The 72,089-nt window shown below is 41.8% G+C and overlaps 1 protein-coding gene, 1 long non-coding RNA gene and 1 pseudogene across 2 annotated transcripts; 1 reads left to right on the forward strand and 2 right to left on the reverse strand.

Annotated features, from left to right (window-relative positions):
- Positions 1-27,754: 27,754 nt before the first annotated feature.
- Positions 27,755-33,178, reverse strand: LOC143341194 (uncharacterized; annotated as a pseudogene).
- Positions 33,179-39,235: 6,057 nt separating this feature from the next.
- Positions 39,236-39,929, forward strand: LOC143341219 (uncharacterized). The gene is made up of 3 exons (XR_013079572.1): positions 39,236-39,335; positions 39,433-39,600; positions 39,745-39,929. It is a non-coding gene; the product is annotated as an uncharacterized LOC143341219 (long non-coding RNA).
- A 22,074-nt stretch (positions 39,930-62,003) lies between these two features.
- Positions 62,004-62,972, reverse strand: LOC143341195 (uncharacterized). Its single transcript, XM_076763928.1, has one exon. The coding sequence runs from the start codon at positions 62,970-62,972 to the stop codon at positions 62,004-62,006; it is 969 nt and encodes a 322-aa protein (XP_076620043.1).
- Positions 62,973-72,089: the final 9,117 nt, after the last annotated feature.

The following is a 72,089-nucleotide window of genomic DNA, read 5'->3' on the forward strand; positions in this document are numbered from 1 at the left end:
GACGGGGCGTCCAGCGAAAACGGGCCAAATGGGGGACGGTGCGAACAAACAAGACGGGGCGACCAGCGAAAGCGGGTCGAATAAAGGGACGGGGCAAATGGTGTAGACGGGGTGAACAAGGGGCGAGGGGCATGACGAAGATGGGGCGAATAGGAATGACGGGGCGTCCAGCGAAAACGGGCCAAATGGGGGACGGCGCGACCAGCGAAAACGGGCCGAATGGGTGACGGGGCGATTGACAAAGACGGGGCTAACAACGAAAATGGGGCGAATAGGAATGTCGGGGCGACCAGCGAAAGCGGGTTGAATAATGGGACGGGACAAATGGCGTGACGGGGTGAACAAGGGACGAGGGGCATGACGAAGATGGGGCGAATAGGAATGACGGGGCGTCCAGCGAAAACGGGCCAAATGGGGGACGGGGCGACCAGCGAAAACGAGCCGAATGGGTGACGGAGCGATTGACGAAGACGGGGCTAACAACGAAAATGGGGCGAATAAGGATGACGCGGCGACCAGCGAAAGCGGGTCGAATAATGGGACGGGACAAATGGCGTGACGGGGTGAACAAGGGACGAGGGGCCTGACGAAGATGGGACGAATAGGAATGACGGGGGGGGCCAGCGAAAACGGGCCAAATGGGGGACGGGGCGAATAAACAAGACGGGGCGACCAGCGAAAGCGGGTCGAATAAAGGGACGGGGCAAATGGTGAAGACGGGGTGAACAAGGGACGCGGGGCATGACGAAGATGGGGCGAATACGAACGACGGTGCGACCAGCGAAAACGGGCCGAATAAAGGGACGGGACAAATGGCGTGACGGGGTGAACAAGGGACGAGGGGCATGACGAAGATGGGGCGAATAAAGAAATTGGGGCGAATAGGAAAGACGGGGCGTCCAGCGAAAACGGGCCAAATGGGGGACGGGGCGACCAGCGAAAACGGGCCGAATGGGTGACGGGGCGATTGACGAAGACGGGGCTATCAACGAAAATGGGTCGAATAAGGATGACGCGGCGACCAGCGAAACCGGGTCGAATAAAGGGACGGGGCAAATGGGGTAGACGGGGTGAACAAGGGATGAGGGGCATGACGAAGATGGGGCGAATAGGAAAGACGGGGCGTCCAGCGAAAACGGGCCAAATGGGGGACGGGCCGAATAAACAAGACGGGGCGACCAGCGAAAGCGGGTCGAATAAAGGGACGGGGCAAATGGTGAAGACGGGGTGAACAAGGGACGCGGGGCATGACGAAGATGGGGCGAATACGAACGACGGTGCGACCAGCGAAAACGGGCCGAATAAAGGGACGGGACAAATGGCGTGACGGGGTGAACAAGGGACGAGGGGCATGACGAAGATGGGGCGAATAAAGAAATTGGGGCGAATAGGAAAGACGGGGCGTCCAGCGAAAACGGGCCAAATGGGGGACGGGGCGAATAAACAAGACGGGGCGACCAGCGAAAGCGGGTCGAATAAAGGGACGGGGCAAATGGTGTAGACGGGGTGAACAAGGGACGAGGGGCATGACGAAGATGGGGCGAATAGGAAAGACGGGGCGTCCAGCGAAAACGGGCCAAATGGGTGACGGGGCGACCAGCGAAAACGGGCCGAATGGGTGACGGAGCGATTGACGAAGACGGGGCTAACAACGAAAATGGGGCGAATAAGGATGACGCGGCGACCAGCGAAAGCGGGTCGAATAATGGGACGGGACAAATGGCGTGACGGGGTGAACAAGGGACGAGTGGCCTGACGAAGATGGGGCGAATAGGAATGACGGGGCGTCCAGCGAAAACGGGCCAAATGGGGGACGGGGCGACCAGCGAAAACGGGCCGAATGGGTGACGGGGCGATTGACGAAGACGGGGCTATCAACGAAAATGGGTCGAATAAGGATGACGCGGCGACCAGCGAAACCGGGTCGAATAAAGGGACGGGGCAAATGGGGTAGACGGGGTGAACAAGGGATGAGGGGCATGACGAAGATGGGACGAATAGGAAAGACGGGGCGTCCAGCGAAAACGGGCCAAATGGGGGACGGGGTGATTGACGAAGACGGGGTTAACACCGAAAATGGGGCGAATAAGGATGACGCGGCGACCAGCAAAGGCGGGTCGAATAAAGGGACTGGGCAAATGGCGTGACGGAGTGAACAAGGGACGAGGGGCATGACGACGATGGGGCGAATAAGAACGACGGTGCGACCAGCGAAAACGGGCCGAATAAAGGGACGGGACAAATGGCGTGACGGGGTGAACAAGGGACGAGGGGCATGACGAAGATGGGGCGAATAAAGAAATTGGGGCGAATAGGAATGACGGGGCGTCCAGCGAAAACGGGCCAAATGGGGGACGGTGCGAACAAACAAGACGGGGCGACCAGCGAAAGCGGGTCGAATAAAGGGACGGGACAAATGGCGTGACGGGGTGAACAAGGGACGAGGGGCATGACGAAGATGGGGCGAATAGGAATGACGGGGCGTCCAGCGAAAACGGGCCAAATGGGGGACGGGGCGACCAGCGAAAACGGGTCGAATGGGTGACGGGGCGATTGACAAAGACGGGGCTAACAACGAAAATAGGAATGTCGGGGCGACCAGCGAAAGCGGGTCGAATAATGGGTCGGGACAAATGGCGTGACGGGGTGAACAAGGGACGAGGGGCATGACGAAGATGGGGCGAATAGGAATGACGGGGCGTCCAGCGAAAACGGGCCAAATGGGGGACGGGGCGACCAGCGAAAACGGGCCGATTAAAGGGACGGGACAAATGGTGTAGACGGGGTGAACAAGGGACGAGGGGCATGACGAAGATGGGGCGAATAGGCATGACGGGGCGTCCAGCGAAAACGGGCCAAATGGGTGACGGGGCGATTGACAAAGACGGGGCTAACAACGAAAATGGGTCGAATAGGAATGTCGGGGCGACCAGCGAAAGCGGGTCGAATACTGGGACGGGGCAAATGGCGTAGACGGGGTGAACAAGGGACGAGGGGCAAGACGAAGATGGGGCGAATAAAGAAATTGGGGCGAATAGGAATGACGGGGCGTCCAGCGAAAACGGGCCAAATGGGGGACGGTGCGAACAAACAAGACGGGGCGACCAGCGAAAGCGGGTCGAATAAAGGGACGGGGCAAATGGTGTAGACGGGGTGAACAAGGGACGAGGGGCATGACGAAGATGGGGCGAATAGGAATGACGGGGCGTCCAGCGAAAACGGGCCAAATGGGGGACGGGGCGAATAAACAAGACGGGGCGACCAGCGAAAGCGGGTCGAATAAAGGGACGGGGCAAATGGTGAAGACGGGGTGAAAAAGGGACGCGGGGCATGACGAAGATGGGGCGAATACGAACGACGGTGCGACCAGCGAAAACGGGCCGAATCTAGGGACGGGACAAATGGCGTGACGGGGTGAACAAGGGACGAGGGGCATGACGAAGATGGGGCGAATAAAGAAATTGGGGCGAATAGGAAAGACGGGGCGTCCAGCGAAAACGGGCCAAATGGGGGACGGGGCGACCAGCGAAAACGGGCCGAATGGGTGACGGGGCGATTGACGAAGACGGGGCTATCAACGAAAATGGGTCGAATAAGGATGACGCGGCGACCAGCGAAACCGGGTCGAATAAAGGGACGGGGCAAATGGGGTAGACGGGGTGAACAAGGGATGAGGGGCATGACGAAGATGGGGCGAATAGGAAAGACGGGGCGTCCAGCGAAAACGGGCCAAACGGGGGACGGGGTGATTGACGAAGACGGGGTTAACACCGAAAATGGGGCGAATAAGGATGACGCGGCGACCAGCAAAGGCGGGTCGAATAAAGGGACTGGGCAAATGGCGTGACGGGGTGAACAAGGGACGAGGGGCATGACGAAGATGGGGCGAATACGAACGACGGTGCGACCAGCGAAAACGGGCCGAATCTAGGGACGGGACAAATGGCGTGACGGGGTGAACAAGGGACGAGGGGCATGACGAAGATGGGGCGAATAAAGAAATTGGGGCGAATAGGAAAGACGGGGCGTCCAGCGAAAACGGGCCAAAGGGGGGACGGGGTGACCAGCGAAAACGGGCCGAATGGGTGACGGGGCGATTGACAAAGACGGGGCTAACAACGAAAATGGGGCGAATAGGAATGTCGGGGCGACCAGCGAAAGCGGGTCGAATAATGGGACGGGCCAAATGGCGTGACGGGGTGAACAAGGGAAGAGGGGCATGACGAAGATGGGGCGAATAGGAATGCCGGGGCGTCCAGCGAAAACGGGCCAAATGGGGGACGGGGCGACCAGTGAAAACGGGCCGAATGGGTGACGGGGCGATTGACAAAGACGGGGCTAACAACGAAAATGGGGCGAATAGGAATGTCGGGGAGACCAGCGAAAGCGGGTCGAATAATGGGACGGCACAAATGGCGTGACGGGGTGAACAAGGGACGAGGGGCATGACGAAGATGGGGCGAATAGGAATGACGGGGCGTCCAGCGAAAACGGGCCATATGGGGGACGGGGCGACCAGCGACAACGGGCCGAATAAAGGGACGGGGCTAACAACGAAAATGGGGCGAATAGGAGTGTCGGGACGACCAGCGAAAGCGGGTCGAATAAAGGGACGAGACAAATGGCGTGACGGGGTGAACGAGGGGCGAGTGGCATGACGAAGATGCGGCGAATAAAGAAATTGGGGCGAATAGGAATGACGGGGCGTCCAGCGAAAACGGGCCAAATGAGGGACGGTGCGAATAAACAAGACGGGGCGACCAGCAAAAGCGGGTCGAATAAAGGGACGGGGCAAATGGTGTAGACGGGGTGAACAAGGGACGAGGGGCATGACGAAGATGCGGCGAATAGGAAAGACGGGGGCGTCCAGCGAAAACGGGCCAAATGGGGGACGTGGCGACCTGCGAAAACCGTCCGAATGGGTGACGGGGCGATTGACGAAGACGGGGCTAACAACGAAAATGGGGCCAATAAGGATGACGCGGCGACCAGCGAAACCGGGTCGAATAAAGGGACGGGGCAAATGGGGTAGACGGGGTGAACAAGGGACGAGACATGACGAAGATGGGGCGAATAGGAAAGACGGGGGCGTCCAGCGAAAACGGGCCAAATGGGGGACGGGGCGACCAGCGAAAACGGGCCAAATAAAGGGACGGGGCAAATGGTGTAGACGGGGTGAACAAGGGACGAGGGGCATGACGAAGATGGGGCGAATAGGAACGGCGGTGCGACCAGCGAAAACGGGCCAAATGGGGGTCGGGGCGTACAGCGAAAACGGGGCGATTGACGAAGTCGGGGCTAACAACGAAAATGGGGCGAATAGGAATGTCGGGGCGACCAGCGAAAGCGGGTCGAATAATGGGACGGGACAAATGGCGTGACGGGGTGAACAAGGGACGAGGGGCATGACGAAGATGGGGCGAATAGGAATGACGGGGCGTCCAGCGAAAACAGGCCAAATGGGGGACGGGGCGACCAGCGAAAGCGGGTCGAATAAAGGGACGGGGCAAATGGTGTAGACGGGGTGAACAAAGGACGAGGGGCATGACGAAGATGGGGCGAATAGGAAAGACGGGGCGTCCAGCGAAAACGGGCCAAATGGGGGACGGGGCGATTGACGAAGACGGGGTTAACACCGAAAATGGGGCCAATAAGGATGACGCGGCGACCAGCGAAAGCGGGTCGAGTAAGGGACGGGGCAACTGGTGTAGACGGGGTGAACAAGGGACGAGGGGCATGACGAAGATGGGGCGAATAGGAACGACGGTGCTACCAGCGACAACGGGCCAAATGGGGGACGGACCGACCAGCGAAAACGGGCCGAATGGGTGACGGGGCGATTGACGAAGACGGGGCTAACAACGAAAATGGGGCGAATAGGAATGTCGGGGCGACCAGCGAAAGCGGGTCGAATAAAGGGACGGAGCCCATGACGAAGACGGAGCGATTAACGAGAATGGGGCGTATAGCAATGTCGGGGCGAATAAGCATGACGAGACGACCAGCGAAAAGCGGGTCGAATAAGGGGACGGAGCAAACGGCGTAGACAGGGCAAACAAGGGACTGGCCGCATGACGAATACGGAGCGAACAAAGAAAATGGGGCGAATAGGAATGTTGGGGCGAATAAGGTTGACGGAGCGATCAGCGAAAGCGGGCCTCACAGGGGGACTAAGCGATTGACGAAGACGGGGCAAATAGGAATGAATGGACAAATAAAGAAGCGGGGGCGACCAGCAAATACGGGCCGAATAGTGTGACGGAACGATTGACGAAGACGGGGCGAACAACGAAAACGGAGCGAATAAGGAAGACGGGGCGGCCAGCGAAACGGGTGGAATTGGGGGAAGGGGCGTTTGACGAAGCCAGGGCGAGCAACGAAGAGGGGGCGAATAGGAATGACGGAGCGACCAGCGAAAACGGGCCGAACACGTAGACTAGGCGACTGACGAAGACGGGGCGGACAACGAAAACGGGGCAAATAGGAATGACAGGGCGACCAGCAAAAACGGGTCGAATAGGGGGACGGGGTGATTGATGAAGGCGGGACGCACAACGAAAACGGGGCGAATAAGGAAGACGGGGCGGCCAGCGAAACGGGCAAAATAAGGGGACGGGCCGAATGACGAAGACGGGGCGAACAACGAAAACAGGCCGAATAGCGGGGCGGTGCAAATGGCAAAGACTGGGCGAATAAGGAAGACGTGGCGAATAGGGTAAGACGGGGCGAATAGGGAGGCAGAATAAACAAACATTTTTTATGTTAAGCAATATTCATTTATTTTATTATTGTTGCACAATAAATACAGATAAATTTACAATAATATGTTTGTCGTATTTTTTTTCCAAATCATTCTTAAACTTCATTTTTCGAATTAAACATATTTTCGTATATGGTGTACGGTTTGGGCTGTGACTCACTGTAGGTCGGAAAGTAAAAATGCTGGGACATTCTAGACTTACAATCGTACGCCGATTATCGCGAGGTCGTATTTCAGCTGCGTCTCTTTTACGAGACCAAAAAGGAAAGGCTCACACTAACGTTGTTTATCGTTTTCCCGGAATTGTGTCGAATTCGATGCATTCAATTAAGCCCGATCTGGCCATACTGGCACATCGGGCATTATTGAGTGCATCAAAATGGACAATAGTGACGACTAACTTCCTGAGCGTCTAACGGTGTGATGGGGATAGCAGGCATATCCTACCGCACGAACCTCGGGTACGTGAGTTCGACACTTCGCACAACTTTGGGAAATCGTTAAAGAATGCTAGTGTGAGCCTTTCCTTCTTGCTCTTGAAACAGCTGAAATACGATCTCGCGATAATCGGCATACGATTCCAAGTCTCGACTGCCTCAGCATTTTTACTTTCCGACCTATGTAAGGTATAAGGAAAGTACCAGAATGAAAGAAAAATTTCGAAAATTTTATTTAACGTCAATACACGTTTTAAGACCCCCTGATCATATCGAGACTATTAAAAAAAAAGACATTTTTTTTATTCCTATGCTATTAACATGATTGCGTCTAAACAACTGAAAGAATTTCAATGAAACTTTACATTTAAGTTTTATGTTTTCGTTTCAAGGTCTGATTAGATTTAAAGCGCGATTAGCTCCCGGATGATGATGATTTCACGTCCTATAGTTTTATAATTATTCCGATGCATATGTATACATTATTTGTAAAGATTTTTTAAAACGTTTTATATAAATCTTAAGAAGGATTAAGATCAAATAAACTTTATCTCTATTTTTCCTATCTGCTGTTACAGCAGTGACTCACGCAGGTTGACAACAGTTTTGTTTATACTCTTCGCGGGTCACTGAGTCGTAGAAACGACGAGGATGGAGAAAGAAGGGGCGTAGATATACATACATAGCCTAATCTCCGTAGGTTTTTAAAGGGCAAGAAATAAAAACAAAATTCTATTGCATGAATAGCAGTCAATTTAATGTATTCTATTTCACAGTAATGAATTCAGTGGGGAATAAAGAAAAGCAGGCAAAACGAATGTGAAAAATAAAAAACTGTTTTGTATACAAATAAATAAATATTTTTTACATCCTAATTTAAGGAGGGTATTTGAGATCCATCAGATTTCCATTGAACGGTAACGTGCACACAATTGTTTTTCCAATATTTCGATTATATTATTACGTAAAGTTAAGTCAAATATATAACATTTGATTCTGTGTAACAAATTGATACGGTTATTGAAAAACATAGCGGGAAAAGTCAGTATTAATCTATTTCTGTAGCAATTCATTCTCCTATTTAGATCATATCTTTAGAAAATATTTGTTTTTGAAGATTGTTACAGCATACGTGGTACTGGTTAAGAGTGGTTTTTCATTTTAATAAATTTTACTTACTCCGATTATTAAGTATTTATTTCTTAATTAACCCTTTAAGAATAAGACTGCTTTGAACAACATTATTCTAAAATATTTGTGGAATACGTTTTTAATATGATTTAGGTAAGTTTGCAATGTATAAGATTTCGTTTAATTTTTCCGTTCTAGAAAAAATAGAAGAAAAGTTTGTTCTATCTCAATCCTTCTTAAGATTTATATAAATTGTATTAAAAATTTTTTTAAATAATGTATATGTATCGAAATAATTATAAAACAATAAAACGTATAATCATCATTATCCGGGAGCTGATCACGCTCAAAATCTAATCAGACCTTGAAACGAGAACATAAAATTTAAATGTAAAGTTTCATTGATATTCATTCAACTGCACCAAAGTTTGACGAGCAAGATACGACTCTCCAAATCCAGCCGGTAGCCCGGTTTTAATATTCGCACGGCCCGTAATTAATTGCGAGAACGCGGGGACTCCTAGCGGCCATGCGGTAAACCACCGGCCGCAGAGCTGTTTCTGACGGCGATCGGTTCGCGGGGGGGTATACGCGTTATATCATACTAATTCAACATCTTTCACGTTTTTTCATTTGAAACAAACAGAATGGCCAAAGCCATGAACACCGTGAGACAACCGTTTTTAAAAGCGACTGTGTTTGAAAGTATACAGTACCGTCAGTTTTAACTTTTTTCGCCCAAAAAATTCAAAAATGTCACTGAAACATGTAGAAATAAACCTTGCAAATTTAAAGAGAACGTGATATCAGCTAATTGAGTGTCCAAAAAGTAATTGATTTGTCGTAGAATGACACAAATATTAATAATTTCATTAAATCACTGATTTGAAATGGACAGAACAGACAAAAAATCATACAGAGTCCATTTCTTCAACTTCAGTTCATTTTTTTTCATTCGTTATCCTTTTCTTCGACTGCCGTTTATTTTTTCTCATACGCTCCCACTCGTTCTCACTCGCTGTCCTTTTCTTCAGTTATCAACTACGGCTATCGGTAAAAGCAAAAGGCGATTTCGAGTCTCGACGATATGGCCGTATAGTTAACCCCATAAGTATTCGTACCCTCATTGCTTATGGGAGAAATTTGTTGAAATCAAACGATACATGTAAGATTTTGCAATAAACTTTTTGCTGTAAATGAACACATGTATAACGTTTATTTATATCAAATTATAATAGAATTGATTAACTAATAAAAAAAATATATTGATTTTATTCTACATACTACGTAATAATAGTCCATAAAAGTATTCGTACCATTCTTAGCAAAGTCAATTTTCTTCTGTTTCGAATGTCATTTCACATCGAAAATAATTTCCAGAGTTTACAGTCGGTTGAGTGAGTGCCAACAAAGTAGTCTAGTTTGAAATTATGTTAAAATAACATCAATAATCAGAAATGAGTCGAAAGAAGTCCAAGACTACTCTAGAAGAGCATCAAATAATTTTCAAATTACATCAAGAGAGCAAAAATAATGGACAGAAGTAAATCAACTATCCAATTCATCACTAAACGGATAAAAACAAGTGATAATTTGTTAAATAACGAACGTACTGGAAGACCAAAGATTTTAACCATTCGAGAAAGAAAAACTATAATAGGTAAAGTGCAACAAAACCCTCTACTTAGTACACCTAAGTTAGCTACAATGTGTAACGACATGTTCAATAAGAAAGTTTCTGTTGAAACTTATCGAAGAATATTGAGAAGTGAAAATTTTCATGGTCGAACACCGAGAAAGAAGTCCTTTATTAGTAAAATTAACAAAAGTTAGAGGTTAGCATTTGCGAAAGAGTACAGAAGTTAAAGTAATACCTTTAAAGTTATACCTAATAAAGTTATTTTCTCTGATGAGTCGAAATTTAATATTTTTGGATGTGACGGAAAAGGAAAAGTTTGAAGGAAGCTTAATAAAGAACTAGAATTAAAGAATCTACAACCGACTGTAAAGCACGGCGGAGCCTCCGTGATGGTTTGGGGCTACATGGCAGCATCCGGAGCAGACAATCTTGTCTTTATCGATAGAATTATGAATAAGATACAGTATAAAAATATACTCGAAGAAAATCTACACTCAAGTACGATTAAGCTGGATCCGCAAAATGACTATTGTTTCCAACACGACAGTGACCCGAAACATACTGCTCAGATTGTTCGTAAATTATTACTTTACCACGTTCCCCATTTTATACGTACACCTCCTCAGAGTCCAGATACAAATCCTATACAAAATTTATGGACGGAAATAGATAAAAGACTACGCGAGCATGAAATTTCCAATAAACAAATGCTGAAAGAAAAAATTGTAGAAGTTTGGAATAGTATTGAACCAAATATCACTTTAAACTGATAGAAAGTAGGCCAAATCGATTAAACGATGTAATAAAGCATAAAGGTGGGCCCACGAAATACTACAAAAATAATACAAAAGTAAAAAAGTTACCATAATATGCAATTTTTTGACAAAATCTGCACTGGTACGAATACGTGAAGTGCTATTATGTACTATGCAGAGAAAAATCAATATATTTTTGTTATTAGTTAATCAATTTCGTTATAATTTGGTATAAATGAACTTTATACATGTATTCATTTATGATAAAAAATTTATTGCAAAACTTTAAATGCATCCTTTGATTTCAACAAATTTTTTTTACAAGCAACGAGGGTACAAATACTTATGGGACTGACTGTATATAAACATTTACTGGTGTTGAAATTCGCCTCCACTGTACGTAAACTGAGCAATGTTTATTTTAAGAATCATTGCTGCATATCCAATGTTTACTGTAGACGGACCGATTTGAATTATACAATGGTTTCCGGTGCCAGCTATTGTATCTCACTTGCACTTATCCTCTTTCCTTATCTCCGTTGAATTCTGAGAACTAACCATGCCCACACAAATGACTGAGGCTGGTCTTGAGCTTGGTCATTTATGTGGGCACTAGTGTATATCGCACTCTTTCTACGAATGTGACACAATTCAAAAGAGAACACTTTGTGAATAGCAACCATAAAGTTAAATTTCATGGTTTATAGTTGCAATTCGCAAGCTGCTTTTTTTTTAGTTGTATCACTTCTGTAGCAGAGACACTTAATGATTGTTTCTTTCAAAGATTTCATGGGAGAAAGAAAAAATTACACAAAAACGTTCGAAATAACTGCAGCTGTTTTTTGTCAATCCCTGATCTGACTTTATTTAAATCAATACTTTAGCTTGTTGCCAAACTATACATTTGTAAAATATTGAAAACACACAAGATATTTAAAGTTTAGAAATAATACTTGATGAATCACACTGTAATAGAAACAAAAGACAAGACAAGTAAAATAGAAAGAAAACATTTAAAAAAAGTAAAAAGAAAAAATAATGCTTTGTATCTACCTCATGTCACGAAGTAGAAGTTTATGCTATTTTAAAACATGCTGTTTGGAGAGATGATTGTTTAACATATGGAGAATACGTAGGAAATGAACTGCAAAAAATCAGGCCAAAAGCATAAATAGTTGCAATACATTTCATAAATGATATACTACTCAATGCATCTTCCGGAAAATATGATGCATGGAATTCATATTACGATAATGAAAGCAGATATGAATCAAAATCTATCTATTTGCTACACTCAGAAATTTTGCTATCTAGAAATAGTTATACACAGCTAGTTTGTACCTTTGCTGATAGAGCATAGAAGGAAGGAGATTTAGTATTTTAGCATAAATAATATTGACAATAAATAATTTATACTCTATTATTATATACATCAGTATTATATTATTATCGTATGTCATTTTATATGTAAATATAATTATATGTATAGTAATATCATTCTTTACACTTACCTTTACAAAATCCTGTAGAATATTGATGAAAGCTCTGCACACTTCTGGAATAATGTTTGAGATACTCAATTCAGAGATCCGGAACAAATACGAAAGCAAAGTATACATAGCTATCGCCGGTAGCTAAATATATTAATTTTTGTAAACAGCGGATTTTCTCCAATAAGTATTCAAAATTTTCTCTACATTCGCATAAAGTTTTTAAATAAAGCTTCATTGTCGACAGCCAGCTTATAGAAAAATTCTTTCTAACCTCCTCTCCGATTCTTCACCTCCAACAAATAATGTCTTCTACATCATCTTAGATTTTTTCTTTGTTTTCTTCGATTACTTCGATTTCTAAAGACAGGGCGTACGTATTGTTTCAACGAATTTAATTTCAACTCATTCGCATACAAATATCGATGACAACAATTTTTTCATCCGAAGCCTAAGTTACAACACTATAAAATGGCACCAAACGTCATGTGTTAGGTTTTCGAGTGGGTTAAACGGTAAAAACATGTTTAAATGAGTTTAATACAATATAATATAATATAATAAGAAACAAAACCTTGCAGCCAAATGCCATGCCCGTAACATGCAGAACTACACTTTAGTTGCACATGACATTCGCACGAGCGTTCGGTGTTTGCGCATGCGCCCCACCATACCCGCAGGCACGTAGATATGGCAATTGCGCCCCGAGTTCTAACAGTATGTTTCAGATCGCATAGTGGTACCGAACGATATGTGGTATACTAGAGACACAGACGAGGTATACGAGTAGACCTATCACCTAATGTATTTTTTCGGCCCGTTTCTCTGGGGCTCTAGAGCCCCATCACCATTTCCGTGTCACTCGCAACGTTACCAACAGATTTAGAAATGAACACAAGAGGAAGTGAGACAGAAAATGAAATTTCAGAAATTTTATTATTTTTTAACGAAATGCAAGCTGTATGGTCCATAATTGGACATTAATCGATTAATTTCATTGGAGTAATCAATCGATTAAGGTTATTTAAAAATTTCAAGATTATTAAAATACCTAAGGATGTATCTTATTGATACGTACACCGCAAATCCTCTATTTTTCATTTTAAATTGTAATACATCATTTATTTAAAAAATAACCCGGCAAAAACGTATTTGCGACCCGAAATCAATGTTATTAGACCGTGCATCGGCGGCCCCAGGAACTCCTCATTCCACTTTCGCACACTATGCCCAATTGCGTGTACGTGAGCTCGTAGTTTCGGAAGAGGCGAGAGGAACAGGCTGATACTCGCTTTCCTTCTCGCCCTTGCATCGCTGACGTCGCTTACATTTCTCGAAACCAAACCTGGGCGCTTTTTGAAGATTCGTTAACTTTCCACACCAAGCGATCATGCACTATATGTATACGTATACATATTATACATATTAGGAACTATAAAGTTGTATAGCTTTCGCCGTATACCTACTTTCTAATAACATGGGACAATTTTAAAATATAAAAAAATGTAAGAATACTGTAGAATTTTTGCAATGGAGAATTATTGAAGGAAAATGAATTGATTATATACATATGCATATATCGGACACATCCCTCGTAAACACGCTGCAACATTAATGAGAACAAGAATGCCAATCTGTCCTTTTTAAAAACCCCGCAACTGATCTTTGGCTCGCAACTCGTCCTCTTTATTTAGCAATTATAATAAACGTAGACTCATTAAAATTCGTTGAAGTAACAAAGTTATAGCCATTTAAAGGGTAGAGTACCCAGTGGTTAATAATCATATCGGAAATTTTAAATACGTTTTTCTCGAAACCATATTTTTGAAACTGGCTGACACAATATCACAAATTCAAATTGATTAATTGATTTGAAATTTATAGAGACATGCCAGTAAATATAAATTAATTGGAAATGAAACAAGTTAATCTACATTCAAAGAAGAAAGGCTTGATGATGAATGTAGAAGACTGAAGATGATTTTTCAAGTGTTTGGAATAAATCTGAAACAGAAATAAATTGTACATAATACACTTAACTACAATTTATCCCTATCTTCTGCAATATAGAAAAGATTTTATTATAGTAACTAGGTCAGGAAGGAGAGTTCTGGACAAGGGGCTCCAGGGGAGGGGGGCTTCGCGTCGGAGTGGGGGGTCCGGGTGAGCCAGTCGGTGGTGGGGGAGGGTTCCGGTAGTCAGGGTGGAGAATTGGTAACTATTACCGACGGTCGGTAATTGGTATCTATGGTCGGTAATTAGTATCAATGATCGGTATTTGGTATTAACGGTTGGTAATTACCAGAAGCTAATAAAAAAGAAAGAGGATAATTGCCTGGTATCGGTAGAAAGAGAAGGGGAGAGAAATTAGATGCATCTGGTAAAAAGAAGTGGTAATTATCAGAGGTCGATAAAGAGGAGGTGGTGAATGAAATTTGACGCCTTTTGACTATTTCAAAAAAGGGATATATTTAATTTTTTATCACAATTCAATGCGAGTATAAATTGTGTAATTCTATTTCACAAAAATTAGATACAGTTTTTTATTTTTAATCATTAATAGCATCATATAAAATGTCATCCAGCGCATATGCCAACAGCTCGCAATCTACAGGCGAATTTTTGTCATAATATTCACGAAGAATTTTGTCAGCCACACGTTTATGCATAATACTATTCCATTTTAAAATATTTGTAAATTCTTGGAATTTCTCACCAACATAGTGCGTATTTTGGCATAGCCACGAATATGCATGCTCGATGCACTGTTCCAGTTCGAATAAAAATAATAGAGTTGACTTGTACAATGTTCATGTCGCGCAACAACCGTAAGCACCAAATCACAAATTGATAACGACGTTGGAGAAGGAGCTGATAGCACATGTTGTTCGATATCCTCGCGTTTTTGGATAAACACCATCCATGTTGAGTAAGACAGCAACAATGTATTTCCTCGAGTATCACCAAGAATAATTTCCACGGCGGATGCAGGTCCTACACCGATTGCAATATCCAAATACTTGTATGTTGTGGATGTGAGGGCAAACCTCCTTCCCAGTATATGAGGCGTTGAACGCTGTTCCTTGCTACAGTTACATATAGAAAAGTAAATAAAGAATGAAAGGTAAGTAATGACGGTAAGAAAAAATGGTGATAATAATACTTACTCATTACTTGTGCATGCTGTGTCGCAAGGAATGCAGTAATTCATAGTAAGTCAACGTAGAATTCAATAGATAATGTTTCACGACGATACTATTGTTACATATCATTCACGTATGGGACTGAAACGTTTGGTGGCTTGGGCGTTGGCTCGATTATCTAGCGCACAACCCCTCGAACGGGGTTGACTCATGCCGTATGTGCACTTCCGGCCCAGTTTTCATTGCCTTATATGGTAATGCCCCGCCACTGTACCGAGTAATTTTCCAGTATATAAGGGCCGCATTTTCTTACTCGTGGAGCTCAGTTTTCATAAAACTCTCGAGACGACGTCACTTTGATACTCGAAGCAAGATCGGGCTATAATCCCCTTCGAGCAACATCCTACCTTAGTGGTTTTAACCGTGAGTTTCAATCGTCTAAACCGAGTAGTAGCTCCCGCGAACGCGCCGCGTAAAAGCCGATTTAAAACTCTCGCCGTCGTGGCAATCTAGTAATAGTACTAGTTTTGTTAATACACAATTGTACTTGAGCATCGAATAGAATACATACAAGTAGTCACACTGATTTGCATTATTCAATCAATGCAACCCTGAACTATATTAACGGTAAGACGAGGAGTATCTCACGGACCCGGTACACCTTTACCGCTCGAGGTGTACCATTACGATAGAGCAAAGATCCTAAAACTTCCTAAAACCTACGTGGCTCCCAGGGTATAAAGCCCCTGGTTCGTCCACTCCTTTCTAGCGGCTCCCTGGGTATAGAGCCTCTGGTTCGTCCGTGAAACCATACATTTCTCCTTATAAATTTAACCCCGTGGCTCCCAGGGTATAGAGCCCCTGGTTCGTCCACGTAACCTAGTCCTACGGCTCCCAGGGTATAGAGCCCCTGGTTCGTCCGGAACTCCTGTCTCTTTCCTAACCATACCTAAAACCACCGGTCGAGTACTGCCCTCGACCGAATCCAGGATCTCGCGCTTGCGCTCGTAACACTATCAAACGAGTGTGAATATTGTACAGCACTTAAATGCAACGTTGCATCATATGTACCAGGGGAAGCGGGTGGCGCGTAGTGTGGGAGGAATTTTTTATATCACGTGTTCTTCTTCTGCGACAAGTGCAACTTTTGCAAAAATGTCTTTTAGATTACCTTGAACACGTCTAAACATGCAACTTCTGCAAAGCGTATAACATTACATTCGCAGGATGATGCAACCAAATAATATTCTTCGCGACATAGATCATTTGTGGGGGGAGGAATTTTTTATTTCACATGTTCTTCTTCTGTGAAAAGTGCAACTTTTGCAAAAATGTCTTTTAGATTACCTTGAACACGTCTAAACATGCAACTTCTGCAAAGCGTATAACATTGCATTCTCAGGATGATGCAACCAAATAATATTCTTCGCGACATAGATCACTTTTACGTTCACGCTGTACCCAATAATTTTTATGGGATATTGTAGGGTGTGAACGATTGGTGGTGCGTATGGTCGGTGTAATCCCGCGACGGGATGGCACCAGTACGTTTGTGGATTCGAATGTTAGAAACTTTCGTGAGGTATGAATGGATCATTGTTGCGCGCGTGCGGTCGGTGTCGTCTTGCGTCTGGACGGCGCCGGGGTGTTTGGGAAATAGGGTGACTACGTTTGGAAAATGTCGAGTGGCTGAAAGAATGCGAGGAAGAGTGTTTAGAACTGAGCGACTGGACCGTGAGAATGGAACGATTAGTAAGGCGTGTACGTGACTGCGTGAATCTGGACTATGGATGCGAGGATTTTTGGTGTGAGTGAAAAGGGATGATTGCGTGAGAAAGATAGAGCGACTGAGGGTGAATCCTTATAAGTGTGTGAATGTTCGGCGGCGCGGCAGTTGATAGGCGACAGTGACTAGTCGAAAGTCACAGGCGAAATTACAGCGAATTTGCGACTTGTGTCTTTGTTATCAATTGTGTTGTTATTATTGTTATCTTTCCTATTATTTTTGTTAATAAACTGTTATTGTTCGTTAATCGAGTCCTCGTCTCATTTTTGTTGTGAACGATCTCTCCCAGCCCACACACTCAATTCCTACAATATTGTGCGAGCTATTGGGTCCTAGCCATTTTACATACACACTGTTCACCTTCTTATTTTATGTCGCATGTTCTTCTTCTGCGAAAAGCGCAATTTCTTTTGCAAGGCGTTTTAGATTACACTGAACACGTGCAAAAACGCAACTTCTGCAAAACGTATACACTGCATTCACAGACAAAGAATTCTGTAATATATATATGGAGAGCCTTACCGTGGGGAAGAAAGTAGATACCATGTTTTGATAATTTAAAAATATGATATATTTATTAAAGCAACGAATAATTATGTTACAAAACATTACTTTTATGGATCCACGAATTGTGCGAGTTATTGAGCCCCAATTATTTTACATACACATTGTTCCCCTTCTTACGCAATACTTTTTCAACTAGATACACGTCGAAATTTGCAACGCGTTGCAACTCGTGTTCGTAGAATCCTCCAGCAATTGGTTTTTCATAAACATCTTTCAACAGATACGTTGCAGGATTAGTTTTCTGTACCTCGGCGATTGTAAATATTTCAGTGCTCCATTTTGGTGTGTAACTTTTTTCAAAAATTGTCTTGAATTTGCTCACACGTACCGCATCTCCCACTTTGAATCGTGCAGAAGCGGCAATTATTACATGATTATACACCATTGTTAAGAGCTTAGCAGCGTTTGTTGGTGTAACATCAATTGGTCGCATACCGATAGTTCGATGCTTTCGCGCGTTGTAATTTGATATGAGAAGCTGCAGCGAGTCGATCCATTTATAATTTCCATTAAGCGTAAACAGTTTCCACATATCGTTTTCGAGTGTACGACTGAACCGCTCGACGACTGACGCCTTCATCACCGAATACGTTGAATAATGATTTATGGTGTATTTTGATAAAAATTTTTGCATATTTGCCTTGTAAAATTCCTTTCCTTTGTCGGTCTGCAAATTTTTCGGATACCTCCCACTGTCTCGGATTATCTTCCCGATCGTTGTAGAAACTTTATTTCCATTCTTAGTTCTGAGGGGTATAGCCCACGCATGCTTACTCAGCACATCGATAACAGTGAGTATGTAATGGAAGCCTCTGTTATATCCCGTGTAAGGTCGCATCTCGACCACGTCCGCTTGCCATAGGTCGTCGTACCCATGTACTATGACGCGTCTTCGGGGAAAATGCCTTCTCGCCGGAGCATGCAATTCTTCCACAAGACATCGTTTCTCGATCCTGGAGGTTTTCTTCTCAGCCATGTGTGACTCGCCACTGACGCGAAGACCTAACGTACACATCTTATCAATCAATCAATGTTCAACGCCTCAACGCCCCAACGTCCCCAACATCCCAACGCTCCAACACCCCAACGTCTCAACGTCCCAACGTCCAGCTATTGATGCATTTGATTTCGGAATTCGATAATATCCCTCTCCAAGTGATTCAGTTGATCTTTCAAACTCTGAACGTAATCTTGAAACATGATCATCTTCTTGTCGAATTCGTCTTGTCAATTTTTTATAATTGTCATGTTTTCTTGCAAGTATAGTTTGTTGATAGCATCGCCATCCTTTACAGGTGGTGCTACTCGACGAATCTTGCGCGACTTTGCATCATAATCGGCACCGACAATACATAGAGCGTTGGAATGAGAGCGGGATCGTAAATTTGGATACTGTTGAGGGAACAGGTACTCATTGGGTGGCATACGCAAAACGGGGAACATGCGCCATATATTTTGATAATTTTGGCAATCTTCAACCGCCGAGGGAACTGATACAATATTTGAAGAATAGTGTAATCGAGTATAATCACATGCCTTATCAGCGCTATAATCAAAGCAATTGTGGACAGCTGTGTTTACAGTTTCTGCTGACAGTTGACAATCAATTTAAGGACAATCATTGTACACTTTAACTCCAGTATCCGTTGGAACATGTCGCTGACGTTAACGCTCACCGGGCAAAGTAGTATTCTCGCAGTAAGCTATTTTCCAACCATCGATTTCAGCAATGGTGATTACGAACTCGGTCTTATGGACTTTGAAACATATTACACAATACCAAATGTAAATTTGTCAAATAATAAATTTTATTACGATAATGATGATAAGGAAATCATTATTCCCGAGGGATCTTATGAGCTGGACGACATTCACATGTATTTGCAACGATCGCTTTCATGGGATAATGAAGGGAACCCATCCTTGATGCTTAGAGCTAACAACAATACGATGAAGAGCGAAATTAAGTGTAATTATAGCATAAATTTTATCAAACCCAATACTATTGGCTCGTTGCTGGGGTTTTCAACGAATCGGGTGCTATAACCACGAAAATGGCACGAATCGGATGCATCAATTAATATAATGAATGTAAATATCATTCGCATTGAATGCAACGTAACAGCTGGCGCTTACAGCAATAACAAGTGTGCGCACACGATACATGAGTTTTCGCCTACCGTTCCACCAGGATATAAGATATCGGAAAGACCAACACAGATCATTTACCTTCCGATTACTGCACGAAGCATTTCGGATTTGACGATTCGCGTTGTGAATCAAGACGATCAATTGCTCGATTTTCGAGGGGAACAGATCATCGTTCGACTGCATGTGCGGAGACAACGACTGTAGTGGGAGATGCTTGTGCTGAACGAAGGGGAGCAAGTGAAACAGACGACGCGCGAAAATAAAGAGAAGACAATTCAATCGCTTGCACACCACACTGTATCGAATATTGACTGTCTAGTACCCATTATTGCAAAGTATAACAAAACATTCATGGGCTGTTAAAACTGCAACTCAGCTGGAGAAGCCGCGATACGTCATTTTTGCGCTGCAGACTGGTCGGAAGAACAACATGACTAAAGATGCGAGCAACTTCGATGAATGTAACTTGACCAATGTGAAACTGTATCTAAACTCTGACTTTTATCCATATGATGACTTGAATCTTGATTATGATAAAAACAGATATGCTATTCTTTTTGATATGTATGCACGTTTTCGTAAAGCTTATTACGGATACGACTGCTACGAAACGCTTTACAACAGGGTGAGCTTTTCGTTATATGGACCGTTTGTAGTCATCGATTGTTCGAGACAGAACGAATCAATCAAGAGCGCTACCATAGATGTGCGAATAGAATTTGATTGTAAAGAAAACGTGCCAGCAAATACTACCGTGTATTGTCTTATTTTGCATGATCGCGTTGTCGAATACTGTCCACTGTCCAACGTTGTGCGCAAGATTACATAAACTGTAACATCAGCAATGTTTGTAATATACATATATATATAACAGGCGGACACACCGCATTGCAGCATAGTTTCAAAGATATTTCATGATGGTATCAACATTCGTTGACATACAAGGATTCGTTAGCGACACAGAGTTTGTTGTAAAGGAAGTGGCAGTGCTGAGAAAAGGAAGCACTCTAGCGCATTATATCTTCCAAAGTCCATATCCATGGTGTTTATTATCTGCGTCCGATAAATCACGAGCTACTTGGGTGACGAAGAATCATCACGGGCTGTCGTGGGACGACGGCTTTATACCCTACAGCATGACCAAAACGCTTATTATATCGGCAATAGTAGATGAATCAAACCCAATTGTATATGTAAAAGGGCTTCAAAAGCGTGATTGGTTAACCAACATGGTGGCTGAACATATTAATGCTGAGAACATCGATGTTGATTATGGTGATATTGAATGCTTAAAAAATCTTGATTGTGCAAACACATGGCGATGTGGTAACCATAAAAAGACATGCGCTATGCAAAATGTATTTAAATTATACAATTGGTGGTTAAAATATCGGAAATAAATGTACCTTTTTTGGTTTGCAAAATGTATTTAAATTACACAATTGGTGGTTAAAATATTAGAAATAAATGTATCTTTTTGAATTAATTCATGTCATTTAAAAAATACATCTAATTTCCCCATCCCCCATCCTTCCTAGCAATTTTATAAAATTATGAACTTTCAGAATACGTCTAAAAATCTTTAATGTTTTTGTAAGCTTCTGAAAAAACATGTACTAGTTAATGGTGGTTGAAATACTGGAAATAAATGTATCTTTTTATAAAATTATGAACTTTAGAATAAATCTAAAACCATTGATGCCGATTACGAAGATAGCAAGTGTTTGAAAAATCTCGATCGTGCTAATACATAGCGATGCATCAACCATGAAAAGACTTAAATTATACAACGGATGGTTGAAATATCAGAAATAAATTTTTTTTCTTTTTTTTTTTTTTTTTTTTTTTACTGTGAACTTTTTATAATGTAAAATTAATAACAAATTGGGGTGAGGGAGATGTGTAGAGATACTGATCATGATACTATGTATATAAATTGTTTTATTACATACTATACTCACAAAAAGGATTAATAAGGAAAAATATATAATTAAAATACATACATAAAATATAAATATAAATATATAATGATTAAAAATATGAAAAATGATTAAAATATAAAATGATTAAAAAAGTAAAAATACATACATAAAAATATAAATAAAAATATATATATAATGATTATGAAAACGGTGAAGAATATAAAATGAGTAAAAAAATATAAAAATGATTGAAAAATATAAATGATTAATACAAGTGTTGGAAATTCCGACACTACCCGGTACACATGAGGCATAACAACGGGCAAGACGTCGCGCAGGCAAGCGGACCCCAGCGACGAACGCCAGGCCCCGCCATAAACCACCCCCGAAGGCCCTTGAAAGGCCTTCGTCAAGAGGGCTGCATGGCGACTTGGGCGAGGCACTTCTTTTCGAGCGATTAGCTGCGACGCATCGTGCAGAGCGCAGCAACCGAATAAAGCGATTATTATATTTTGTAAACGTTATCTTACATATCAGAAGTGGGATGTACCACGGGCTTCTCCTTTTTTTTCACTCGGCATTCGTTTGTGATTCGTGGATTTACGCTACTACGCGATTTTTAGACGTTTTACGCGATTGTGGTAGTGCGTATTTGAGTGAAGTTATCGATTTTGTGTCCGGTTAAATACCAAACAATGGGCCGATCGAAAGGGAAGCGACAGTGTTCGCGAGATTGTTCACGGGGACGTTCGCGCGAACGTGAACAATCAAAGAATCGAGGAGGTGGTAAATCGAGTGCGGGGGTGCGCGACCGCTCTCGAGATTGTTCGCGGAATCGCTCTCGGGACTGCGCGAAGGACCGCGTAGAAAACCATTCGCGGGATAGTTCGCGAGATCATTCGCGGGATCATTCGCGGGATCGTTCGCGGGATCGTTTGCGAGATCATTCGCGGAACCGTTCGCGAAACTGTTCGCGAGATCATTCGCGGAACCGTTCGCGAGACTGTTCGCGAGACTATTCGCGAGACCGCTCGCGAGATCGCTCTCGACATGGTCAACGCGGGTCGAGAAGGGATCAATCACGAGACCGACACTGCGGATCGAGCCATGATCGAAGGGCGGAAGAAACCCGTAGCCGTTCTCGCGACCGCGTGCGAGATCGCTCGCGCCGACGGGACGGTTCGTCGTCCGAGGATCTGCGGGCTACTGTAAAACGCCTCCAACAGGAATTGAAAAGCGTGCGGCATAGACCGTTGGGGGATGAGTTTGCGGTCCCAAAGCAGTGGGTGCGCCAGGTCGACCGACTCGCGCGACGATATCGGTGGAGTGATGATTATACGGTCATCACCGTTGCCCGCGGATTAAAAGGGCACGCGCGTCGTGTATACGACGAGGAAATGAGGGACGACCAGTCGTGGGAAGCGATAAAACGCACATTGACTCGGCGCTTCGTACGACCGCTACCATTCGCGCGATTACTAAAAGAAGCAGCGAACTACATGGCGAGCCCCGGACAGAAACTGGGGGACTATTGTTTCGAGAAACTGTCCAAGTTGCGGGCCTTGAAATTAAACATCCCGGACGCGTGTTTGGAGGACGCGATTATCGGCGGTATCGGGGACGAGACCATCGAGCGGACGATTCGATCCAACCGATATCAGGACGCGAACGAATTATACGCCGTCATGAAGGAGATGGGGACGATGCCACGAGCGACGGCTCAGAAAACGGTGGCGTCACGACCAGCGATAATCCACCATGGGCTTGGAGGTAGACAGCCCGAGCCGACGACTTCTACGGCGGCAGCGAAGACGACGACGCCTGCGACGGGGGAGGCGAATCCACGGCAGGCAGTTACCTGCTTTAATTGCGGCGACGTCGGCCACTTTTCCTCCAGGTGCCCTAAAGGAGCCACGGTTTGTCGGCAATGCAACAAGCGGGGACATCTGGAGCGGTTCTGCGCGCGAGCTAAGCGGGTGAACTTGATACGGGTGAGTCCAAATAATATGTATTTATTACCGGCCACGATCAATGGCCATAAGATCACGTGTCTCGTGGACACGGGAAGTTCGTGTACCCTTATTCAACGACCGGTAGCGATTCGGCTAAACGTCGAGATAATCAAAGACGGCGAATTGGAATTGCGAGGTTTCTCCGGATCGGGGGCCGTTAGCGATTCGTTCGCTAACATTATTATCCGAATTATGGAAGCCTCAGCGAAGGTGCGAGCCATCGTCATAGACTCAGAAGCTATGCACTACGAGGCGATTATCGGCCGGGACTTCTTAGATCAGACGCACGTAATGCTAATCAAGAATCGAGACGGCGTCACGATACGGGAGCTGCCGCGAATCGAAAGTATCCAGCGGGATACCGTGGACGTTTACGCGACGGAAACCGACGGAAGACAAGAACTCGTTTTCGGAGACGTCGGCGAGGACGGGAGACGATCATGCGAAGATTTGATAAGGAGGTATGCGGACCGAGTCTCAACGTCGATGCGAACGCTTGGAAAAACTAACGCCGTACAGATGGAGATTCGCTGCACGACAGATATTCCGGTTTGTTACAACCCGTACCGTATGGCGGAAATCGAACGCGGAATTGCGCGAAAAATTATCGAGGAGCTGATGGACAACGATATCGTGAGGGAATCTGTATCTCCGTACGCGAGCCCGATTACCCTAGTCAAGAAGAAGACGGGCGATTATCGGTTATGCGTGGATTACCGACGCTTAAACGCGGTAACTGTCAGGGATCGGTATCCGTTACCCTTAATAGAGGACCAGATCGATCGATTAGGGGGTAATAAATATTTTACCGCTCTGGACTTGGCGTCCGGATACTATCAGGTACCGATGAGCGCCGACTCAGTAGAAAAGACGGCCTTTATTACTCCGGATGGGCATTACGAATTTCTGCGAATGCCGTTCGGACTCACGAATGCCCCCGCCGTTTTCCAACGACTGATCAACGCCGTTCTGGGGCCGTTGAGGAACTCTGTAGCCTTCCCGTACATCGACGACATTATCATACCGTCGACCACCATCTCGGAAGGACTGCAGCGGCTGAAATTGGTGCTGGACAAATTGCGAGACCACCATTTAACCCTGAACCTGGACAAGTGTTCGTTCCTGATGACGACGATTGACTATCTCGGACGAGAGATAAGCGCGGATGGTGTTAAACCAGGACGTAGAAAGGTGGAAGCCGTGATGGCCATGCCAAGACCAACCTGCGTCCGAGAAGTTCGCCAATTCCTCGGTTTGGCGAGATATTTCCGTAAGCTCATCAAGGACTATGCGACCTTGGTGACGCCATTGACAAGATTGACGCGGAAAGATGCGGCGTGGACCTGGGGAGCGCCACAGGAGGACGTGGTCGTGGCGATTAAGGAAGCGCTCACGACACGGCCCATTCTCGCGATTTTCAATAGCGCGCTCAAAACGGAACTGCATACCGATGCCAGCTCATTGGGATTAGGTGCTATCCTGTTCCAGTTCACAGCGAAGGGTGAGCGGCAGGTAGTAGGATATTTCAGTAAGCAAACGACCCATGACCAAAGTAAATACCACTCTTACGAGTTGGAGACAATGGCTGTGGTGCTTGCTCTCCGACATTTTCGCGTATACCTGCTCGGGTTGAATTTCACGGTCGTCACGGATTGCAACGCGCTCCGTACGACATTCACCAAAAAGGACTTAATACCACGTATCGGACGATGGTGGTTGGAGGTACAGGACTACAACTTTGCCGTCGAATATCGAACGGGGGCACGAATGCAACACGTCGACGCCCTCAGTAGGAACCCTGTGCCAGGAGTGGAAATTTATCCGGTGGATGTGACGGAGGCGGACTGGATTTTGTCGGCTCAATTGCAGGATGAGCAGTTAGGCCGAGTTCGCAAAATACTTAGGGAGAAAGTACGGAATGCTGATACGAAGCAGTACTTCTCGAATTATGTATTAAAAGGAGGTAAGATTTACCGACGTTTGGAGGACGGACACACTGCGTGGGTTGTACCGCGCGCGGCGCGTTTTCAAGTTTGCCGATTGTGCCACGACGATGCGGGGCACCTAGGAGTGGAAAAGACTCTGCGACGGATCCGCGAGAATTATTGGTTCGCGGAAATGGCACAATTCGTGAAGAAGTACATTAGATCGTGTTTGAGTTGCGCCTATTACAAACGGACAGCAGGAAAGAAACAGGGGAAGCTCCATGTTGCAGCGCAACAGTAAACTCATAAAAGCCATCGGATGTAGAATCACACCTTTTATAAACATTCAAGGACTTTGCTTACAACCTAATGCCCCTAAGGCGGCTATTTAATTAGTAAATTCACTTAAACTCTGTATGGCCCTCAAATCCAGTCGCTCTATGACTTTACTACCTGCAATAGTATCGACGACGGGTGCCAGATGTTATGGCCGAGACCAGGTACCGCGTGACGCATCTGGCCACCAGGCGCTGGCCCGGGCCCGTATCCTCCTCGCGGAAAAACCCCGGGCCCGCAAAAATTATTAAAAACTACCGTTGCATGCCGCCTCCCACCGACCATCTTCGCCACCAAAATGATTGGCCGGCGAAACAATAATAGAAAACCAATCAGCGTCTAATGCTTCCTCCCATGGACTTGGATACGCCCATGGCGAGGCTAGCTCTTTGGGCAACCTTGGCCCAGAGAGCAGATTGAGAAAAAACGCCAAACTAACCACACCAGAGAACGAGAGGACAGACCGAAGACCTCTCCAGCAGATACGTCATATTGGAGCCTCCAAGCTTTATCCTCCCAAGCAGTTGCACAAGATTAAGTTGGCGTGCGACAGTGTGCCGTTGCGCAAACACTCCACCCTATTGAAAAGACCCCGATACCCTTCCACACGCTGCATGTCGACCATGTCGGCCCATTCGAGACGAGTGAAAAAAAAAATAAGTACCTGCTGGTCATTGTGGACGCCTTCACGAAATTTACTATCATCGAACCCGTGAAGGACACAAAAGCGAAGCGTGCGGTAAAGGTGCTGTTGAGCGTCATATACCTGTTCGGTGTACCGGCGCGGATTATCAGCGATAGGGGTACTGCTTTCACAGCACGGACATTTAAAATATTTTGCACGACCTACGGGATCCGCCACATTTTGAATGCGGTTGCTACGCCACGCGCCAACGGACAGTGCGAGAGGTATAATCGAACGATCGTTGCATCGCTAGCCGCGACCGCGGCCGACAGAGGAGCGGATAGATGGGACGAGTACGTCAAGCAAGTGCAGGGTGCCATGAATACCACGTATAATAAAGGTATCGCGGCGACGCCCACCGAAGCACTAATGGGATACAACGCAAGGACGGTTGCGGAGGCCCGACTTCTGCAGGAAGTGCAGACCGAAATGCAACGATTGGATCTCGGCGAATTGCGGGAAAGGATTACTAGACACATCACGGAAGACCAGAAGCAGCAGAAAAGGCGCTATGATAAAGCCCGGCGGGAAGCGACGCAGTATCGAGAAGAGGACCTGGTGATGGTGGAGATCACCAGCGAGCGGGTCACGGGAGAAAGCAGGAAGCTTTCCCCAAAATTCAAAGGACCCTTCAGGATCCACCGAGTACTCGGAAACGACCGATACGAGGTCGAAGATTTAAGGCAGGGAGGTAGAGGGGCCAAGACGGTGGTTGCAGCCGAACGGCTGAAGCCTTGGGTCGCGGCCATTGAATAATCATTGCCAGGCAGCTCTCAGTTATGTTTCAGGTAGTTGACGAGTTTCGGATAGGGACGGGCCTGCGACCATGGAAGGCCGGCGCCGTCGCCGGCGGAAACGAGGTCAACGAAGGGTCCCCGAGCTGAATGCAGCGGTGCTGATGTGCGAGCTCCGCCGACGGGATCTCGACGTCGTCACAAATTGTTGTGCGACCGTTTGAGCCATCACGCCGATAGTGATGCCTAGCCACTATCGGGTGATGATGACGAACTCGATGTCATGACAACGGTGATGTTGTTGCCGCCGTTGTATGACTGTACTGTGCCGTCATGCCGATGGTGATGTTTAGCCGCCATCGGATGACGATGAATTCGATACCACCGTAATAGTGAGGACCTAGCCACTATTACGTGGTTGTACCAAGCCAACGTGACCACGAGCAGAGTTGCAGTTGTGCGACAAGGAGGATCGGAGCAGTCAACGACGTCGGAAATTCAAGGACGTCGACGAATGTCTCGCGACGAGGCACCACTTCGAATCGTCGGCAGTTAACCGGAATTGATCTACGCCGTCGAAAGAAAAAGGAAAAGGAGAAAAACGCCGGATAATCGTGGGTCTTTCCGAAAAAGGGGAGTATCGTCGGAGGACGAACCTTTTGTCACTTGGAGAAATGGCTCCTTTAAAAACTTTGGGCCAACCACGATATATTAGCTAGATACTCAGGCCAGGGTTTTGATTCTCTTGTTACAGAAAGCGACTTAGACGACGACCGGAACGTGGAGGGAGACCGCATGAGGACAAGCGGAATTGCAGGCTGGCCGAGTGTTGGAAATTCCGACACTACCCGGTACACATGAGGCATAACAACGGGCAAGACGTCGCGCAGGCAAGCGGACCCCAGCGACGAACGCCAGGCCCCGCCATAAACCACCCCCGAAGGCCCTTGAAAGGCCTTCGTCAAGAGGGCTGCATGGCGACTTGGGCGAGGCACTTCTTTTCGAGCGATTAGCTGCGACGCATCGTGCAGAGCGCAGCAACCGAATAAAGCGATTATTATATTTTGTAAACGTTATCTTACACAAGTTTTCGCAAACTATTATTGCCTGTCTCGATATTCTATGTAATGGGATTTTTGTGATTGTGTCAACACATCCCATACAATGTAGTGCAACAGCGAGTTTGTATATTTGTGCACCACATTCGCCACAATGTAATATGTTATGATGTTCACCAAATATTGGAATAGGTAGGGTTGTGGGACGTATGATTGATTAAAACGACAATGATTACTGGTAAATTTATTAATGCTTTTATTAAATACGCTAAGGTATATCTCAGAGTTTTGAACCGTTCTCTATGAGATCTGTTTCGAGACTGTGACTTCACCCGCAGAAGAAAGGCGAGAGTGAAGCGCAGTTCGCCCTAGCGACGAACTCTTATCTTCGTATAATAAACACCATAAGTTCGTAGAACCCATGGCCAAAACTGAAGGAAACTCCAGACATATACAATCGTCACTGGAGATGATTTTTGTAACATAACAAGACGGTTAGGAAATCCAACACCAAACATTGACACCATCCCCAAAATGTGTGTTGGTTGTTTGTCATACTCCATTGTTTCATGATCTGGTAGCGCGGCTAAGCATTGCTCGCAAATTCAGTTCCCGTCGCCGTCTATAGCATTCACCTCCCCATAAGCAATACCTCTCATTAATGATGTTATATCGCGACGAAAGTAATACAGCCTCTGCATATGAGCCAGCACCATCCAAGCTAATTCTTACTGCGTGGGGGGCGAGAATGTTCATATTAGAATATTATATTTTGTAATTGAGATTGTTAAATATGATACAAACTAATGTGATAAGAATTATTCCTGTTTTACATACCTTCGTCCCACTTGTCCGCAACCATTGTTCAAATTTTTATTTTTTTTTTTATGTAAAACTTCAAAAATCACTTCTGCTATAAATGGCATGGGCTGGTCGTACAACTCTTTATATAGTGCATTACTCGGGTGGGGGAGGACTTGTCTTCTTAGGAATGGGAGTGGTACTCGCTCGTATCTGCCAACATTAGTAGAATTGCATGCCCTCAGCTTCTCCCACAGCATTCTGCAAACTTTGCGTTCTTGGATCTTTTATGGAGTTACAAACATATGTATACTGGTACGTCTAAAGCGGTATTTTATAATGCCCCCATGGCAGCGTCTCGGTTGAATATGGTACAATATATCGTTTGTCATCGTATGGACTCAGAGCAATTTTTGTTTCTGATATCGTGTACACTTCATGCAACATGGATCTTATACACGATTGGTGACAAATCTTTTCAACCTCGCCCATCAAACATTGCACATAATCATCAAATGTTATAGTTCGCGCTATAACATTACTCTGAACACCTTTCACCTTTTTCGTATCTTTCTTGCCATCGACTTGCATGGCATACATCTTCGCTCTCAATCCAACAAATTCGGTCATAATCGCACCATTATTTTCATCTTTCATTAAACCTGGTACCTTCTTATTAGCAAGCGGAATACCATATCGAATATCTGTGGGATAATCGCTCGTGTCAAAGCGAGCAATATCGCGTATCATAAGTTCATAAATATCGTCACACTCGATGTGGTAGATTAGACTGTCTGTATCGGTGTACATAATTTTACATTTATTCCTATGTGTGGGTAACATGTAATCGTGATGGAATTCATACAAACAAACCTTAGATATATCTAGTATACACATACCCACATAGATTGGTTTGTTAAATTTTACGGACAATTTACGCAGTTCGATCGCAACTAGGTTTTCCGAAAATATGCTGCGACTGTGGAAATTTGGCTTAGCGATCAGTGCCTCTGCACCATATCTCCCTCCCCATTTCGTTACTAATTTTACATCTACATGATTGCGCACATTCTCCATGGTTTTGCCAAACACTGCATTATTCATTAACTTGTATAAATTTTTCTCAAAATCGTTTGTAGCAAGAGTTCTGAACTTTGTATTTAGTTCGATGCAATCGCGAAGCCATGGAGATTGGGAAAACTGTAATACGCGGTGAACTTCAGTTACGCGAAGGCCATGACGAATACATTGCTGCAGATTGCGGTAGTGCATTACGTAACGCTTCTTATCGTATAGAGTCGCGATGAGCTTCTCCTGGCACTTGCCAGGCGGTTTATCACGTGTTGGGCAGAACGGTAGGTCAGTGTGCGAATCATGCAGATGTTGCGGATACTCCAGGTCGACTTCCAAAATATACCCCATCGATGAGTCTAACGCTACGGTCATTACATCTACATCTTTGTTGTTGACCCACTGAAAATTGGTGTATGGTAATGGTTGACACATTGCCCAGCCGTACAAATTATTTACATCGAAATACATTAAATATGACGATGGTTGCGATGGATCGTACGACTGCGTGTACTTGTTGTTGGCTCGTGCGCGCCTGTTGGAACATTGACTCAACCACCACGTATATCACGTTTGATAAATAGGACCATGTCGATATCGGTAAGAAGTTCGAAATTGATACGTGAATGCTTCACCATGGCATCCCACGTAAAACCTGGCAAAGTATAATAGTGCGCGGGGTCGAGTCCGTAACTTGCGATGCAACTATTGCGAAAATTTTCAAAAATATCAGCCAACAGGAAGACATCCGTCTTCAAATACAAATCGCTATACTCGCCGAGCGTTTGAATGGAAAACTGCATCCACACGTTGACGGCGTGTGCATAGACGTTTTCAGATACAGTATCGCCAGTCAAGGTACTGTAAAATGAATTGCGCGATGGTAAACATGATTGGTTCAACTTTTCGACACAGTCAATGTACTCGTACGGAAACACCCCTTTCCGCGTCAATAAATCAAAATCTTCCGCAGATAATTTTTGAAACTCGGATCGTGTAATTTCAAGTTTATCTTTACTAAGAAAAGATACCAATTTCTCGAAACTTGTATTTAAAAATTTAAACGAATCGATAAATTGCAATTTTATGCGCTTGCACGAGTTCGATTCTTCATCTGCGTTTTCAACGTATTTTGTAAATAAAATGTACTTCTCTTTTGTTATCGGCAATACAGTGACATCACCCTCGAATGCGGTGGTTATCTCCTTGATAATAAAATGTGAATCATAACCGGATAAATTGTGAAAGACTATGGGGATGGCAAACGCATCTTTATAATTTAAATTGTGATTTGAATGCGCAGGACCTCTGTACCGACCGGTCAAATGGCAATGATCGCGTATCCGCTTATCATCTCGCGTAAACGGTGTTTCGCATATGTGACAGTGTGTTGCCGTATTAAAATTTTGTAATTGTTCAGCTGATAAATTTTCCATGGGTACATTGGCTGATAAAATGGACTTTACACGATGTGACAAATCTTGAAGTTGTCTCACAAACCATGATACGCAATCAGGATCGCGACGACATTGAAACGTAGATAACGAGTCGTCGTACGAGCACAGCACATAATATCCCACACTAAATACTCGATGATGCTGATACGTGTATCTTGACGCTTCTCGATCAGTATCCGTTTTCTCCAGGATGCATTTCAGATCGGCATATACTATAAACGGAACACGTTCTTTCCTGTTGTAGTTGCAGATACTGAGTCACTTACTGCCATCATCATTTGGCAATATGATTGCGCAAACATTCATCTTCTCACAATCCATGGTGTGAGCTTCCAGTTTCTCATTCGAACTAAAATAGTGTAAGCATCTGCAATAAGAGACATAATTTTTATCTAACATAAAATATTTAAAAGATTTATTATATACATACCTATCACAAAAGTATTTTCTGCCATTATGTTTACTCAATTGTATGCACACGAGGCGAGATAAGTTCTTAATCCATGCGAAATGTCCCACGTCGTTTGCTCCTTCTAAATACAACAAATTGACATGCTTCTCCATCTTCTTATCGATGACTCGTATTGGTAACACCTTCTTATTCTCAATGGTATAAACATTGATGGAGATGTTATTGACATGTTCAAACTTTTTAATTTGGTTCAATGTCATTGAAAATTCAATATCCTGGATATTCAACACCGTCGTATAATGAGGATATTATGATGCCAGAGATACGTGACTTTCGGCTGGATACAGAGCAGCCACCACCGACCATGCGAAACATGCATTGTCCATCGAGCATACATTGATTACAGCTTTCTTTAGTTCACAGTTCACAGTTTTTCGTGTTAACACTTTTGTTTGCACATTTGTTACCAGCCACAAATTCACCGTTAAGTATAGTATTTATTTTGACACTATCATGTTTCAGCACAATGTTCCGCACATGATCAACTACAATGTCCCTCGCATCTTCGAAAAAATTGCGAGGCTCTATGTGGTTAGAATTTATCATCGCACCGGTCAATATACGGTTAACGAAAGCCGTATCAATTTCACGCCATCTGAGGCTTGCACTATATCCAGCACCCACATATACAAATCGATTGCGTGTCGAATCTTTTAGACTTTCCAATCTAGCGATACGAGCAATCAATGATTGTTTTTCACCGATTGAGAATCGCAGTCCCTTGATTCGGCTTCGTTCCTCCAACGAATTGAGATAGTCGCCAAATCGATGTTCCCATAAATTGTATTCTTCCTTCGATCTTAATTGAGCGGCCTGCTCGTACAGCTCCTGCTCTTGATGATCCATACTGTCATCTTTTGTGCTAATGTGTACAGTGATGTACACGATATATTACAAAAATCACTGTCCCGATGATGCCCTCGGTGATGCTCGCGATATATTACAGAAATCTGTGTCCGCGAATGCAATGTTATACGTTTTGCAGAAATCGTGTTTCTTTGTGCGTGTTCGTCCACGAATGTATTGTATGTTTTGCACATGTTCAGTGTAATCTAAAACGTCTTGCAAAAAAGTTACACTTTTTCGCAGAAGAAGAACATGTGACATAAAATAGTAAGAAGGTGAGCAGTGTGTATGTAAAATGACTAGGACCCAATAGCTCGCACAATTCGCGGATCCCAAAAAAATTATTGGGTACAGCGTGAACGTAAAAATGATCTATGTCGCGAAGAATATTATTTGGTTGCATCATCCTGAGAATGCAATGATATACGCTTTGCAGAAGTTGGATGTTTAGACGTGTTCAAGGTAATCTAAAAGACATTTTTGCAAAAGTTGCACTTTTCACAGAAGAAGAACACGTGATATAAAAAATTCCTCCCACCACTACGCGCCACCCGCTTCCCCTGGTACATATGATGCAACGTTGCATTTAAGTGCTGCACAATATTCACACTCGTTTGATAGTATCGTCGTGAAACATTATCTATTGAATTCTATGTTCAAATTTTTCTGAAAAAATGAATTACTGCATTCCTTGCGATACAGCATGCACAAGTAATGAGTAAGTATTATTATCACCATTTTTTCTTATCGTCATTACTTACCTTTCATTCTTTATTTACTTTTCTATATGTAACAGTAGCAAGAAACAGCGTTCAACGCCTCATATACTGGGAAGGAGATTTGCCCTCACATCCACAGCATACAAGTATTTGGATATTGCAATCGGTGTAGGACCTGTATCCGCCGTAGAAATTATTCTTGGTGATACTCGAGGAAATACATTGTTGCTGTCTTACTCAACATGGATGGTGTTTATCCAGAAACGCGAGGATATCGAACAACATGTGCTATCAGCTCCTTCTCCAACATCGTTATCAATTTGTGATTTGGTGCTTACGGTTGTTGCAATGCGCGACATGAACATTGTACAAGTGAAATTACATGATGCTTGCATGTATATGAAACCGTCAACTCTATTATTTTTATTCGAACTGGAACAGTGCATCGAGCGTGCATATTCGTGGCTATGCCAAAATACGCACTATGTTGGTGAGAAATACCAAGAATTTACAAATATTTTAAAATGGAATAGTATTATGCATAAACGTGTGGCTGATAAAATCCTTCGTGAATATTACGACAAAAATTCGCCTGTAGATTGCGAGCTGTTGGCATATGCGCTGGATCACATTTTATATGATGCTATTAATAACTAAAAATAAAAAACTGTATCTAATTTTTGTGAAATAGAATTACACAATTTATACTCGCATTGAATTGTGATAAAAAATTAAATATATCACTTTTTCGAAACAGTCAAAAGGCGTCTAATTTCTTTCCCCACCTCCTCTTTATCGACCTCTGATAATTACCACTTCTTTTTACCAGATGCATCTAATTTCTCTCCCCTTCTCTTTCTACCGATACCAGGCAATTATCCCAGCGGCTACCCCTATCCTCCACCTGGGGACGCGCCACGTAGGGGTTCACCTCCCCTGCCGCCTGGACAACCAAACGGGTGCGTGGACCTCGCGACTCTCCGTTATCCAACTAATGCGTTTCGCGTTTTCGATCGCCTCGCTCGCGTTTCTGGAAAACAAAAACCGATCCCCTATTTCGGGGGAACGTCCATGCGTCGCATCCAACCATTGTTGCCGTGGCGAAATCGACTTTTTCACCTTCGCCTTCGAAAAAGATTAAGTAAAAGAGTTTTCCTTCATTGAAAGAAGAAAAATTTTCCAGTCTTTTATTTTAATATGATTGATTTTAACGAATCAGCGTTTTTTTAAATTGCTAAACAAAGAGGACAAATAGGACAGTATTTCCAAATTTTTTCAGATTTAAAAATTTAAAATTACATTGAAATTCATTTGATTGTTTAGACTCAATCGCATAAATAGTATAAATATATGAACGCACGTCCTTAAGCATAGTAAGAAAATGTCTTTTTTTTAATAGTTAAAATATGATTAGGGAGTCTTGAAACGTGTATTTCCGTAAAAAAAATTTTGAAATTTTTTTACATTATGGTATTTTGCTTATATGCGCATACATAGGTCGGAAAGTAAAAAATGCCTGGGCAGTCGAGATTCGATATCGCATGCCAGTGATGCTAGGTCGAATTTCAGTTGTGTTGAGAGCAAGAAGGGTAGACTCACATTCGCCGCCTTTCTCAAATCCCCGAAGCTATACGAAACGCCAGAACTCATAAAAAAGGTGGTTGCGCATTATGTGTGTAAGCGGAGGGGCAGTTTCCTTTGGCCACAGGCTTGCCGTCTGATAATACTGCACTGCCAACTTACATGTATTTACGCACACACTACAGCTTTCTGCCCATCAATACTAATTCAGTGAATAGTTTCTCAACTGACGAATTTTCAGGTCGGTATGGCAGTCAGATTCGGCCGCGAAAGTCCATAAGGTGATTGGTATACTCGTATACCTCGTCTGTGCTCATACTAATTAAAAATTTTTCACGTTTATTCATTTCAAATAAATAAAATGGTCGGAATCATGGACACTGCGAGATAACCTTTTTTAAAAGCGAGTTTGTTTAAAGTATGCGGTATCATCAGTTTTAACTTTTTTTTACCAAAAAAATTTAGAAATGTCATTGGAACAGGTAAAAATAAACCTTATAAATTTGATTGCAAAAAGTGTTATACTTCATTCGCCAAAAATTCCCTAAGAAAATCTAAGAACATGCACTTCACACTAGAAGACCCCCTTAAGAAGAATTATATGAATGGTGATTCTGCTGTGATATTAGACGAAGAGAACGTAATATCAGCTAATTGCCTGTCTAAAAAGTGATTAATTTGTCATAGAATGACACGAACATCAATAATTTCATTAAATCACTGATTTGAAATGGACAGAGCAGACGAAAAATCATACAGAGTCCTTTTCTTCCACTTCCGTTCATTCTTTCTCATTCGTTATCCTTCTCTTCGACTGCCGTTTATTTTTTCTGATTCGGTCTTACTCATTCTCACACGCTGTCCTTTTCTTCGGTTATCGACTACTGCTGTCGGCAAAAGATAAAGGCGATATGGAGGCTTGACGATATCGCCGCTTATAAATATCTGCTGGTGTTGAAATTCGCCTCTGTCGTACGGGTCATTCCATGCGAAGTCGGACACCTTTTGGAGTACCATATCGGATTTTGCTCTAATTTGAATATGTTGTAGTCTTTAGTGATATATAAACGTATCTCGAAGGATTTTCTAAAATTTTTAAAATTGTTGGTGTTACATCTGTTTGAAATATAGAGGTCACTTTTTTCAATAAATAATAGCTGCTAAAGTACGAAAGTGAAAAAATTGTGCTTTTAGGTACTTGTAGTAGATCCATGGGAGTACCGAATAAAAATTATTCCAATTAAAAAAAAATTTGTTTGACTATTTATTTTGCAATTGTTTACAATGTTACATATCATTCATGTATGGGACTGAAACGTTTGATGGCTTGGGCGTTGGCCCGATCATCTAGCGCACAACCCCTCGAACGGGGTTGACTCATGCCGTATGTGCACACCCGGCCCAGTTTTCATTACCTTATATGGTAATGCCCCGCCACTGTACCGAGTAATTTTCCAGTATATAAGGGCCGCATTTTCTTACTCGTGGAGCTCAGTTTTCATAAAACTCTCGAGACGACGTCACTTTGATACTCGAAGCAAGATCGGGCTATAATCCCCTTCGAGCAACATCCTACCTTAGTGGTTTTAACCGTGAGTTTCAATCGTCTAAACCGAGTAGTAGCTCCCGCGAACGCGCCGCGTAAAAGCCGATTTAAAACTCTCGCCGTCGTGGCAATCTAGTAATAGAACTAGTTTTGTTAATACACCATTGTATTTGAGCATCGAATAGAATACATACAAGTAATTATACTGACTTGCATTATTCAATCAATACAACCCTGAACCATATTAACAGTAAGACGAGGAGTATTTCACGAACCTGGTACACCTTAACCGCTCGAGGTGTACCATTACGATAGAGCAAGATCCTAAAACTTCCTAAAAACCTACGTGGCTCCCAGGGTATAAAGCCCCTGGTTCATCCACTGCTTTCTAGCGGCTCCCAGGGTATAGAGCCCTTGGTTCGTCCACGTAACCTATTCCTACGGCTCCCAGGGTATAGAGCCCCTGGTTCGTCCGGAACTCCTTTCTCTCTCCTAACCATACCTAAAACCACCGGTCGAGTACTGTCCTCGACCGAATCCAGGATCTCGCGCTCGCGCTCGTAACAACAAACGTCATTTTTTTATAGTGGGGAAATATTTAAAAATCTGAAAAAATGAGCATATAGTCCTATTTGTCCCCTTTACGGACCAAGTTTTAGAAATACGAACACTTTAAAATTGACGTTATGAAAATTAATTAAATGTAATGCTGCGTCGCATTGTGGCACGCTGGCTCGACCGACCAAGTCGCGCGGTGCCTGCACAGCTAAACGGCTATACTTGTGTTGCAACCCCGTGGTCGGTGGGTTAGGGAAATAAGGTCGTGGGACGGTGCCCGTGGAGCGCTGAACCGCTCTGCTCGGCGAGACGCGCGGAAATCAAACTACTCGATACGTTAAAAATACTTCAACAACTTTATTCAGTACTGTTCCTTAGTTATTTCTAAATAGCGATTGGAAAACGTTCTCTAGTGCAGGACGATAGCTCGTATAGACTGAGAGAGAGAGAGCCAAGCGGGGCTCGGTCTTATATATCCAGCGTCCCGATCGGCGTTTGTTCCTTCCTTTTGCCGGTTGCCAAGTTCTCGGCGCGTGCCATGGAATATTCCCGATCCTTCGAGCGAGAACCGGCGACATGGCCAACCGATCGATTCTTACACACACACATATGCGCGCCACAAGCATACAGCCTACCTCTAACGGTCAAAACTACATTGTATACACAAAGTATCGGTAACGGTCTACAAATGCTCGGTTTTCGCCTAGATTTCCTCGCGTTGAATTTCTTACAATAATAATACGCATTACAATACGCGAGTTCGTTTGAATCTCGCTCGCTCAAATCGCAGCCTCGATGGTAATAAAACCAGTTCCAGCAATTTCCCGTCGCGCCGCTGTATGTACATCGACCCTACGTCACGCAAATGCGTAACACCTTTCCCCTTATACAAAAAGGTGTTTTCATAAAACAGCTTTTAAGCAAAAGTCAACATTTATTATTATTACCCTGAGCCAGGTCGGTGTCGGTTAACAATATTTACCACGTACAATATCCTCATACCTATCACGCGCCTTATGATTTCGAGATTACTTAATATCCGCAAACTATACGGTTAACGAAAGTCAGTGTGGTGATTTGCAGTAAGCTATACATCATTAACAACCGCATGCAGGGGTACATAACATCAGAGGCAGTTGGGATATACATTATATACGGAGAACAAAAATTAGAGCGTAGTTCCGAATCCGCAAAGCATTACATTGAGTAGCTACATCGAGTATTACAGGTTATTTACTTTATTTAATCTCCCTCGGAGGGAGAGTCCGGCCTTATATGCGCCAGTTTCAATTTATCGGTGTGCACTATCTTAAACCTATTTTTCGTTAACTCTATTTCGGCAGTTAAATCGCTAAATAATCGGTTTATTTTATAGGGGCCTAACCAAGTACAATCGAATTTGGAGGTTCTGGGCTCCTTAAGCAAGTATACCATATCGTTTAAATCAAATTTACAAGGCCTAAGGGTTTGATCATAATAATTTTTACTTTTCTGTTTCGCCTTTTCTAGATTCTGTGCAGCAGTCGTCTGAGTAGTGATGATTCTTACAAAGAGTTCATCTAAATGTTGCGCGAACGTTTTGGGTGCTGAACCCATGGAGAATTTTGAGGGAATATTGGCCCTTTCGCCGAAAATCAGTTCATGGGGGGGGGGGGGGGGTGAAGCCAGTGGCCTCATGCACAGAGGTATTGTATGAGAAAATGCAAAATCTTATCCACTCATCCCAGTCGGTCTTTGTGTAGTAATGTTTGAGGTAATTAATGAAGACACGGTGTGCCCTTTCAAGGGAGCCCAATGATTGTGGGTGAAAAGCGGTAGAGGCTATTCTCTGGATTTTAAAAATCTTACAGAAGTTCTTCATGACCTGACTAATAAAATTCCTGCCTTGGTCGGTGTGGATAGCTCTCGGACATCCAAATCTACTGATGAATTGTTCAGCAAGAGCGTGAGCAACGCTTATGGTATCTATGCTACGTAGCGGGATTGCATCTGAATACTTTGTGAGGTTATCTTGCAGGGTAAGTAGGTACTGATTACTCTCTCTTAGTTACGGGTAGGGGCCCGACTATATCCATTTGCACCTTTCAAATGCGCGTTTAGGGATGTCGGTAATTCGCATCGGCTGTTTTGTTCGCCTAGTATGATTCTTGTTCCTTTGACAGGTGGGGCACGAACGAACGAACTCTACGATTTCCTTTGCCATACCAGACCAGTAAAACCGTTCTTGGATAAGTTGGTGAAGTTTAAAGGAGCCACGGTGATCTCCGACTACCGATTCATGGTGCTCTTTAATAATCTGTGACCGGTCCGACCTTGGTGGGATTATAGCCTCCCTACTGCAGATGGTAATGCTATATTGTGGGTCGTTGAAGATTTCCCTAAGCAAGTCTAATACATTATTCTGTGCGGAGGGGTCGAATTTATCCGGGTCTATTAGGATACTGAAGGTATCCGACCGCAAAGAGTCCAGTAGATTTTTAAGAGATTTCAGGGAGTTTTGGACGTGATCAAAATTCAATTCATCTTGGGGACAAGATTTGAAAAACAAAAAGAATACCGAATATTTGTCCTGAGGGAACGCCATGGCATTCCCAATATTTAATTTATATTGTCGCACCTGGTCCATTGATAAACCTATTCGACTTAACAGTCCCTCGGTGGTATGGGAAGTATCAGTACCGGTGAGAGGGACGAAGTGGACAAGATTATCGCGCCGTGCAAAAAGGTGGCCCTTCAGATAGAATACAGTAGGGGAGGATCGCGTCGGCTCACCCATATCGGGGGTGGTGACTAAAATTCTCCTCCCGACATCGATTCCATTTTCATCGTGGACATTCTGTGTAATTAAAAGGTTCTCTACAAGGTCTCCCGGATTTACTACCGAGGTCACACCACTGGATATCCCTGTGCGGTCCTGGTCATCCCCATTCACACTTCCATTTGGCATCACCCGCCAGGATACACGCAAACATCGGTCCACCTGACCGAGTTGCAACCATCCACCCGGTCCACCTGACCGGATGGGATACTCATTCACACTTCCATCTGGCATCACCCGCCAGGATTCACGCAAACCTCGGTCCACCTGACCGAGTTGCAACCATCCACCCGGTCCACCTGACCGGATGGGATACTCATTCACACGGGGCGCCCCTCTCCCCTGAGACGACACAGGTTGCACCTCGAGTACAGATTCCCTCTCACGGCCCCCGAAGCGGGTTCCTGGGGTTCGGATTATACACCCGTTAGCCAACGAAAGACCGAGTTGAGGAGACTCTGGGGTACTCGACTGGGGTGTTCCTTCAGGAAGTTCTCTCGCGACATCTATTACCAAGCATGATTTTTCCGAATCGAAAATCTTTACTACGCCATCGGTGACCTCGTTTACTTTCCCCTCTGTTTTTCTGCGCGCTAGGAACACAGAGGCAATGAATCTATCGTTCTCCGCGGATTGCGCGTCATCTCCCCTGTCCGTTTCGGAATCTACGATTGGTGGTTTGTCTGCGCAGACTTGCACCCTTCCCAGACGCCTCAGACCAGAATTGAAGTTCGCGCAAGATCGTATAGGTTGCAGTTGAAGACTGGAATTTATATCGGCGACGACGGGATTACGTCAGGCAATTAGCCAATATTGGGTTTCATTCATCCGCTAGTAATTTTATGACTTAAATATGCAATTTCCTTTTGCAGGAACGACATTCCCCTGCTTGAAGAGCCAATCCGACGTTTTGCTTCCTCAGAGAAACGATATCAATGATATGGTTTTAGCGCCTCGCCAAAGTGTCTCTCTCTTCCCATTGGTTCGATGCAAAACGCTCGCTAGGCGTAACCGGCTGATACTTTAACGTCCCACCATCGTTTTCCAAAATTGAAGAACTACGTTTATAATAGAACTACCCGATCCGATTTTCGTTAATTCTTGATAGTCTATTATTCTCGCAAATTCTACAAATAAATTCGAAAGGAAACATTCGTGGACCAGGTGATCAGATACACGTGCGGTCTCGCAATCACTATTCATATTCGTAATAAAGAGAGACATGGGGCGGCCAACTTTTCAGAGTATATCTCCTCTTTCGAGTTCCGTCCGTATCGTGTTTCTCATCGTGCCGTTCGAGCCTCTCCATAGAGGATGATCGTCGGATTCGTTTGATAAATTATCATTTTTCCCTGGGGCTGTACGAACGAACAGAGAGGAAGACGACGATCGATGGATACCGCAAATTCCACGTGGTAAGGTACATTATATAAATATTTATCAAAGCTTAGTCAAATTTCTTTCCCGTGTTCCTTGTTATGCTCAAAACTAGCTTACTTTCTCTTCCTCCTTTTGCATAAATTACTTTAATATTAGTCCATGGGTCTGATTTTAATTCCTTCCGTTCTATTAGGTTCAATTGGAAGCCGGTGTCGATCAAGAATTTAACTGAGCCGCGGTAACTTAGGTGCTGTATTCGGCTCTGAATTAACGCGAGTAGATACGGTTTATCCTCTATCCCAACCAACGAGTCCGCCAGTCTACACTGGGCGATGAATTGGTCGACTTGGGACGGGTTCCCATCAAAGTAGGATATGAGGCCGGAGACCAAATCATATGGCATGCGCGACGGAGTTCTCGGAGTTTCCGGCGGCAGGATCGAGACGGGAGATCGAACCGGGGTTACGATCGGGTTAACGGAAAGAGTTTGAGAGGCGCACGATATAGGGGGTGACGCGAACGTGCTGTTAATTATGCTTAAGGGACCGTCTGTCGCGTTGGACCCGTGAATTATTGACTGTACGGGGACTAAACTTGTTTCGTTAATTCGCGGTACCACGGTTTCGGAAGTAGGGGGGTCTATGTGGGGAGATTTTAGTAACTCTTCCATAAATGTCCCACTACCACCACTCAGACGCTGCTTACGGCTCCTTTTAGCCCTCACGTATTTCTTTAAAAACGGCGGCATTTCACCGACTAACTAAATCTAATTGAGGCGAATATATCAGACTAGTACAAACAAATTTAGCTACTAGTCTGCGCAGTGATTATTACTAACGTAGTACTACACTTACAGTGCGCTAGCAATTACGACGGAAACGCTCCGGAACGTCGCTGATCGGTTCTCCTGCAACGGGGCCCTCCACTCGTCGCCGATCTGCTGGGCTGGAGGTCTGCGTCCCGGACGAAGATGTTGGAAACCGGCGATGGTCCGCGACGTCCTCCAGGTGCTCCAATCGTCGGGGATGGTCCGTGATGCCCTCCAGGTGCTCCAATCGTCGGCGATGGTCCGTGATGTCCTCCAGGTGTTCCAGTCGTCGGCGATGTTCGTCTCTCTGCTTTACAGGAACCTCGTTCGGTGGCGTTCGTCTCTCCGTGCTGAGTAAGGCGGAAGCTCAACCGCGACGTGAACAGGGTGCATGTGATAACGGTGGTGGCTTGCACGGCCGTCGAAATCACCCGTCTCCGGTATTTACCCGTGCCCTTAGGGAAACCGTGCGAAAACCCAAGGGAGAGCGGATGCACTGATTCTGATGTTCACTTTGTATTATAGAAGCTCAATAAAACGGTCCACCAAAATTCAAGTTTTGAAGCGCGCACTCGCGAGCCGGCAAAGTTTGTCCTAGATCCGATCGTGATTCCAATTTACTTTAAACAAATCCCACCGCTGTCACCAAAAATATATGTTGCAACCCCGTGGTCGGTGGGTTAGGGAAATAAGGTCGTGGGACGGTGCCCGTGGAGCGCTGAACCGCTCTGCACGGCGAGACGCGCGGAAATCAAACTACTCGATACGTTAAAAATACTTCAACAACTTTATTCAGTACTGTTCCTTAGTTATTTCTAAATAGCGATTGGAAAACTTTCTCTAGTGCAGGACGATAGCTCGTATAGACTGAGAGAGAGAGAGCCAAGCGGGGCTCGGTCTTATACATATAGCAACTGAGAGGTCGGTTGAGCGCTTGTGAGAGCGCGACCCCCTCTGGTGGCGAGCATGAGAGGCGACGCCACAGGGTGTTGGACTGCTGGAAGGTGTAACAGTTACTTGACACTCACTCTTTGTCAATGATACTTAGCGTTATACACATTTAAGTTGTCAATGTTCAATAGAAACCACGAGAAGGTGGTGAGTATTCTTCAACCGGGAGGTGAGATAGGGTATGATGGGATTAGGTTCTGGTTAAGGAATAATGGTTAGATTGTATGAATGATGGCCTACCGGAATAAATTGTTTGTTTTACAATTACTTACTTCATAACAGCTACAACTTTTGATTTTTCACTACCTGAATAAATTTGGACACTCAAATGTGTTATTTCTTTGATTGGAGTAAATAAATGAAAATTACTTGTTCCACAGATTGTTGTAGCCCGTCCACATCTTTCCAGCAAGAATTCCGAATGTTCCTTATATTCTTTTTTTGAGCTGAATTCAAAATGTATATTTTTAATATTGACAGTTGCCCAATCTAATAATTTTTGTGGGACTGCAAAGTTCCGGACAATCATTTCATTGAGGAAATTCTCCTCAATGATTGGGGAACATCCCTAGTGGGGTTGTTCCGTTTAGCTGGGAGAATTCATACCCGAGAAGTCCTCAAGAAAGAAGCGCGCACGTCGCAAGAAATTAAGGAAAACGGCGAGGAGCTCTCGGAATTTCCTCATCCTCGAAGATGTCTCTGAGATCAGGTTCATCTAGAGGAATTTTTCGATCAGGCGAAATATTCGAAGGATATACACCGGCGTCTTGCTTAAGGTTTTTGGGTGGTTTTCCTTGAGACGGTGGACAAATGTCAAGGCGCTACTGTCTGTTAAAGGCCATTCAGGTAAATGTTTCGGTTTATTGGTTTATCTCCTTTACAGGAAGAGGTGTTTAAACTCGAGGCGGATTCGGAGGTTAGAAGCTTCTACTGAAGTTGCCTGCCCGAGTTGAATTTGCCGCGGTCGGAACGTCCGCGTTTTGAAGAGAGGGAGCAGTGTTTTGACGGTTTGAAGATGCATCGTTGCAGCAACGTGAAGATTGTTCCGCAACCATATGAAGCTGCTTCTTCAAACGAGCAGAGGCGAGGATCTGTTCCTTCCAGCTGCCAAGAGGAACCGGCAACTATTTGAAAAAGAGAATTATGAAAAATCTCGAAGAGAACGGACGCGTTATTAAACCTGTACAAATAAAGTTCTAAGTTTTATTGATGTTAATGAGTGCTGTGAGAAACACTTCTCCCCGACGCAACAATATGTACTTTTGAGCATCAATTTCAGAAAGGTGAGTACTAATACGTGTGTTACCCTCCTTAATTGTGACCTTTGAGAAGAAACTGATGTGTGTAAAATTTTAACATGATCGAACATCGAGAATCCGTGCCGTATTCGAGTTAAAGTTTAACAATTGTCATAATTTTATGTTGATTTTAATATAAATATATTTTGCTGTTTTAAATGTAATAATGAATATTTTTCAATGTAAACGTAATGTTTTACATGTATAATAGTCACGTCTGTATACTATTTTAAAAGATTTAGATATACAAAACCTTTAAATTGTTTCATGAAAATATTATATAATGCACTAAGCCAGTTTAAACAGGCGTCATAGTCTAGAATGTATTTCACAGATATTTTCTTATATTGATGTAAAAAATGAAGGTGATAAGTAGATATTATTTAAACTTAACTTGTAAATATATTTATAATAAAGAATAAGGGGAACTTGCTATAAATAATGCATATTTTTTAAATAATGTCTTTTATTAAAATACATTTGTTCACATCGAGATATTATTATTATCTTCGTCTTTTGTTACTTTTGTTACTATTCTGTAATCAACTTCACGCTTCGTTCTACAGAGTCATTAATTAATTTTAAATTTTGTATTGTTTCTACTGCACTTTTGTACGTATCATTAGTTTGCCAATTTGAAGGATTTTTTTGTAAAAAGTCAGTATTTATCTGAAATCTAGTAAAAATTCACAACTTTCAGATGAAATGTAATTTTCTCTATTAATATCATCACGATTTTCTATATGTTTCAAAATAAGTTTTTTGATCGAGGTTTCTGTTTGAATGCTATAAACATTTTTAATCATAATCACACATTTCATTCACACAATGTTAAGGACGTAATGGCGATACAATAGTCGCCACATAAATATTCGACTATAATGCTCTCGTTAATTTCTTTATATGTATAAAATGGTTTTAAGAACTTCAAACCCCGATGTGAAGCTTTTGCAGCAATTGATTAAATTATGCTTAATATATGTATGCATACATTAGCTACAAATATGCATAAATTCTTAATTCCTATAAATTCCTTATTACTTAAGAAAAAATTCCTCGCGAAATAAATATACTTTTTAAATATCAGTTTCTTTAGTAATCCACTTGGCATAATGGAAAGCTCCAGGAATATAGAAAATATTTTCTTTTATTAATGTTGCAACAAGGAAAACAATCATTAATTCTAGAAGTTCAATGTCATCGACTTTTAGATGCTACTGCTTAATAATTGTTTAAAGATTTGCATAATGCCGAGCGATTGTCCTCGGCCGCGATTACCGTTAATCCTGTTAGCGTACAATAATCGGGAGATTATCTCTAAGAGAATTTGTACAGCGAGCAGTGACAGAAAAATGCGTTTATTACTAGTTTTTCTGGCATCGGTAACGGCTCATTACCTTCGATTCCAGTGTGCTAACGGTGTTGATGACGTCAGTACCGTGAGAGAATAGTGTGCTAAGAATTAGACGGAGAAAGACTGCCGAAATTTAGACAGCGCCGCGTAACGACTAATTAGAGTAACGCGGCCGCGTCTTCGGCTGTCAATCCGCGCAGTCCTACGTAGACTTCCAACTAGAGCGGATCGGCTCCCGATTACACTCGAACGGAAAGATTTACGAAAGGAAAATTCGAATTGTTTAATATTCAGAAGGATTCTGCCTGTATTTGACGGGTGTAAAGAGTAGATGTTCAGTCTTGTGCGGGTCCACTGATTGACCTCGCACAGCTGAAAATTCGTTAAACTCGAGAAAAGTGTGGAAATAATCCGCCTTTTCCTTGACAAACGGATCAGTTTAGATTCGGTCAAGTACGCCCCGGAATCTTGTATGGGATTTCCCAAATCGAGATTCCACGACATCAGTCCTGCGGCAAAAGATCGAGAAAATACATCAGTAGGGTGTCGATATCCTGTGGAGTGATCGAGAACATACACCAGTAAGGTGTTCGATCCCTCCGTGCAGAATTGAGCGGTCGTCTCGATCGTATAAACAATTGAGACCCAAAAAAGTTGGCAAAATTACGCTTCAATTTTCTTAATAAAAATTTTTTTATTTTTGTAATAAAAGGTCGGCGTAGAAAGTCGACGAAAAGAAAACCAGACGCCCGTAATAATTTTCCCTGAAAACTCCTGTACCTCTATCCGGACCACGTCGTTAGAAGCATCAACTTTTTAACAATAATATTTAAGTAAAAGTTCTATATTTCTTCTATAGTCATCAATTTTTCACGCACACAAATATCTCCTACACTTGATTTATAATTACATTTATCAATTGCAGGCTGATCTTTTAGAAATGTTTTAAACAATTAAATTCTAAGTGCTGATGATTGTGACATATTTTCAAATTTAGTAATAATATAAATACATTTCAAATTAGAAATATATTCGGCAAATATATACCTTCCATTTCTGTCATCGCATAAAATTGTTACTTCTGTGATTTTCGGTGACTTTCCTCTTTCTTCTCGAATATATTTTCGATGCACCTTTCTTATTCAATTCCTGTTTGCAACGATCATTGAATCTTAGTCTTTCTTTTTTCCCTTGACTTAAAAAAAAGTCTATTCTCTTCAATTTTGATTAAGCTTAACACATCTTGGTGGATAATATCAAAAAGGTCGTCCAGTGATTCATGAAATTCCTTTTCTTTTTTTGCCACTTTTGATACAGTTTTATAAATTTTTTAATACTATTATTTGTTTGCTTTTGAGAGATGCATACGTTCTTCAAAAGACTTCAACTTTCTTTATTGCAATCACGGCACTTAATTAAAGGTTCCATTTTACTTTTCGTAAATTATAAAATTTCAAAACTTGTCCATTACTAAGAAGTTTTGTTTCAATAATTTAATTTTCGTAATAATTTAATAGATATATTTTATTAATACTTGTAGTTTTTATTTTTTCGATATAAATCCACTGTTTGAACACGATTCTACGAAATGTACACATCGAACATTGAACACTAATTACATCAGAACCGCTTTCTGCTACCAGGGATGGCCAGGTAAATCGTATTTTATAAACGTGTGTATTTTTTTCTATGGGGAAGACTACGACATAATTGCACAACCCGGTAACCATAGTTCCATCTTGTATACTCTGTTACGAGCGCGAGCGCGAGATCCTGGATTCGGTCGAGGGCAGTACTCGACCGGTGGTTTTAGGTATGGTTAGGAAAGAGACAGGAGTTCCGGACGAACCAGGGGCTCTAAACCCTGGGAGCCACGGGGTTAAATTTATAAGGAGAAATGTATGGTTTCACGGACGAACCAGGGGCTCTCTACCCTGGGAGCCGCTAGAAAGGAGTGGACGAACCAGGGGCTTTATACCCTGGGAGCCACGTAGGTTTTAGGAAGTTTTAGGATCTTTACTCTATCGTACTGGTACACCTCGAGCGGTAAAGGTGTACCGGGTCCGTGAGATACTCCTCGTCTTACCGTTAATATGATTCAGGGTTGTATTGATTGAATAATGCAAATCAGTGTGACTACTTGTATATATTATCGGTGCTCAAGTACAAAAGGTGTATTAACAAAAACCAGTACTATCGCTAGGTTGCCTCGACGGCGAGAGTCAAATCGGCTTTTACGCGGCGCGTTCGCGGGAGCTACTACTCGGTTTGGACGATTGAAAACTCACGATTTAAACCACTAAGGTAAGATGTTGCTTGAAGGGGATTACAGCCCGATCTTGCTTCGAGTATCAAAATAACGTCGTGGCGAGAGTTTTATGAAAACTAAGCTCCCCGAGTAGGAAAATGCGGCCCTTATATACTGGAAAATTACTGGGTACAGTGGCGGGGCATTACCATATAAGGCAATGAAACTGGGCCGGGTGTGCACATACGGCATGAGTCAACCCCGTTCGAGGGGTTGTGCGCTAGATAAATTAAATGTATTATTGACGTAAAATATTATACTGTATTATAAGAAGTATCAATATTTCCTCTGCATTATGCGTTTGATGAATTTCGAGGCACAATTTCTCACGTTTCCAACATTATCAATTCAAATAACAAGGAATGCGAGTAGGTACATATTTGCTAACGGTGAATATTGCAATTATTTTTAAATTCTAATCTGTGATAGTATCAAGAGTGTTATTTTTTAATATTTTTTTTATATTTCTTTTATCATGTGTACTTAAACGAGTGAAAGAAGAGAACAAAATTATGATTAATTGAAGAAAGATGTTCCTTTGTGAATTTTTCACTCAATTATGTACGCACATTTTATGAAAGCAGTTATTCTTTGCGCAAAGAAATAATGATTTACTAAAAAACTATCTTGACAGCCCAGATTGTTCTATTAATTCTATTAATTCGAAACTAAAAATTAGCATAGTTTTTTGTTTAATTATAAGTATAGTACAAAGACGAAGAAATATACAAAATTTTTGAAATGATAACAATCTAAAGAAAAATAGTGAGCTTTGACAAAAAAAGTGATGCATTTATAAAAATAGAAATTTAATAATTAATTTAATCACATTATGAGCTTTATTAAATACGAGTACAGGTATCAACAAATCAACTGATTGTGAATCATGTTTTCAATGATCTAATAAGCATTTACTCTGCGTGTGATTATCTTTCAATTTCATAACTTCGCTAGTTTTTAATATTGCAGTTTAATTATATAAAATCATGTTTTTAACACATAAAACTTAAGGAAAGTGTATGAAAAAATTATTTTTGTGTTAAATATTTAATGTAAATTTCTCCCTTAATGCAATGTTTATATTTTACTTTTGCTTATTAGCTTTCGCGCGTCTGTATATAAAATATATAACATTATTTCGTGCTTTGAAAAACTAAGTTGTGTAATAATACGACGCCTACAATTGTCACCGAACGTTCGCGAAATCGGTTGTCATCTCAAAAGTTTGATTAGCACCAATCAATAATCGGACTGGCTGCAAATCGAAACTTCTAGAAGCATTTTCGTTATGGAAAATAAGAATCGCAGCCAATCAATATGTTTGTCCATTGATAATCAAAGTTTTTAGAAACTTTCCTCCATGGAAACAAACAGGAACTGCGACCGATCGATAGACCGGTTGACAGTAATCGAAGCTTCGCAAAATCGCTAATGAACGACCACGCGTTTATTAGGCCCGTTCGCGATTAGCAGCGAACTCCCTATAAATAACAAGTAGTGACGACTACTCGATCACTATACTGTTATATCTGCCAGATTGAAGACGTGAGTGACGTTTGTTCACCGATCAGGAGTGTACGGTTGAAATAAACCGGACGCCTGTTTGTAAATTCTTGCGTCAAAGGTGTAAAAATCTGGCAGAGCAATTCTACGATTTCTTGTATCCTTTATCCTGTTATCCGCATGGGTTCAATTAATTCGTTACTAACCGGTCGGAATTAACAAGGAAAGTTAAAACATGCCTGTACTTTTGCATAAATATATCTAACAAAATATATCTCCATTTGTATTCTTAAAATACTTGTCCAAAAATATTATTCTGCGAGTTCCTCGAAATCCTGTTCCCACAGTTGTCGTTTAAACTTTTTAGAATCGTATTCATGTATTCAATTTCATAAGCTTTCAAAGTATTTCTGTTATGGAAACATATTTTAAACTATCCATAGTGTAAACATTAATTTAATGTTGTACGAGTAGAAGCCGCAGTAAATTGTTCGTTAAAATCGAACAATACGATAACGCTGTAGGTAAACAAAGTTCATTGAGTATTGTTAACCTCGGTTAACCATCGAAACCATTAATGATTAATAGTTGTATGAAAATGGAAAGCAATCGCATTCATTTTTTCTAAACGATCTCTTCAATTTTTATCAATAAACTTCATCAACATTTATTTTTGAATTTATAAAACATTCTGTACATATGTCGTTTATGATTTTAACGAATTTACGTAACGTATTCACTGATAATTTACCGGAGAAGCGATTCCACCTGTAAGCTATTTCATAAAACTGGCAAACTTATACATAATATCGCCATTTTTCACGAAATATTGATTAAACCCGAAAAATTCATGCCCCGAAATACCATTCATATGTTTATCGTTTATATAGGTTTTTTAAGTTTAGTTTAAGCTCTCTACGATGACGTTAAAGCATACAACATATTAAAAATCCTCGATAGACGAACAATCGGTGGTTGATCACGATTTTATCGAATTCCTATCGCGGAATAAATAATAAAATTAGTTTCCCGTATCGGAAAAATTTTGTAATTATGTAATAGTGTTTTTTTTTTAAGCTAGCAATAACTTCTTTGCAATATTTTTTTGCGGAATTTTCATAAGAAATTTGTTAATATCGATGCAAAATGAGATTCCGAATTTTACTATGAAAAATCATTTTGTAATGAGACGAAATATAGGGACGATCAAAATTCCTCGAAGTTGGTCGCCGAGCAGAAAATAAGAATTGCGTACGATGAATAGCTCGCTAAGCAGCAATCGAAGCTATTCGAAGTTTCTAGAAACTGGAAATGTGCGTCCATGTGCGCATGTGGATAGTATACGCGTGTCAGCAACGATTAAAGCTGCGTCTGTGAGAAAGGACGATGTAAAAACCCCAGCCGTTTATAGGGTGAGAGTGCACGAAATATTGCTATTGGATGACCGACAACCTAGGAGAGGGCAGGGGTTAGGTCTGGTCGTCTCTTTGAAATCATAAAAGAAGACAGTTGAATTAAGGGTCCATTTAAACACATCCGTATTGTATCCGTTCCGTGTCCGAATCGAGCCCGAGCGGTAAAGCGTCACTATTCATATACAACCAGACAACGTCCGTGATGTGATCGAAAAAATGAATTAATTTGAAATCAGACATTGTAGTGGACACAGAAAACATGCAGTTACCAATTGAGCATTTGACTTTAATGGCAATACTTTTTGACGAAGAAGAAGAAAATAATGGAAGAAAAAACGTTTTAGCGTACATCCCTTATGGCGAAACCGTGAAATGAAAGGGGAATTTAATATTTATGAGCAATTAGTAGATCACGAAGAAAAATTTCACCAATATTTTAGGATGACAGAGCACACATTTAATGTTTTGCTTGATAAAATTAAACAACAGATATCCAAACAATATACGAATTGGAAAATACCTATTTCTGCAAAAGAGCGACTAACTATTCGTTTACGGTAAGTACAGTTTGGCAGTTTTTTTTTCATTAAATTATATTTTTATAATATGGATACATCATGTACATTTATTCTGTAAAAATAAAAATTTTGTATAATTTGAAACATTTTGTAAAAACGGCAGGCTGAATGTATTATTATATTCTGTAAGTGGAACATATATTCACGTATTTTCTTTCTTTTTACTTGATTTGCCGCTGATGATGTATTTTGATTTGTTTCAATATGTGAATTTTCAACATTAACTTCTACATTTTCAGAAGAATTTTCGTTCTCATTGCTGATCTCAGGAGCAAAATTAATATTCGATATGGTCTCTCTTTCTGTTAAATGAGGTAGCAAAAAACTTAAAATATCCTCGTATTTATATCTCCTAATTTTCTCTGCAGCCTGACCACTTTTTGCGATCTTTTTGGTTTGACATTTTTTAAACTGATCTCTAATGTTTTGCCATCTGGTTTTACACAATGAATCTAAAACGTAAAAGTAACTGCTTTCTACTATTTGCGTATGGAGCGAATTATCTTTATTTCTCTTAACAGCTCAATATTTATTTTTGTAGGTATTTGGCAACGGGAGATTCGTATAAAAGCATCTCATTCAGTTATCGTATAGGAGTAGCAACAGTGCACCAGATAGTCAAAGAAACGTGCAGGGCAATAGTAAATGAATTAACTAGTGAAGTAATACCTGTTCCAGATATTAACACGTGGAAAAATATAACAGAATAATTTTGGAATCGATGTAAATTTCTGAACTGTGTAGGAGACTTAGATGGGAAGCACGTTATAATTCAAGCTCCACCAAAAAGTGGTTCGAATTATTTTAATTATAAAGAGACATTTTCGATTGTACTTTTAACCATAGTTAATCCAAATTAAAATTTTATTATGATCGATATCGACTCTTATGGAAAAAACAGTGATGGTGGAATTTTATTACATTCAAATTTTGGAAAAGCTCTCGCTAACAGAACATTGCAGTTGCTCCCAAATCAAATATTGCCTAATTCAACACAACTAGCACCGTGTGTTATTGTAGGTGACAAGGCATTTCCCTTGAAACGGTATTTATTGAGACCTTATCCTGGTTCTTAAGCAGAGAATCCGGCCAACAGAAATTTTAATTTTCGGTTATCTTTAGCTCGTCGAATTGTCGAAAATACGTTTGGCATGTTAGTGCAAATATTTAGAATTTATAATAGAAGAATACAGGCAATTTCTGAAAATGTTGATTATATTATAATAGCGACCTGTATTCTTCATAATTTCATTCATAAGTACGATGGTTTTACAACTTCTATTGAAGAAACATTGACAACAATATCTACATTTCAAAATTTAGTGTTTCAAGGAGGAAATGCATCTCGTGACGCTTTTAATACTAGAGAGCTATTTATGAACTATTTTCTATCACCAACTGGTGTTTATAATGTAACAAATTAAGATAAATATTATTTGTTATTCTTATACTGAAAATAAAGTTACTGTAACTTATATGCTAACCCGGTTGTTCTAATATTTCTCCTATTTCCTTCCACATTCTTTCTTTAAATTTTGTATCCATATATTTTTCGTGAGATAAATCATATAACATACTGTATTTCTTTACACATTCTATGAGTTTCTCGTCATCCATTTTTAGGTTTTGTCAGTGACTTGTTTGGTATGGTAACAGACGGGACACGTCTAAACACGTTTATACAAAACCGAGCGATTTCCGTGGCCTTACGTGATCAGGCCGTGAAGCAAAAAAATATCGGAGATCATCAATTGCGGCACGGGCGATGTATAAACTGTTTCATATGGAACTATGGTACCGTTTCGTGTCCGGGAGTCGGTCGTAACACGGAACGGACACGACACGGATGTGTATCAACGTACCTTTAACCGACCGTCCGTCTGAGAATCCCCGAATATGATCGCCTGATTTTCACCGATTTCATAAGAGAGTATACTTGAAAGAAATCGGCCCTCTGTCGAATATGAGGAATATGGGTGGACTGTACGATCATTAGAATATTCGGGAGAGTACGATTGAAATAAACCGGACGTCCAGTAGTAAAATTTTGAATCAGCATGTGTGTCAATTGATTCGTTACTAGTCGTTTGGAGTTACCAAAGAATAATTGAGATCTGCCTGTAATCAAACCTACTGTGCCCTAGAATTCGTCTAAGTTAAGTTCTGAGAGGTAGGCAATAGCAGAGGCGATGTTGTCCATTTATCGACTAACTTTTAGCCAAACCTATTTAAGCACTGGCTCGTACTATATTCCATCCTTTGCTATGCATGTTGCTGTTCTTTTCTAAGGCGTCCAAAACGACCAAAACGACCGTCATCTTCATGGTGTCGACGAGGGAACTACCTATCGAAGAATCTTATTGGAAGTTACCGATGTTACGGTATTGCGCGTACTGTAGAATGAATGGCGAATTTTCACCTTCTACACTTTTTCGTAATACGTGGCATCGAAATTCTACCTCTTAAAGCGTTACACCACCTTGGTGGGTCCAAAACGAGCGGTATTTTCATGAATCTTTTACAGGGAATATGTGCACACAGTTAAAATGACCTAATTACCACGTACAAATCATTTCTTGAACTTTTGAAAAAAATTTTGCTTAAATGCCTATGTTTATAACGAAGAAAATGGCATTGTTCCGAAACATGTACGCTATGCTGGCGTATGTGTTAATTCAAAAACTATTCAACCGAATTTAATGAGGTACACACATTCTCAATAATATTCTCTATCGGTCAGTATATGATTTTTTAGAATTTCAAAAAATTTTAAAAATTATAGCAGTTTAAAGAAAAATAGATCTTTCAAGAATGCTTTTTTATTAATATCTCAAAAACTAATTAAAGAAAAAGAAAATAAAAACCGACATTCTCAACTGATAGAGAATGTTATTGTCAATATGTGCACCAAATTTAATTAAATTCGGTTGAACAAGTTTTGAATTATCATGTACACCAGTGTACTGTGCACATCGGAAACAATTAGAGATAGAAAAAAAATGTTTTTACTAAAATTGAATGGTTTATGACATGTAAAAAGAAAATGTTTGAGTTGACAAAAAATTTTCAAAAATGTTTTAAAAAACTGCATCCGCCATGTTTATTTGTAAAATCATAGCAATTGTTCATAGAATAAAAGAGACAGTACGTTTTATTCTAAACTCAACCATATACATATACATATGTATAGTATCCTTAACGACTAACACAAAAATTCAATTTCTATACCGGTCGCTTTGCGGTCGTACTCACGTTAAAACTGGAACAGTTTACAAATTTCAAATACAATGTATGTAATTACTTTATATCGCGTGAACAAGAACAGCAGAGTTGTTTTTTCTTGTTCACCGAAGCATTACCTCCTAAAAATAAAGCCTACAGTAATCTATTTTTCGTTCATTACTGATATGCTAATAAATAATATTGACAGTTAAACAGAGTTCAAAATATTAATTTTAACATCCATTTTGACTATTTATAGGTATATCAATATGATTACTATTATATCTATAGGGTGTTTCGGTATCACTATTGCCGAAACATACATTGTACATACTTGCAATTTGTAAACCGTGTCGGCATTGTTGCGAGCAGGAGAGACCGGGACTAGAAGTTCCGATTTTCAGAAAACAAAAAAAATTACTAGTAAATAATGTTCAGCTCAAATTGAATATATTGCGATAAGTTTTTCATAAAAACTCACTTTTTGTGATTAGTCGAAGCGGAATTTCTTACCCCATCGTGGGGCAAGTTGTTATCGCTCTGGGGTAAGTTGTTACTAAGAAATAAGTGTTACTTTCTAATGAGACATTTCATTCTCTGATGAAGAATAAGTACACAATTTTATTAATAAGGTTTGTTTATTAACTCCGGATTAACACAAATACATATGTATGTTGGAGAAACAACATCATCGGGAATTATTCGTAAGCTATTTCTTTCGAGTCCTCTCGGGCGACCAATCCTTTGTCTCGTAATTCGTTTTATAGTATTTAAAATTTTCAACTAATTAACGATTAATTATTAACTCAAACAAACTTTACCAACGAAAACTGATGAGTCCTTTGTAGAAATTATTTAACTTTTAGATCACGTGTCTTTATCGTCCGAAAACCTTTTTTATTCTATTCTTTTCTTTTCGTACATTTCTGTTTTTAAACGTTCCGGTATCCAGACAATCAATTCGACTACCTTCAAAGGCCACATCGAAACGTTAACGTCAACCAGTTACACGTTTGCGTTTTCGACATTTTTCACATCGATTAAAGTCAACATAATTTTATTTATACAGCATCAAGTGACATGCATGTCGGTAAAGAACATTTTCTAATGTAATTAAATTACATTATATACGTACATACATTACATACATAAACATTAATGTAATAAAATAGAAACTATAATCTAACATAATGAAAAATGTCGTTGCGATATCGCAGCGATTTTATGTTTTTCCTTGTCTTGCAATTGAAAACAACCAAGCAGACATAAAAACGTCGATATTGTCTGTCTTCCTTGTTTTAATTGCGAAACAAGGAAACACATAGAATCGCTGTAATGTTGCAACGGGAAAAGTTGCTTGTCTGTTTCCAACCTAACAACTTTACTTAAACCTAATATAAATAACATGTTAAATGAACCTGTGGCGCTGCTTCGCTACGACGGGGGGGCTGCTCGCCTGAATTCTGTAGGAGGACGGAAAAGGAAAAGGAGGGGGCGCGTTTCGTCCGGGCCTGCTAGTGGACTCATCAGTAAGGCTTTCTAGCAGGCCCTGCCTTAGACGACGGGATATTGGGAAGTCGTTCGAGGAGTGTATATATAGGAACTGAGGGGTCGGTACAGCGATTGCGAGAGCGCGACCCCTCTGGTGGCGAGCATGGGAGGTGACGCCACATTACCCCCCTGCCAGTGCCTAACGATACCGGATTAAGCCTACTATATACAGGACTTATCGAATACTATTTACATTCTTCTATTTACAATGGTTCCGTTCCTCTTGGACTTGTCGTCGTCGTGTCTTCGTCTAGCGCCTCTATCTCGATTGACGATCTCTGGAGATTTTTCGATCCTGGCCTAGAACTTCGGTTCTATTTCGCCGTAGGATATGCTGCGTGGTCGTTCTCTGATCGTCTGGCGTTATTTAGCCGCGGCGAGTCTTTTTTCCTCGAGCCTTGCGTTGCTGTAGCCATCGAGCGTACATGCTGCTGTCCTACCTGTGGCCCCACTATGCGGGTTCTTGCTGCTGCTCCGAATCCTGCGAATCTATTATGTTCTCCTGGAGACGACGGCCTCGACAGGTAGATTTTTGTCAGGACGAGCGATTGAGTGATCGAAAGGCCACCTTAGGAGAGGGATTACGAAAGAGCTATTTTACTAATACGATTAGTAGACACGTTTCCTGGCGCTGCCTCCTTCGTCCTACGCTGCGTGCGGTCTGCGTTTCCCTGAAAATTTTCTCGAGAGCTGCCATCCTAGTTGCGTGTCCTTATCCATCGTCGGGTGTCACCAATTGTGGCGCTTCTTCGCTGCGACGGGGGGGCTGCTCGAGTGAATTCTGTAGGAGGACGGAAAAGGAAAAGGAGGGGGCGCGTTTCGTCCGGGCCTGCTAGTGGACTCATCAAGTAAGGCTTTCTAGCAGGCCCTGCCTTAGACGACGGGATATTGGGAAGTCGTTCGAGGAGTGTATATATAGGAACTGAGGGGTCGGTCGAGCGATTGCGAGAGCGCGACCCCTCTGGTGGCGAGCATGGGAGGTGACGCCACAAACCTATTTCTTATACCTACTGTGGCTTTTTCTTCGGTTTGTAACTGTTTAATAAATCTGGAGAGAGTCATATGATAAATATTAAAATCTCTGACGATGGTTTTTACATTCTGTCCTTCTTGCAACACGGATTTAGCTGCCTTACATATGATTTCGTTGGAAATAATGCCTCTTCCTGTTTTCCGTTTATATGTCGCATGCTAAAACGCAACAGGAATTATTTTTATTGTTGGGATCCGGGTGAGAGACGTACACTCCGGACACACATACAGAACGACGCGGAAATAACTGTTTTGATCGACCGCTACCGCAATAGGGTTGAAAGTAAAAAGCCCGTGCTCTAATGATGCTGGTCCTTATATATTAGGCTTTTCGCTGAGGAGGGGATGTCGGTGATCCTTAATACCTGATGACTGACTGTCGATGACTCGTCCTGGATGAGACATTTGTGTACTTCGTCCAGGATTACTTAAGATAGAAATGTGAAAAACAAGACTGACTCAGTTATTTTGGACGCAGCGGTTTCGATACGCTTATCCGCATTGAGTCATCAGGTTGGTCATCCAACGTTATATTTGTAAAAGATACATCTGAGATAAGTTGTTACAGTAATAACATGCCCCGAGTCGTAGAAACAACTAGCCCCAATTTACATATGTGACAATATTTACAAATATTTTGTTTATATATTCAAATATTCTCATAAATGCTCTTACAACATGTTCTTAAATGTTATTTGATTTATAACGACAGAACAATAAACGATATTGACATTAAATAATTGAATACGACAAAAAAAAAGTGACTGTGAAATATTTACTTACCTGATACGCGACTACCTCTTGTCAAAAACTACACAATTTGCTGTCACGGATGCTATTAAAATGTTTAACAGCGTGGCGTGATCAGTTTATGTTTTCAAAATAATTGAAAGCACAACGCTATCTTTTTTCATCTTAAAGATATAACCTTCGGAACAACTTACCCCCGGAACTTCCAGCCCCAGTCCCCCCTACTTATTTTCTTTATCACGACACACAGTGGTCGGAATTGAAGAATTCAGTGACATTTTGGCAAAAAATCAATTTTGTCATATCAATATCTGGTTAATGTTTATTGCTTTCTGAATATCCATGCATCTTGGAAATGAAAAAATTATTAAAATATAATATAAATTTTAAGTTATATAAACACTTAAAAAGTTGAACATTCTAAAGGTAGCATTTTTCATTTGTGAAACTTTTCTTTCTTCGAGATGTTCTGAGGACTTCGTTTGATATTTTGTTTCCATTTTTTTTTTGTGTAATAAAGAACATTCTTTCAAGATAAGAAATCATGACTTCAATTTATTTATTATTATCAATTTATTATTAAAATTTTCAAAATGTTTTAGAATTGATAAGGTGTAATTTTTAAGTCCCAAGGAGTCCCGCATTGGGACAAATTGGAATATTTCCAGTACACTTTCCTCTACATAATTATACAAAAATCATTTCCCCCGACGCTCCACTGATTAAATTATTACATTTTAAAGCCATGTGCGTCGTATCATTGTACGTGTATACGTGCGTATCCATCGTTGAAACTCTGGAACGACGCAACATATTGTAGGACGGTCTTCGAAAAGACTGTTTAGATTATACACTCTCAAAATGTTTATACTATAGTGCTGATAGATCTTCGACTCTTTGTTGACTAAGGCTTTGATCTTTTTACTGCAGTCAGTTGAAATAGAACCATTCGAGCTGCATCAGTGAAACATTCAGAGAACAATTTTTAAATGCATATATTATATTAAAAATTATTGTTAAGTTTTAAGATTTTAAGAAATTTAGAGTTAAACATAGAAGAAAATTTTCAAAATTAGTAACAAAAGAAGATCTGTTTTACAGACTTCTCCTAACATCTGATCCGTACATATCTACAATAAGAATAAAATGTTACAATAAAGAATACACAAAACAGGATGCTGAAGCTGCAAAATTCCTTACCAAATAAAAGTGAAAAGCATATATTATAATATTTGACTTCTGTATATTATTGTTTTTATCGTTAAAATATATAATTGTTACTGTAATTTTTTTTAATCTACTTGTAAATTAACATTCCTACATTACTCAGATCAAATTCTATGTAATTATTTTCTATAGTACAGACATACTATATATAACATTATCGGAAAGAGTGAAATAACTGGTAGAATGATTTTAAAGATTTAAAAGATTTATTTTAAGAAATGACCAAAATAATGTCTATCAACTTCAATACATTTTTTTAAACACTTAATAAATGATTCTCTGGCCCCCTTCGTAACTTGCTGAGAGGTAATAGTATTCTCGAAACACAAGAAGGACTAAAAAATAAATCATTCTGTATCCTCCAGAATCTACAGAAATGTATTAAAGTTGATGGATATAATTTAAAATGCTTTCGAAAATAAACTTTCCTTCATTTAAGTCATAGTTATTTAACTATTTGTTTCACATATCTAATTATTATGAATTTTACATACGTAAGCATACATTATAGTCACAATACTATAGGTTGTTGGATTTTTGTTGACTTCAGTTATCATGTTATGATAAAAGTATATGTAGTTCTATTTAAGAAGACATCGATGATCTTGATAAAAGATATTTTTTACTATCATTAAAAATAAGTAAAACATTTAAAACGCAGGAATCAAACGGAAAATCCCGTATTTTATTCAAATTATTTTTGAAAGTATTGCACTTGTTCCCGGTTTCCTGTACCATACTGTAAGAATGTTGATATTACGGTCAGGAGAGCGGTTGGGCGTTTTAAATAAAACTTAAGACACGATGGACTTTTGAAAAACTATATTTGGTGTCTGCTCGCAGCAAGAGCCAATACAAATCTGTATCCTGACAGAGAACCAGGGTCGTGAGGGCACCCTTGACAGTACGGCCCTCTTTTGTCTAAGTGTCCTGGCCGATCCTCCTTTAAGAGGGGGAAACGCGCCAAAAAGAAGCAGATGGTCCGCTTCGGGCATTTATCTATTTCAATGTTTCTAACAATACCTCACTTAAGCTACCGTGACACGCTTGTTTAAATTATTACTTGGGCCAGATAGAAATGCTGAAATATTTCACAATAAAAAACATATAATAAATGAATACACAGAATTGTATTAGCCTATGATATTAACTTAAATTTATAATATCTGATAAACAACATTGACTGTTATAACATAATATTTAACTTAAAACATTAATTTATAATATTAACAATTATAGTACAAAAAGTGGTTTTACCTTCTTTCATAATTGTTTTAAACAAATACCATGTTTTTATCGCGGGAACAGTTTTAGAAATCTAAAAAAAATTGAAAATACAGGCCTATTTATCCCCTTTAATTATCGTCTTTAAAAATGATATCATTTTAAAATTGGCCGAATGAAAATTATTTGTAGTTAACACTACAAAATGCGGTATTTGTGAATACATTTTTTTATAGTTGGGACAAATTTAAAAGTCTAAGAAAATTTGAGAATATAGTCTCATTTGTCCTCTTTAATTAGCAATTTTTAAAAATTTCGTCACTTTGAAATTGACCGAATGAAAATCATTAAAAGATAGTACGGCCCCGTCCATACAGTACTAAAGATCAGGCGAATGTACCTGCCATTATTATGTAAAATATGCGATTGCTGCAATTAAGAGCAATTAAGATAGAGATGTACCGGATAGGTATTCTCGAGGATCCGGCTCGCTCGTTCGGCAAATCAATGTCGTCGGAGCAGGTTCCGAATAAATAATGCACTGAGCGGTTTTGTATGGGTTCTTTTATTGATTGTTACGACTGCACGTTTGAAGAACAAGTGAGTAGTCTGGGCAATGCCCGCGGTGTACATCGTCTCGGTTCTGTCGTGTTGAAAAACAATAGAGTGCAGAAAAAAAATGCTAGAGTGGCCATAACGCGCGTAGGCAACGTCGCGGGCCGGCTGTACGCCCGAACATATCGTCCCCCTTGACCGGCTACGGTCAATATGTATTCTACGAAATGATCAACAATATATACATGCGGATGTATGTGTGTGCAAATGCACAGGGTGCATCTTAATCTAATTATGTACATGCGAGGGTGTGTGGGTGTGGTTTTTTTTTTGTGTATGGTCGCTGAATATTTACATTGTCTTAAGCTATTAAATTATGGTTCGAATGCGCGTGGGGAGAGAATTGATGCTGAATGACTATTTACACGAACTGCTAACACGAGGCGGTTAGCTTTCTATGGGCAGCGGAGAGAGGTGCTTAATGCACCGCTTGTATTCACCCCCAGCTGTCTTTATCGTTACGACACGGACGATCTGGTCTTTCCCAGGATGCAATTCTATGATCCGTCCACGTGGCCAGCAGTGGGGTGGTAGGTGGTCCTCCTTGACGATCACCAGCGTGCCGATTTTTACGTCAACGGGTTGGTTGCTGTGCCATTTGCTGCGAACATTTAACTGGTGCAAATATTCCTTGTGCCAGCGCGTCCAGAAACGTTGTTTCATTTGCCGGACGTGTGACCACATGTTCAGCCTGTTCGATGGCAGTTGAGGTACGATCGGCTCCCGAATATTTACTATTACGTCACCGATGAGGAAATGACTAGGGGTAAGGGCGGATAAGTCTCTTGGATCGGAAGATAGTGGAGTAATAGGACGCGAATTTAATATGGACTCTATTTCGACTAGATAAGTGTTCATGGCTTCAAAAGTTAATACCGTCTTACCAACTACTCTAATTAAATGCGATTTTACTGATTTTACCGCGGCCTCCCAAATTCCGCCAAAGTGCGGAGCACGTGGTGGTATGAAGTGCCAATTTATTTTTTCGGTCACCATGGATAACCATGTACCGTTATCACCATTGGTTGTGGCTTGAATGAATGACCTGTGCAATTCGCGCAATTCACGGGCAGCTCCAACAAAGTTCTTGGTGTTGTCGCAAAATATGTGAACCGCTTTCCCCCGTCTTGCAAAACATCGCTTTAATACCGCTGGGAAGGCTTCCGTGGTCAAGTCACTTACTAGCTCGACGTGTACGGCCCTTGTCGCGAGGTAAACAAATATTGCCACATAGGCTTTGATCGTCTTTGTATTGCGCAGGCGTTTTTCTTTTAGTAGAACGGGCCCGCAGTGGTCCACTCCGGTGGACTGAAACGGGCGCTCGAATGTAACGCGGTTTATGGGTAGGTTACCCATTTGGTAAGCAGGTAGACGAGGCCTTGCGCGATGGCACACGATGCAATTCCGTATGTATTTTTTTACCTTACTTATTCCGTCAATCACCCAATAACATTAACGAATGGCGTTTAAAGTGGCTTGCGCACCTGCGTGAAAGTGCTTTAGATGAAAATGCCGTATGATTAATGCTGTAATGTGCGATTGCGAGGGTAAAATAATCGGATGTTTCGCGGCGTGTGCGATCGTGGCTCGTGTGATTCTACCGCCGGCGCGAAGTACACCCTTGTTGTCTAAGAAAGGGTTTAGTGAGGCTAGCCTGCCCTTGTGTGTTTTATTTGAATCGCGAAGTCCCCGCAATACTTCAGCAAACTCTTCCTCTTGACATATTTTGATGATACGAGTAGCCGCGGCCTGTATTTCCTGTACCGAAATTGAGCATCGATCGTTCGAGAGCTTTTTTCGGTCATGTTTCGGGCGAGTCCCTCAGCCATCGAGGGCCTGTGAACCATGCCTCGTGCTCTTTTAATTCGATGGGGTCTATACCCCTCGACAAACAATCTGCCGGATTGTCTTGCGACGATACGTGCCGCCATTGCGCCTGACTTGTGTGCTTCTGTATGTTTGTGACTCTGTTCGCAACAAAAGGTTTGAGTGTGTGAGAGGGTGTGTCTATCCAATGCAGCACGATCATTGAATCTGACCACAAAATTGTTTGATTGATTTTAATTTTCAGGAATCGAGAAGTGCTGTTCAATAATTTTCCTAACAGTACCGCGGCGCACAACTCAAGCCGTGGTATCATCTACGTCTTGAGTGGTGCGACTCTAGATTTCGAACAAATTAGGTGTGCCAAAGTGTGACCGGCTGCATCGGTAGACCGTAAATACAGGGTGTCCCGTAAATAGTGTAAGAGCCGGAAATGTGGGGTAGCTGAGACGATTCTGAACAACAATTTCCTTTGCAAAAATGTCGGATGGAGCTTCGTTTTTGAATTATTAACGAAAAACACTGACGAATCACGGCGCTTGCCTGCCGCGCGCTCAGGGCCGTCCGAACTAAGAGAGCCACCGTGTCGGGTAGGTAGCAAGATGTGCATCGGAGATACGTCGAGGAACGAATACAAATAATTAAAAATACTACCACTGCAACTGTTACCTCTGGATAAATCAGCTAGCTAAATCGAATTTATTAATTATTTGTATTCGCTGTTTCCAAGGAAGAAGGAATAAAATGTGGGAAGATGCTCTCGGAATTTTTAGGAAATTAATTCTTCGCACCTGAGTGACGCTTCTCGCCAGAGTGTGTTAAAATTAAAATAAGAATTATTTTCAGAAAATTAAAATAAATACGGTAAGAACCATTTGTAATCGTTTGTTATTAAAAACAGTACTGGAAAAGCAGACTGGATTTGTGCGTACCGAAACATTCTTCGCATGCAAGGGGTTAATAGAGAATTGATTGAAATTCGCCTTACCCATTTACTTGCAAGTTGCAATGGGGCCGGTTAGTGCACCCCTGTCAATCATGGAAAGGTCGAAGACCCCAATAAAAATCAGCTGATGGGACGGCCCGGTCACTGCACTCGCTTCTTACCCCGAAAACACTTCACAGCACGGTCACTAGCACTCTTCACTTTTACATTTTCGGGGTAAGAAGCGGGTGCAGTGACCGGGCCGTCCCATCAGCTGATTTTTATTGGGGTCTTCGACCTTTCCGTGATCGACAGGAGTGCACTAACCGGGCCTTATTGTCAGCGCAGCAGAACAACTTGCAAGTAAATGGGTAAGTCGAATTTCAATTATTTCTCTATTAAAGCCTTTGCATTCGAGGAATGTTTCGGCATGCACAAATCCAGTCTGCTTTTCCAGTACAGTTTTTAATAACAAACGATTACAAATGGTTCTTACCGTATTTATTTTAATTTTCTGAAAATAATTCTTATTTTAATTTTAACACACTCTGGCGAGAAGCGTCACTCAGGTGCGAAGAATTAATTTCCTAAAAATTCCGAGAGCATCTTCCCACATTTTATTCCTTCTTCCTTGGAAACAGCGAATACAAACAATTAATAAATTCGATTTAGCTAGCTGATTTATCCAGAGGTAACAGTTGCAGTGATAGTATTTTTAATTATTTGTATTCGTTCCTCGACGTATCTCCGATGCACATCTTGCTACCTACCCGACACGGTGGCTCTCTTAGTTCGGACGGCCCTGAGCGCGCGGCAGGCAAGCGCCGTGATTCGTCAGTGTTTTTCGTTAATAATTCAAAAACGAAGCTCCATCCGACATTTTTGCAAAGGAAATTGTTGTTCAGAATCGTCTCAGCTACCCCACATTTCCGGCTCTTACACTATTTACGGGACACCCTGTATAGGCATGCGCCGTACGCGCGCTCGCTCGCGTCACAAAACCCATGTATTTGAATGTCCACCGCTTTGTCTCTCACGATTAGCCGCGGAATTGAAACTTCCTCAATGAAGTGGAGTTGCGCCTCGAAACCCTTCCACGAGCTGTGCACGCTTACTGGGACTGATTCGTCCCAATCGATTTTTAGTTGCCATAATGTCTGCATGAATATTTTCGCCTTAACTATTACCGGGCCGAGGAGACCCAACGGATCAAAAAGCTTGGCGACGCATGATAGTATGACCCGTTTCGTAACTTGATTGTGTGCGTCACTACGAGTCATCTCATATTTAAAAACGTCCTGCTCGCGATGCCACGATAAACCTAACGTCTTCTTTTCTTTATCGCATTGAATCGTCAGCGAGGCCACTGAGCTCGTCTCTAAGGTGTAGCGCGTTTTTAAAACTGTCTGCACCTGTTAGCAAATCGTCGACATAAAAGTCGTATCGAAAAGCTGCCGCGGCGATGGGATGCGTGTGCCCATCGTCCTCGGCAAGCTGGTGCAATGTTTTTGTCGCAATATGATGCCGACGCGGTTCCGTATGTGACTGTGTTTAAGACGTACGTGGCGATTGGTTTTGTTGGGTCGTCGCGCCATAATATTTTCTGGTATTTTCGATCTGATGCGTCTACGTTTATTTGCCTGTACATCTTCGCAATATCGGCTGTGAGCACATACTTATATTTCCGGAATCGGACCACGATAGAGAAGAGGTCCTCTTGAACGGCCGGGCCGATCATTAACACGTCGTTTAAGGAAATGCCCGTCGATGATTTTGCCGATGCATCAAAGACCACCCGGGTTTTGGTAGTTAGGCTCGTTTCCTTTCGCACTACGTGATGTGGTAGGTAGTAGCCTTTGGAGGGTGAATGCGAATCTACTTGGGTCATGTGACCGAGACTTTCGTATTCCCGCATGAACTCTTTATATTGCTCGTAATACTGGAGGTTGCGCGCTAACGACCGTTCTAACGCTTCGAACCGCTTTAATGCCGTCGTGCGCGATTCTCCAAGATTTTGTACCATGGCTTTAAATGGTAATTTTACCGTGTATCGTCCCGTCTCCGGATCGCGACGCGTGTTTTGTTTGTAATGCCTTTCGCATTCGCTTTCTTTCCCGGACAGTAATCGCTCTCGTGGACCTTCCTCAATTTCCCAGAATCTGCTGAGCTGCTCTTGCAACGCGCTTAACGTCACGCAGCATCTGACCTTTGGAGCTCTTTGCTGCGCGTGCATCACTCCTATCACTATCCACCCTAGTATCGTCTTTTGCAAATACATGCTCGAGGAAGCTAACTTAATTTGGCCGATACAGAGTAATTTCCAGAATAGTTGCGCGCCTAATAGACCGTCAATTTCTGCGGGAGTGGGAAAATCTGTATCCGCTAATCGGGCGTGTTTCGGCATTTCCAAGACTTTTTTAGTTATTTGTATGGATGGAACTATATCTGCGATTTCTTTCACCACTAAAAATCCGAGGTCCTGAGAGAATGCTGTAGTTCGCAATTTCATACGCACGATTGCGAAATAATTGATTTGTGAAGTCATTCGGTTCATACCGGTGATCGGAATTTCGACCCTTTCTGTCTTTAACTTTGCGCGATCTACGAATTTCTGTGTAAGGAAATGCGATTGCGCGCAGGAGTCTAAAAGTTCGCGACTGCCCGCGATTGTCCAATATGTCTATTACGCGGTGGCAAGAAGCACTTGTGTTGCTGAATTTGTTTTTAAGCAGCTTACGTTGACCCGCGACGTAGAGGGTTGTGGCTCGTTAGCTGGCTCTATATGCAATAATGTGTTGTGCTTTTTTTGACAAACCCTACACGTGCTGGATTTGCATTCCGCGACTGAATGTCCCTTCCGTAAACAATTAAGACATACTCGCTTCTCCTTTATCAGTTTTATCCGCTCCGTGATCGGTGCCTTTAATAGTTTTTCACATGCGTACATAAAATGGGACCCGTTGCAGACGCTGCACGTGTTCCCGTGTTGTGTGGCGTAGACTCGCGGCGTGGCGACCTTGTTCGTATTGTGGTATTTTTTATCCCGCGTGTCGTTACTCGGGTTGTTGCGCGGCGAGTTGACTACGGCTACGGATGGCTCTAGATCTTGGCATCTATCGTGCAAAAATTCAAGTAATTTTGATATCGCGGGGAAAGGAGTGTTACGCGTATGCTCCTTTCATCTTAGGTTTGTTTCTTGGTCTAATCGTGAGAGACGCAGGTGAATAAACAGCGTATCAGCCGACGGCTGATTTATCGTGGTTAGCGCTTGATAATGCGATTCTATGTGCGTGAGAAATTGTCGAAAATCACGATGGTTCGCTTTCGGTACTGGTTTCACGTTAAAAAGGGCGCTAATATGATTGGCTACAATTACCGCCAGTTTATTGTATCGTTTTTCAAGTAGTGCCCACGCGCATTGGTAATTTGCTGAAGAATTCGGAAGCGATTCGATGTTTTTCGCGGCTTCTCCCCGTAAGCATGATCTTAAATACAGCAACTTTTTGCAGTCGTTGAGGCGCGCGTTCTCGTGCACGGCCGATCTAAATTGATCTGCGAATCCCGGTCACTCCTCATAACACCCACTAAATTCCGGCAAATGAAACTTGGGCAGGGTAACGTCCTGCTCCGCGTTGTCCATGCTACCGATCGGATCGCGCTCGTTGTTAGCCCGTGCTTCGGCGATGCTCTGAGAGGCCCCGATAAGGTCGTACGCGCGCGCGCAACAAGCCATGTACGTGTTTTTTATCTCAATTCGCTCTATCATGTATGATCCACTTTCGTCCGCCATGTCCAAGTCAGACTGTGTTTTTGCGAAAATTGAATACTCCATTTCTAAATCTTCTACCCCATCTAATATATTTTTAAATGTCGTCACTTCTAATTTGAACGCTTCGCGCCTTGCTTTTAATGTCTTGATTTTATCCTCGTGAGACGGAGCCATGACTCTTTAGTCGATTACGTACGGAGAGGTAAATACGGGAGAGGAAAGTAACTGATAGCAAATATTCGGTGCGTACGTTACCGTCGCTGTTTGCTCTGCTGGAGTGATCCCGCTGCGTCGTCTCTCGACTCTGCTGCGTCGTTAATACGCTTGAGATTGGCTCGGTCCGTGTGCTGCTGTCCTCGTTGATTCGGATGCTGATCCCGGAACAGGGTGAAGCGATCTCTTCACTGCTGCTGCCCTCAGGTTGCGTCACGATTCAGGTGTAGGGTGAAGCGTCCACTTCACTGCTGCTACGTTGCTCGATGATGTCCTCGTAAATGAATTCACGAGGATCCGGTTCGAAGGACCAAAATTATGTACCGGATATGTATTCTCGAGGATCCGGCTCGCTCGTTCGGCAAATCAATGTCGTCGGAGCAGGTTCCGAATAAATAATGCACTGAGCGGTTTTGTATGGGTTCTTTTATTGATTGTTACGATTGCACGTTTGAAGAACAAGTGAGTGGTCTGGGCAATGCCCGCGGCTTACATCGTCTCGGTTCTATCGTGTTGAAAAACAATAGAGTGTAGAAAAAAAATGCTAGAATGGCCATAACGCACGTAGGCAACGTCGCGGGCCGGCTGTGCGCCCGAACATATCGCCCCCCTTGTGACATAAAATCTTAATTTTAGACGAAACTATTTTTCCCATTTGTCCGGAACGCAGGCTCACAAATTACTATATGAAAACTGTAGAAAGTGCGTTGAACATGTTCAAGTTATTGAACACAATAATTTGGGCAATTGGACCATAATATTGATACATTAACTAAATCATTTATAATTAATTTAAATTCTGACAGTTCAAACACAGAATCAACATAAATTGCATATAGTAATAAATAAATAAATTAAATACTGAAATACAGTTTTTCATATCTTAATTTGTGTTTTCATTTGCCTCCTTATTTACATTATTACATAATAGTATTAAATTAATGATATATTAATATTGAAGATGAGTATTTTTTGTTTAGAAAATTCGCTTCTTTTCTATGTTCCTATTATGTAGGAATCTGGACATTTACGTTTCGGCCCTGATTTAATTACGCGTTACTCGTGTGCTGCTGTTTATATTTCCTGCCAGTTCTCGTTGAACCGAGTATATTTTTTTTATATTCGAATTGAAATAGTACACCCTGACGCTCCCTACTATACCACTGGTGTCGGTGAGATCGTCCATAAACTTTTTCGACCCTATCCTGGTCCGGTCTGGAAACAGACCTTAAGGCAGGATTTGTTAAGAAGAGCGCTCGCAGCGAGTGTGGCCAGATCGGGCATAATTGAGTGCATCGAAATCGACAATAGTGACGACGATCTTCCTTAGCGTCTAACGGAGTGGTGGGGATAGCAAGCATATACTACCGCACGAGCTACCTACATATATGTGAGCTCGGCACGTCGCCCAATTTCAGGAAAACGATAAAGAACGATAGTGTGAACCTTTCCTTCTTGCTCTTGTAAAATCGGCATACGATTCCAAGTCTCGACTGCCCCATCATTTTAACTTTCCAACCTATGTATGAAGAAGATACCATAATGAAAAAAAAATTTCGAAAATTTTTTTTAGCGGAAATACACGTTTTAAGACCCCCTGATCATATTGTGACTATCAACAAAAAACAAATTGTTTTTGTTCCTATGCTATTAACATGATTGTGTCTAAAAATTTAATGTATTCCAGTAACGAATTCAGTAGGGAATAAAAAAGAAGGCAAGACGAATGTGGACGTTTTAATATACGGCGTGTGGCAATGTTACAAATAAATAAGGATTTTTTACATCCTAATGGAAGGAGGGAAATTGAGATCCATCAGATTCCCATTGAACGGTAACGTGCACGTTATTCTTTTTCCAATATTTAAATTATTTTGTTATGTAAAGTTAAGTCAAATATATAACATTTGATTCTGTGTAACAAATTGATACGGTTATTGAAAAACATAGCGGGAAAAGTCAGTAGTAATCTATTTCTGTAGCAATTAATTTTCCTATTTAGATCATATCTTTACAGAATATTAGTTACTGAAGATTGTTACAGCATGCACGGTAGTGGCTAAGAGTGGTTTTTCATTTGAATTAACCCTTTACGAGTGAGACTGCTTTGAACAACATTATTCTAAAATATTTGTGGAATACGTTTTTAATGTGGTTTAGGTAGGTATGCAATGTATAAGATTTTGTTTAATTTTTCCTTTCTAAAAAAGAAAGGAAAAGTTTATTTGATCTTAATCCTTCATAAAATTTATATAAATCGTTTTAAAAATTTTGACAAATAATGTATTTGTATTGTAATAATTAAAAAACTACAAGACGTATAATCATTATTATCCAAGAGCTGATCACGCTCAAAATCTAATTAGACCTTAAAACGAGAACATAAAACTTAAATGTAAAGTTTCATTGAAATTCATTCAGCCGTTTAGACGCAATCATGTTAATACCATAGGAACAAAAAAAAATTTCTTTTTTTTTAATAGTCACAACATGATCAGGGTGTCTTAAAACGCGTATTCCACGAAAACGAAATTTTTTTTTATTATGGTACCTTCCTTATACCTTACATAGGTCGGAAAGTAAAAATGTTGAGGCAGTCGAGACTTGGAATCGTATGCCAATTATCACGAGATCGTATTTCAGCTGTTTCTCTTTTACAGGAGCAAGAAGGAAAGACTCACACTAGTGTTCTTTATCGTTTTCCCGAAATTGTGCGACGTGCCGAGCTCACATATATGTAGGTAGCTCGTGCGGTAGTATATGCTTGCTATCCCCACCACTCCGTTAGACGCTAAGGAAGTTCGTCGTCACTATTGTTGATTTCGATGCACTGAATTGTGCCTGATCTGGCCACACTGCTCGCAGCCAGTGTGCGAGAGGGACGAGCTTTTGTTTCTTTCCGAATACAGTTTGTACGTATAACCGTTTACAATAGAAAGATTCAAGAAGATAACATTTATAAGTGGGTACTCAATACCAAGCAAGAGGGAGTAAAAGACTATTAAGCCTTCTGTGGGTTTTTAATGAAAAAATCAAACCCAATCGACAACGAAGAGCAGAGACTAACCTAAAAGTTAGGTTAACCCCCCACGTGGCGTTTCACTTCACGAGGCACGAGCATAGCTAGAAACCAATTTCTGGGCAGTTCATAACATCAAAAGGAAACCAAGTCAACAAAGTAAGATCAGAAGATATATATACAAAAGAAACAACATTCTACCAAAAAATAATCCACCGAAAACAGGATCTGGAAAAGAGGATTAGAGACAACAGCAACCGCCAGAAATGGTAAGTAAAATAGAATATAAATCAAAAGTAAAAGATTAAATCAATCACTAAACATAGAAATACATATTTCCATAAGAAAACATAATACGTAAATCCTATAAAATTTTTTCAACATAATTTATAGAAATTGTTTTTACTGAATTCCTGATCGAATACATTATGCAATAAAGTCAGAATTCGACAAATTTTGTCGTTAAATAACAAATAAAAATGTCAGATTCGTTCGGGAACTAAATTTTGTTTGTTTCATTCATAAATTCATTCGATTGAAATCTATGGTAAAGGTTAGTTTTCTAAATGAATCTAACATTTTTATTCGTTATTCGGGTGTAAAATTTGGTTAGTTTTGAATGAAGGAATAAATTGCCGTTGTATCATCTTACACTCTAGACAGTAATGATTTAGCATTATATCGAAGGATACACATCCGTCAAATAAATAAATAAATAAATAC

Source organism: Colletes latitarsis, chromosome 4 (genome assembly GCF_051014445.1).
Source record: "Colletes latitarsis isolate SP2378_abdomen chromosome 4, iyColLati1, whole genome shotgun sequence".
Taxonomy (NCBI): domain Eukaryota; kingdom Metazoa; phylum Arthropoda; class Insecta; order Hymenoptera; family Colletidae; genus Colletes; species Colletes latitarsis.

Excerpts from the sequence above, each read along its gene's own strand:
- LOC143341195 (XM_076763928.1), bottom strand. The coding sequence starts at position 62,972 with ATGGGTAACCTACCCATAAACCGCGTTACATTCGAGCGCCCGTTTCAG.